This window comes from Mustela putorius, unplaced genomic scaffold (assembly GCF_011764305.1).
Source record: "Mustela putorius furo isolate JIRA1106 unplaced genomic scaffold, ASM1176430v1.1 tig00003870_pilon_pilon_pilon, whole genome shotgun sequence".
NCBI classification, from domain to species: domain Eukaryota; kingdom Metazoa; phylum Chordata; class Mammalia; order Carnivora; family Mustelidae; genus Mustela; species Mustela putorius.
The window spans coordinates 4,153,952-4,226,040 of NW_025422022.1; the positions used below are offsets into that span (position 1 = coordinate 4,153,952).

Genomic DNA, 72,089 nt, shown 5'->3' on the forward strand with positions numbered 1-72,089 from the left:
AAAAGAAGAAGGAGGAGGAGGAGGAGAACCACCAACCCAGACCTTTGCCTTCCCCAAATGATTGCTCTGACATGTTTCCCAAGAAATCCTAAGTATTCATCAATTAAGTCAGTGTATTTGTTTTCACTGGTAATTAAATTCCACTTACTTCGAAAAAAGTCTGAGGTAACTGAAGTTAACCTATCAGCAGAAACAGTCAATTTACCCAGTGAGCTCAGAGAAGTGCTTTACCTCTTGCAGGGGAAATGGCATACTCTGTTGCTCCTCCAATCTGCTGGTCGTGGCCCTGACCCTGGTTCTCTCAAGCTAAGGTGGAGTGGAGTAGAGGTGGGAAACCAGGGCTGAGCAGATCAGCAAAGGTCGTGGAATAGGGGATAGACTCTAAGCTTTGGAAAGAAACTGGGATGTGACGTTAATAATCCTGCCAATGACCAACACAGTTAATGCCTTCACACACACACACATCATCTTAAAAGGGAGGCTCTCACTTCCCCATCCTTCCCCACCGTTGGCCAAGCCAAGCCGGAAATAGAACACAGCTCACCTCTCAGGGACATCCCCTCCACTTCATCTCCAGAGACCGCATCTGCTGCTCCCAGAACAAGCTCTGTTCTCACAGCCACACAATTCACTGCTAAAACCCTAATCCTGAGAGTGGGGCTAGAGCCAGATGAGAGAAAATGCCAACAGGGCAAAAGCCTCATTCCAGATCCCAGATATGACTCTGCCACCTTCAAAATGCTGCCTGCTGGCCCCAGCCAGGTCCACAGCCCACATCAGGAGCTTACGGAGACATTGGAGGGCTGTTGATGAAAACCACACCGTGGCCTGTGGCTTTTGCTTTCCTGAGTCCATTACTCCATCCGGGGGTGGGGGGCTCTAGGGAGGCTGTTTGGAGGGGCCACAGCATAAGGTCATGCATCACTTGCTGACTCCTCCCTGTGAAAGCAGAGAGTCAACATCCAGCCCACCGGAGACATGGGCCATTCTCACCCTGCTGATTCAAGGGTCAAAGGTCCTGGGGGAACAGGGCCTCAGTGAACTGCCTTTTGCATCTCACAGTGGTTCCTCAGGAGCGTAAAATAGGAGAAGTGAAACCGAACATTCACCCCTGTAGCAGAGGAGAGGAAGAGCCCAGAGGCCCCTTGTTTGGGGCCCGTTATTTTCCAGTAGGTCACATGCAGGGCCTGGCCATGAAGGGTCTCACGGTGGCCGTCTTCTTCTGGACTCTGATATCTCCCAGCAGCGGCAGCAAGGCCTGGCCCACGCACACGGTCTGCCGGAATGGGAACCTGGAAGTGCTCTACCAGAGTTGTGGTAAGGTCTTTCAAAATATGCTATTTTGTGTTTACGGGGAAATGGAGGCCCTCAGATGAGGGCTGTTGTAGTGTTGAGTTGGGATTGGGAAGGGGTGAGAGAACCAGGACCCAGAGGCTTTCTCCACTTGCAGTGGGTCTGCAAGGCCATCGAGAGCCCTTGGGAGAAGGAGGAATGCAGGGTGGGGAGTGGGAATGAGTTTGAAAGAGCCACAAAGAGGACAAGACAAAGGCATTGAGTCTAAATAGACCAATTCACTAAAATGGCAGAGCCCAAAATGACCAAGGAGTCTACCAGATCATGAAACCCCATTAGCTCAAAATTAAGAAAAGATGCTTCTATGAGTAACCTCCACCCCAAAATGTACACCCCGACTACCTTCCAGGTTATTGAGTTTGCAAACTGAGTGAAATGATCTCGTATGTCAAAAGAGAAGATTCCTGCCTTCCAGTGACCCTCCTCAGCGTCACTGCTCACTAATTCAGCACGTACTCAATGCCAAGGTTTTTTCTAGAGCCAGATATAACCAAAGAGCATACGCCATGGTTATTACCCCAATGGGGCCAACATCTTTACCAACAAACCGTGCAAGCTAATGAGTAGAATTCAGGAAACAGCAGCTGTAGGTATTTGAACCAACACTTTTGATTATATAATGGTCTACAAAGGCTGTTAGAGCAGAGTACCACAGACTGAAGTCTTAAACAGCAGATATTTATTTTATCACAACTCTGGAGGCTGGAAGTCCAAGATCAAGGTGTTGGCAGGGTTGGTGTCTCCTGAGGCCTCTCTCCTTGGTTTGTAGGTAGCTGTCTTTTCCCTGTGTCCTCACACAGTCTGTCCTCTGTGCCTGACTGGATCCTGATCTCCTCTTCTTATGAGAACGCCAGTCCTACTGGATTAGGGCTCACCCACAGGACATCATTTAACCTTAATCACCTCTTGAAAGACCCTATCTTCAAATAAAATCATATTCTAAGGTACTAAGGGGTAAGACTTCAACATATCAGTTTGGTGGGGACAGAGGTATGCTTCCGTCCACAAGGGGGGCCTGAGTGCAGGAAAGTGAGTTCAGCATCAGATCGCATCTTGAATGAGGATGAGAGGGACAGCCTCATGGAAAAGCGTGCCAGTGTGAAATATGACACTTCGAGGTAGACAGGAAACAAAATGCAGTTTGGAAGGAAGGAGCTGGAAAAGTGATGCTCTTTCAGTATTTAAATTGGCCTCATGGTAAGCTGGGGATCAGAGGAGATGTTAAGCCTTGGACCAGATAGCTGACCTGGCAGCTGCTACCCAGGGAGTTGCCGTGGAGAGGTTGGGATGGTCAGGCTGGTCTCCGGGGCCATTTGTCTGACTTGATTTCACTCTTTGAAAAAGAAGGAACACTGAACGTTGAAATGCACAAAAACCTTTTTTCTGATGTACAAGCGAATGAATGGCGAAATGCTGTAGATGCTGATCTCATTACTCTCGCTCTTCCATGGGGATGGGCCGCTTTCTGCTGGCATCTACGCATTGTAGGTGCAGCATGAGAAGCAAGAGTTGAAATGAATGGACTGCTCAGGATTTGTTTTTCCAATTCAACCTCCCATAAAAGGTTGCCATGGCTGGTCCCTCCCCCAGACCAGCCTGCAGCCTGCAGCCAAGCCTGGCACAGCCTTTCAAGTCACTGCCAAGAAAGACCAGAGAAGCGGATGCATCAGGAGAACAAAGCTTATCACCGGCCTCTGGGGATAACTCCACCCTCCCTGTAGCTGCTCTAGTCACCAAATGTCAACAAGCCCTGCTCCGGGCACTCAGAGGAAAGGGATGGAGGAAATGCAGCTCTCACTGAAGAGTAGTGGGAGGATCAAACCATTCAACAACAGGGTAAATGCTCTGTGTTTAGAGGGACAAAGGCATGTATCATGCACCAGGGGTCATGGTAGTTGGAAAGGGTTAGTTTGGGGGTCTAAACACTCCAAGGGAAGGGACATCAAGCTTGACCTCAACCTCGAAGAATGACAAAAATGGTAATTATAACGCCTTATGTCCGTGGGAGGTTTACAGGTATTCAGGACTTCCTATGCGTTACTACTCACCGATGTCTAAATCAGAGTTAGAGATGCCAGGGAACTCTTCCAAGGTCACAAAGGTAATTGGGCAGAATTGTTTCCGGAGAGCACAGAGGAGGCAGGAAGTAAATATCTGCGGAATCGAAATGACTTGATCCCAAGCCCGGCTGACTCTGGAGCTTGTGTTTTAATCTCCTGCTGTCTGGAGTTTCGTCAAAAGGCAGGTGGATGGAAGTGGGGCATGGGAAGGATAATGGCACAGAGAATGGCATGTTGACAGCAGGGAGAGGTGACCAGGCATAGAGTTCAGGTGGCTGCAGTAGGGCTGGAACACAAGGGGTAAAGTAGGAAGGGTGGGGAGAGCCCAGGTGTGATGGTGAATTTTATGTGTCACATTGATTGGGCCACAGGAGGCCCAGAGAACTGGTTAAACACTTTCTGGGTATGACTGTGAGAGTGTTTCTAACCATTAGCGCTGAAATCACTGACCTGTGTGAAAGCAGATCACCTTCCCCAGTGAGGGTGGTCACCATCCAATCTGTTGAAGGCCTGAAGAGAACAAAAAGGTGGAGGAAGGAAGGATTCACTCTCTGTCAGCCTGATTGTAAGCTGGGACTTTGACCTCCTGCTTGGAGCGCTCCTGGCTTTCAGGCTCGCCCTGGGATCTTCAGACACACCACCAGCCTTCCTGGGCTTCCAGTTTGCAAATAGCAGACCATAGGGCTTCTCAGCCTCCATAACCACATGAGCCAGTATCTTATGATAAATCTCTTTGATTATAAATATTTTTTTCTAGTATATATTTCCACTGGTTCTGTTTCTCTGGAGAACCCTAATACAATACGAGACAAGGTTGGGCTGCGTCCCCTTGGCAATGAGGAGATTACATTTGAAATGATTCCCTCAGGGAATGGATGGAAGTTTGAATATTAGCTTGAAAGTTATTCGAGACCACAGCCAAGGTTTGTAGCCTATAGAATCAATAATCGAGGGGGTGCCTGGGTGGCTCAGTCAGTTAAGCCTTCAGCTCAGGTCATGATCCCAGTGTCCTGGGATCAAGCCCCATGTCCGGCTCTCTGCTCAACAGGGAGCCTGCTTTTCCCTCTCCCTCTGCCCCTCCCTCCTTTTTGTGCTCATGCACACATGTGCTTACTCTCTCTCTCTCTCTCTCTGTCAAATAAATCAATAAAATATTTTAAAAATAATAATAATCCCGGAAAGAAGTATGACAGGTCAAACTAGTATCCTATCGAAAGCCTCAACATCAGAGGAAATCTTTGGTATACTCTGGTGTGAGCAGAGAAGAAAGAAAGCAGTGCCCTGAATTTTCTCCAAAAAGTGGGTCCCGGCTCATCTCCTGAAAGCCACTGAGCCATCAGAGACTGAATAATCGCATACCCTTCCCCAGATGGAGATGGTCCTCCCTGTAGCTGCTGGATTCACAGCAGGGCACCCCCCCCCACCCCTGCTCCCTAGACTTTCACGCTGATAATACAGAACAAAGGCCATGTGTTTAGACCCTCTATCCAACCCTGGTGTTCAGATCTCTTCAGTGTGTGTCAGGGGCTTCTAGAGTCTCAACATACACACAGATGTGGGGGCATCATCTGGCAAAAATAGAGGATTTACTGTTTTCTGGGTTTAGTGCTTCATTTTTTCCTTCTTGTTTCATTTAATAATTTTAGTGGGAGGGGCAGCTCTTAGGCCAGACACTGTTCTAAATAATACAAAAATCCTTGAGGAAAAAGAAAGAAACTCACAGAAAGTTGCTGGGCTCTGAACACTGACCAGGAAGTGAGCATAATTTTCTGAGAAAGCGGATGTCCTGCTCTGTCCAACTGTTAATGCCACAGTAAAGACTGACAGAAGGGGGAACCAAAGCATCCTTTTATTAGATCATAAGACAATCCCCAGGGCTAGCAAAAGCCCAGGGACTTCACGCATTCCCATGCCACAAGTGTCCACCAGTGTATTTATTTATATTCTGTCTCTATCACACCAGCTCAGAAGATGGATTACAAAAGTCCACAGGTTTGGAGGATGAAACAGGTTGTGGGAAAACAGGTTGGATGTCCTGGAGACATCAGGAAACATACAACAGATGAGGCAGTGTGAGGAGTAAGATCCGTGGGTCTGAGCTCAGCAAACCTCATTCCAGCCATTGGGCAATATTCTCTGTCTCCTTGATTGCAAAGTGGGCATATCAGTTTCCTATGGTGTACTAGTACTTACCACTTGGTGGCTTAAAATGACACACATGTATTCTTTTAGTGTCCCAGAGGTCAGAAATCCAAAGTCAACTTCACTTCGTGAAGGGCCACACTCCCTTGGAAACTCTAGGGGAGAATCTCTTTCTTGGACTTTTCTAGCTTCTACAACTATATTCCTTGGCTCATGGACCCTTCCTCCATCTTCAAAGCCAAAAGGCCAGCATCTTGCTTCAACATCTTGTTCTCATATTGCTTTCTTCTATGCCAAATCTCTCTCCACCTCCCTCTCTGAAGGGAACACTGAGATTAGGATAATCTCCCCATCTCAAGATCCTTAAATTAATCGCATCTACAAATTCTCTTTTGCTGTGTAAGATGACATCAGCAGATTCTGGGAATTAGGACATGGATATCTTTGGGAGCCCTCATATATCCCACTACAATAGAAATTATAATTTTACCTACCTCTCAGGGCCATGGGAGGATTAAGTAAAAGGATTGTATGAAAAGTGCTTAGTACATACTTAGTACATAATTCTTTGCTGCTAATGACTTGCAAGACATTTTCTAGTCAATAGAGGTGTATTTGATTATGACCTTCCTCGAAACCATATCAAACAAGGAAATTACATCACTTGCAAAATAAAATCCATTTTTAAGAAGTCTAGCCTTTCCTGATACTGGGATGAACTCTGAGAGGAATTTCTACCTGGAGCAATGTGACTCCCATCCACTGTTTCTCATGGAAACAAGGAGCAAGGATTCATCACTAAAACACCACTCAGGATCGCTTTTGCAAATGGCCCCAGTGGAAGCTTCCATGAATGGTACAATTGCAGGTCTGGATTGCTCAAGGGAAAGTTAGACTGCCTATAGGTCTGGATGAGACACATGTGCTCCAGGCAGACTTCCATGACTCATATTGTTGCCATTGTTGTTTGCTGTTTGGGGTTTTTTAATAAGCGTTGGCAAGCAGAGATCTAGGTTGTAATTTTTGACAAGAACATTGAGTGTAAACTTAGTTTTGTCATTTAACGTACTTTGATATGCTTTCACGTGTTTTGACATCAGCCAGGCCAAGAGGAGGGTCATAAAAAGTAAAAAACCTATGACATATACCTAAATGATTTTATGTCTCCCCTTTGATATCTCTGACAGTCAACCTGGCCATTTCAGTGGTTCCTAGGAGTAATCTAGGACAGGCACTGGCAAATGAAGCCCACAGGCCAAATTCCACATGTTGCCTGCTTTTAGATGGCCTGTGAGCTAAGAATGGTTTTTACACATTTAGGTGGTTACAAGATTCAAAAGAAGAATATATGTGACATATGAAATTACATGAAATGTCAATTTCTGTGTCCATAAAATTTTATTGGAACATGAACACACTCATCTGTTTCTCCTATAAGTAGGGTGATAGTGACTATATGACCACAGATCCTGAAATATTAACTATTTGGCTTTTTGTAGAAAAACTTTCCTGCTCCCTGGTCAAGGGTAGGAAAGAATCTCTCAAGCTGTTCCCCACCTCAGAGGCTCTAGTTCTGTGTCTTCTGGATGATTTTAGCCATACAGAAGCTGTGTGGCCACGTAATCTTGACACCAAAACCACCATGAGTGAAGGAATTCATAAGATACCTTTGAGAACATCATCAGTTCCATAATAATCTCCAGCTGCTACATGGCATTTTATAATTCATAATGTCCCTTCATTTAATAAGGTCTCATTCAATCCTTACAAATAGTCCTATGAGGTGCATAGGATATTTATCTCCATGTTCCAGATATGGAAACTGAAGCACGTACACCTTAACTATCTTATCATGTAACATAGACTGAGCCATGAGACAGCCGTAAGTGTCTGACTCCATGCCCAGGGACTCAGAGCTACATTATGGAATTCCAGTAGGGAGCAACCCAAGCCGTCTGATCCCAGAAGCTCAGGGTAGGGATAGGGAGAAGAGATCGCTCAAAAACTAAGTCTTTGGGTGAGGAAGTGAAAGCCCTACCCTAGCAGAAGCAGGAAGAGGAGGAAGGGTGGAGGGAGGAAAGAAGAAGAGGAGGAAGAGAGCGATTTGCTTTCTGATTCGATTCCTCCAGCCTCCCCTCTCTGCACGCACTCAGAGCTGGATCTGTTTGGCTCTTCCCAAGTATCCATCAGGGACCTGTAACAGCCATAGAAGAGAAGGAGCACCCACATTGGCATTCATCAACCCATGTACCAAGTTCACATTCATTGCAAGATGTTCGGAAATGACATCTACCAAGGCTTTTTAAAAAGCAAATGAAAGTTCATTCTCTTACCAGCAAGATCAGCGTATTTTTCAGATGGAGCCCCCCGCCCCGCCGTGAGGTTGGCTTACTTATTTTATAGGAAACCTTATTTCCCTCACATTCGACAGCAATTTTCAGGGTGGAGAAGCTGGTGAGTCGGGAGGGGAGGGGAGTGGTGAGGGAGCTCTATCTCTAGCAGTAAGTTGAGGGCAGTGGGTGGTTCCTAAGGGTCAGCCACCTGGGAGGTTCCAGGGTCACGGGACCATGGCCTCTGGTCACCATGCTTCACACTTAACACCTGCTGTTCTCTCCCTGAAGGCAGGCAGCCTGGTCCCTATCTGCCCAAATAGGTTTTGCATGTGTGCTGAAGTTTGCAGCAGGGCAGGCACTCTATCTGACCTCCAAAAAAAAATCTTTAATTACAAAGTCAGAATCAGGTCACGTGCATCTGAGTAATCCGTCAAGATAGTCAAACAGGACAATTAATCAGACCTTAAAAATGCAAAGCAATGCTGGCAACAACTCCTCCAAAATAAGGGTAAACCACAAATGACCTGGCTGAAGAGCAAAGCATGTTGAAAAAATGTTGGTAAGAAAGCTATTTTAAAACTGCCCTGGAAGGAAAGGCGGCGGGGAGGGAGGGGGGCCTGCTTTCCTCAAAGTCTAGTAATTGTGAAGTAAATGGAGCATAAAACAACACAAAAGAAGCAACACTATCAAAAAATATATCATAATAATGGAAAATATCACCCCCCACATAGTCATTTAACAGTACTTTAAAATATTACACACAGAAAGCAATTTCTTTCTTCCTTTATTTTCCTGGATTAATAGGGATATAAATACTGTACAATTAGAGAAGAGCAGACAAGTGGGCGGGGAGACAATGATGCCATTTCAAAGGGATAAATGGGCACGCAAGATGAAACAGTTGGTGTAGCCACTTTGGAAAACAGTGTGGAGATTCCTCAAGAAATTAAAAATCGAGCTTCCCTATGACCCTGCCATTGCACCTTTGGGTATTTACCCCAAAGATACAGATGTCGTGAAAAGAAGGGCCATCTGTACCCCAATGTTTATAGCAGCAATGGCCACGGTCGCCAAACTGTGGAAAGAACCAAGATGCCCTTCAACGGACGAATGGATAAGGAAGATGTGGTCCATATACACTATGGAGTATTATGCCTCCATCAGAAAGGATGAATACCCAACTTTTGTAGCAACATGGACGGGACTGGAAGAGATTATGCTGAGTGAAGTAAGTCAAGCAGAGAGAGTCAATGGTCACATGGTTTCACTTATTTGTGGAGCATAACAAATAGCTTGGAGGACATGGGGAGATAGAGAGGAGAAGGGAATTGAGGGAAATTGGAAGGGGAGGTGAACCATGAGAGACTATGGACTCTGAAAAACAGCTTGAGGGTTCTGAAGGGGTGGAGGGTGGGAGGTGGGGGGAGCCCGGTGGTGGGTATTAGAGAGGGCATGGATTGCATGGAGCACTGGGTGTGGTGCAGAAACAATGAATCCTGTTAGGCTGAAAAGAAATTAAAAAAAAAAAAAAAAAAAAGATGAAACAGTAAGCTGCCAGGAGCATTGCGAGGTCTTTTTGCTCAAACATAAAGTCAGAAAGTTGATATTAGTCATGATAGTAGCTATATGCCATAAAATTACTATCATTTTTAATGTATATTTATTAAATATATATAAATATGAGTGTCAACATTGAGGTGCAGACTTTTAAAGATGGGGAAAATATTTTTAAATAGATATTTATATGAATATATATATATATGTATATATATATATATATGAGTGTCAACATTGAGATGCAGACTTAAAGATGGCACAAGGAAAAACTTGAAAGTGAAAAGTGAAGAGGAGCTGGAGGAGAACTAATCTTGTAGGTGAGCTCTGGTCACCAAGCCACTGAGTTCCTTCTGGCTTCTGTAAGGTCCTTTCAGCCAGACCTCCAAGGCACTGTGAATTCTCCCAAGTATTTTTTTAATGAACATGCAATGTATTATTTGTTTCCGGGGTACAGGTCTGTGATTCATCAGTCTGACACAATTCACAGCACATACCATAGCCCATATTCCCAAGCACTTTTTTAAAGAGATACTAAGAGATGCTAAGTCCCTTAGGGGCTAGGGACCTAAGGGGGGTGGGGGCAGCCAAGAGGGAGTCCAAGAGGCTCTTTGGTGCAGACAGGAAACGTCTTCCTAGGCGCTGTTCACTGTTCTTTCCATCCTCAAGCAAATTCATGAGAAGCAGATTTGCTCACGTTTTTGGAGTAGAATCTTTGAAGAGGTAGAGATGAGAGAGGACGGTTGTCCAGCTCTGCCGCTCTTTTTGGGCAAACGACAACACAGACAATCTATTCCCGAAGCTGCCACAGTGTGAGGTCCAGGGCAAGGCTTCAGACACTGGACTACAGGAGGGGGAGCACGGGGGACCAAAGCAGCTTTTCTCCAGGCCAAGGAAAGTGCAGGTGAAAGAGCCCCTTTCCGGCCCCAAACTGTGCAGTTGGTGAACCTGACAGAGGCCATCAGGGGCCAGGCCCTTGGTGAAGAGGGAGCCCCCAGCTGGCAGAGGCCCCTGCAACGTAAGAGCAAGCTGGAAGGCACAACATAGGAGCAGTGCTGCTCACACATACTGGGCTGGCGGGGGGGGGGGGGGGGACAGATGCTCCCCTCCAAACCCCAAACAACAGGACTGGCATTTTAATGCAAAGAAAAGGGTGACCCACGCAGGAACCGTGTGGCGTGTGAGTCGATGTTCAGTCCTTGCTGGGATGCCTTGTAAAAGTGATATCCCAGTGTCCTGATGCAGCAGCTCTATCCTGGGGCCCTAGAGAGTCCAGTGAGCTTTGGAAGAGGGGCTCTAGGGTCTACCAGAAACAACTTTGACCACCAGTCTGGGTGCAGCCGATGGATTACTCATGCGCAGTGGGCAATGTGCGAGTCACATCCGCCAGCCTCCTCACGGGATTCAAGAAGGCATCATTGTGCGTCCCTTCTTGAAATTCTGTACCACTTCCCTCCACTCCTCTCTGCCTTCAGGACAGAAGGGAGTGGTGACCAACCCAGTGGCGGGCAGAAGAAAAGATCCTCAGCCCAGAAAATGCTGCTTCCAAGCACAATTTACAATTGAAGAAGCGCTGCCAAGGGGCTCCCTTATTCGAAGCCTGACATATCCCCTTATGGCCAGGTGGGAACTGTGCCAGCCCCAGTGAGAAAATCCAGAACAGAGTGATCAGCGTTCCCTCTGCCTGTTAGCCGTTAGAATCTTGTCCCATAGCTGAGATCTTTCCTATTCAAGGGTCCTCCATATATTTTAGTGCTGTGTTTAATTTTCCTGTAGCATATTATAAAATCCCCTTAAACAATTAAATACGACTTGCACGATTAAGTCAAAATTTTGTAAATCAAATAAATTAATTTTATTACAGGCATACATACATACACTGGTCACACCTTTATTAATAGAATTGTCTTGAGCATTTAACCTAAAACACCAGATTTCCTTAAATGCTTTAAAATCTTTAAAAGCAGTCAAAGCAGATAAAAATTATCACAATGATTATTCCACTTACTACCCTTTTTGTTAAACTACAGTATCTTTCAAAATGTCTGTGATAGGGGTTTACATTTATGTCTTTAACAAGGTTACAGTGGCATTTACTCTTCCCTATAGTCTTACATCTTCCTGGGGTTATAGTCATGCTTAGTTCAGTATTTTCCTAGGTGTCTAGGATGCCCCAGACCAAAGATATCACCTCAGACTAGCTGAGGATCCAGGTTCCAAGTTACCGATTCTTTGATTGTGGGATCGATGGCTGGTCAGTAAGCTGGCTTAAACTACTTCAACCTGAAGACCTGACGCCCCTTCCTTGCACATGTTGCTCACTGTCTTAGCATTATTATACATTAACCTGGTCTCTCAGCATTGCAGGAAACTTACACCGCCCGTGGTAATGTCAAAGGTATAATTAGAGGGGTTTTTTTAGAGGAAATGATGGACTTTGTTTGCACAGTTGACACTCATCTGCACAACATTTAGCTGACTCATCAGCTTTGAAGACAGCACTGAATTGTTCTTCTACTTGTATCTTCTGTGTGACTGCTAGTGCTGATTGGATTGTCGTCTAGCTTTCTAACCAAATTGTATATGAGACCACTCTAGCTCATCAGTCCTTCTGTTTCTTTCTTATCTTTTTTTTCCCCCTTGCTCAGTCACAACTCTTGGTCCTTACTCTTACTTACTTCCAAAAGTAGAGAAAAGTGCATTGTTCTCCCTGGTCTATCCATAGGGGTGGAAACACTCTGAATCTTCTAAGGTCTAAGAATGAGGCTACGTGCTCGTCTAGTGCTTGGGATGTGACCCGACTTCCTTCCTGCCATTGTTACGGCTGCAGCTCCCAGACATGCTTGCTAAGTAATTCTCAAAGACAGAGTCATGAGAGATGAGGTCTTCAAGAGCTCAAAACAACAGGCCCTGTCTTTCTGCCTCCTCCCAGCAACTGTCTGATATTGCCAATTGTGTTTCCCCAACCAACAGAGAGCAAGTTCCCAGGCGTGTCCTCCTGCCCTACACCTTCTCTGTCAGGGATGGGCATGACAGGCCACACTAGCATTTCCTGGCTGTCTGTTTACAGGTCTGAGGCAATGGTTGCTAATCAGAATTCACAGTGGCTGGGCAGCTACAAATGGAGGAGAGGGACGCCCGGGGTGAGGTTCCTGGAGCAAGTCTACTGCTCTGTGAGGCCAAGGATCAGTTTCTGACAGTCTGCCTTATGTTATCTATTGTGGTCATGGGTGCCACATGACCATCTATTTCTCCACATGCCTGGCATTTGCAGGCACATGGAGAGGGATCAGTATTCTGCCACTCCTTGTCCATAGGCTCGGGGCAAACTGGGGACCTCTTATAAAATTGGGAAATGTCCTAGACAGACAGAACTTCAGGGCTTTCATCCAATTGCCTCCTTGTTGGGAACAACTTGAGACAGAGAGGAAATCAATGTGTCCTAACCATAGCCACAAATCTTCATGGAAGCTGAACCCAGTGGGATCTCCCACGCCACGCTGCTTCTTCTCACAGCATAAAAGCCATGATGGATAAATTAACACAATTTCAGATCAAAGACATTGTGTACAGCAAAATCAGCCCTCTCTTTCATACCTATATCCCCAAAGTGTAAAAGTTCCTCTTCCTGGGCATCCCTTCTCTTAAGACAATTTTTCCACATCCTTTCTTGCCCAGGATCCTATCAAACAAAAGCCATTGCATATACAGAAGACCTATGGAGACTCACTTATAATACTGAGAGGAACAGTGGCTCCATAAATATAGTCTGATTGCAGATCTTACATAGAAATGACTTGGTTTTATAAAGCAGTGAAAGCAAGAGCATGTTTAGAATAGAGTTGCCTTGTTCTGTGGTGTGAACCTCATAAGTAATCTGACAGTAGCTAGTAAACAAATCACCAGGGCAGGAGACACTTAATTAGCATATGATAGGTGACTTGGACCCCTAAAGCCCTAAAGGTTAATGCCAGCTTCCTACTTCCTCTGGTCTTTTCTCCATATGTAGAAAAGCTTGCTAAATATAGCCAACTTCAGCCATCCAACAAATGCCTAAATGCCCAAAACCTTCAGCCCTCACTCCATTGGAGTCAGCTGTCTCGGGTCTGAATCCTGGGCTATTCCAAAAGGGAAGTACTAGGAGCTTCGATTCCCCGCAGAGACTCTAATTTCAAGCCTGACCTACACTGAGCTGTTTGGGATTCAAGTAGAGTGGAGTGTGGGCAGGAAGATAGTTTTTCCAGGGTAGACAATAGCTTTTCTGCCTCACACTTGGCTTTGGTTTTAACTAAATTAAAGAGCAGTACTTAAGTGAGTGTGTTTGTTTAAAAAAAAAAAGAAAAACTGAAGAAAAATTACCAGTGGCTCTTGGTTTATTTGAATCAGTGGTTGAACAAAGCACAGGCTTGCTAGCAGGTATCAAGTGTCCTGATTTTTGGATGCATAGCTCATCTTGTAATAAAATGTAGGAAGTCTCCAGGAACCAAAACAAAGAGAAAGCCCAGAGGTAGAGGAAAACCAGCACTGAAGTTTTGTCCACTCTCAGAAAATTTGCCTGTCTCCAAGCACCAGAACTCAGGCTTCAGTGACGGTGTGGGAGTCTGGCAGCATCATCTTGTGCTATGCAAGTTGGGAAATTGACTCCTTCAGGAAGTTCGGTCCTTCAAAACATTATAGCCACAATTTTAAAAAGTGAATAAGAAGAAAAAAATAATAAGTCAGCAAAAGTAAAAGACAAGGAAACTTATCTAACTTTCCTGGCCTCTGGAGAAATAAGTTTTCCCCAAGAATTAACTGCAGACCAGAAAGCCCATAGGTTTGGGGTCCAAATGTGTATTATCTTCATGATCCAGGAAACCCCAAGCCTAGAAATTAAATCACAGATTTTTTTTGAACAAACATAATCCGGAGTTTGCCTACAAAAGATTCCCAGTAAAGACACTTTCCAAGCGATACTTCAGAAAGAAATAAAATGATCTCTCCGAAGCTGGTTTGGACATGCAAGATGGAATGGCAAGCAAAGAATTAGAAAACTCAAATAAGCAATGAATGTAAGGATGATAATAATGTCTAATTTGAAAAGGGAATGTATTTGCTTTCCACTGTTGCATAACCAATTACTGTAAAACCTAGCAGCTTCAAACCATAGATATTACCATCTCACAGGTGTTCCCTGCAGGAGTAGTTGGGTGTCCCTGACATGGGGTCTCTTGAGAGCCTGGTCAAGGGGTTGGTCTAGGTGCAGCCGTCTTGAAGCTTGACTGGGATAAGATCTGCTCCCAAACTCCTATGACTACGTGGCTAGAGTCAGGCCCCAGAAGGTCACTCCGAGCTCACTCACATGGCTGTTAGCAGGATTCAGGTCCTCCATGGCTGTTGGTTGGAAGCCATTGGTTCTTTGCCATGATAGCCTCTCTACAGGGCCACTCACAACATGGCGCCCTGCTCCCACAGAGCAAAGGCTCTAAGCAAGAGAGCATAAGAGGGCAAGAAAGGCCTTTGTTTGTTTGTTTGTAGCCTAATTTCAGAAGCAACGTCCTACCACCTTTGCCATGCTCTACTGCTTAGAAGCAAGTCACTAGGTCTCAGGGGGAAGTTTTGCATAAGGGTGTGAATTAGGAGCAGGGACCACTGGGAGCCATACTGGAGGCTGCCTACCAGAAAGCAATAATTCAGCACAAACTACAGGATAATAATAGCACCTGAAGGAAGGATCTGGTGAGGGGACATAAAGCATTCTGATGACCTTGTCCTTGTAATTTTCGGGGAGAGGGTTAAATTCATGTTTACTTCAGCAAAACAAAAAACTTCTATTGTCATATGGTTATACAACAGTGTGACTATACTTAACATTACCAAACTGTATGCTTAAAAATCATTAACATGATAAATGTAATGCTGTGTGTTTTTTACCACAATAATAAATAAATAAATACATACCAGGAGAAAAGCACAAAAAAGGTAATGTTTCATTTTATGCTTTATTAAGTAAAATTTTCAGGTTAGAAATTCAAGGGTAACTACTTAAAAACTAGCAATGTTGTATATTACTTTCAAATTAGTAAAAAGGAAAAAAAACACACTTGAATCAAAATGTTAGAAAGAAGGGGACAAAGGAGCATATAAACATCAGGGCATTAAGGAAAGAAAACCTAATAATAAATAAGAAATAATTACAAATGTATTAGAGATTCTCATATGTAAAAATTGACTAAGGTAAACCGATATTTTTAAAGAATACTAGATTGAACTTTTAAAATCAGCTCTCCGGGGGCACCTGAGTGGCTCAGTCAGTTAAGAGTCTGGCTCTTGATCTCAGCTCAGGTCTTGATCTCAGGGTTGTGAGTTCAGTCTCCATGTTGGGCTCCATGGTGGGTGCGGGGAGCCTACATAAAAATATATAAAAAAATATAGACCTGGGGCACCTGGGTGGCTCAGTGGGCTAAAGACTGCCTTCAGCTCAGGTCACAATCCTGGTTTCCTGGGATCGAGCCCTGCATCGGGCTCTCTGCTCAGCAGGGAGCCTGCTTCCTCCTCTCTCTCTGCCTGTTTCTCTGCCTACTTGTGTTCTCTGTCAAATAAATAAATTAAATCTTTAAAACTATATATATAGACCTAGAACATACCTAAAATACAGACCCACAGTGAACGTCAGATTTAATGGCAAAACACTGGAACTATTTCCTTTAAAAGCAAGGAGGAGATAAGCCTGCCCACCAGCCTCACTCCTATCCAGTCCTGCACTGAAGGCCCCAGCCAGCCTTCTAATCAGTAAGACAAGAAAAATAAAATATTTAAGGACTTAAAAGGAGGGAACAAAAATGTTATTATACACATGCAATAAGACTGGCCATGCAGAAAAAAACCTAATTTAAAATTATTGGAATTGATAAGAGAGTTGCCTGAACAATTTCTTTGGGGACCAATGTCTGACAGAATTCCTGGCGATAGCTAGCGCGGGTAGCTTTGGTGAATTCATTTTCACAGCTGCCGCGTAGATAATTAGTCGTATTGACTACAATTGTATCCATTCTCCTTTTGATTAATATTTCGGTTGCTTCCAAATTTTTATGATTACACACTGTTGGCAGCACTTATTATTTATATCTCTTTGTATCAGAAAAGGTTTCCCAGCCCAGGACTTTTCTTTCCACTTCTCCCAGGTTTAAGCCCGAACAAATTCCAAAAATTTGGAATTGCTCTAGGTTCACCAGCCTTGTCTAGTGATGTTTCCACACAACAACAGTTTTTTAAATGTCATGTTCTGAAAACACATGAACAGATGGCAAGAAAAGGCTGAACAATATCCACATGGTTACAGCCATGACGTGAAAGAGACAGGTGAAGAGCTGAGTCAGGGGTCTACGTAAAACTTCGCTGCGGTTAACATGTGCTTCATTTAACCTGAGTGTGGGCGGGGGGAGGGGGAAGCAGGAAGGCCGTGGGCATTCGGCATGTGCGCTATTCTCATTTATCAATTTGAAATCAGGTTTCCCGTCTTATTTTTCCTGTCAGTTTGCTATCTTCCAGTATAATTTTTTTTTGTTATTTTTAGCAGCAGTATTTTTAATCTTCTAATCAGGAGGGAAGTAGTAGGCTTGTGTTGATTTGGGAAGCAGAGAAATGAGCCCTTTCTTTGCTTAGGGGTTTATTTTGCTGGTAGATGGGCTGCCAAGCCAAAAGCAGCGGGTCCCTTTCTCCTCTGGCATCGACCTCTAGCTTGTAGTCCTATGTTATTCATGCTATGGGGTCTTATTTCCAGGGTGGTCTATCACACAAGTGGCAGAGTGCTAACGAGAAGTTTCCCATAGAAACATCTCCCTCCTCCCCAACAGGGAGAGATCTATTGCAGATCTGGGACATCCAGAAAACCTATTCTGTCTCCGTCTCACAATGTGGGGGAAACAGGAAGACATGGTGAACTGGTTTGGAGAATGTAGAATTCTGCTTCCCTGATTTCAGTACAAGACCCTATGGCAGAAACTCTGGTACCCACCTCACCATTTCAGGAAATCTCCATGGTACCTTTAGGAAGTATTAATGCATGCCCTGGAGATTCTGTACCTCTTATTCTCTAATAAAAAAGGAGTCGGTGATTGTCCTTGAACACTTCCTCTTCCTTCAAAGGCCTCTCTATGAGGGTGCCCTGCTCTTCATTCTATATCAGGGTGGTCACATCTAGAGACAGGGCCCCTGAATGGCCCCTTGGTCAACTTGCTAACAGTGATGAGGAGGATCTTAACACATGTTATAGACTGAATGTTTGTATCCCCTCAAAATTCATGTGTTGAAGCCCTAAACCACAATGGTGTTAGGAGGTGATTAGCATTGGATGAGGTCATGCGAGGGGCCCCATGCTAGAACTAGGGTCTTTTTTTTTTTAAGATTTTATTTATTTATTTGACAGACAGAGATCACAAGTAGGCAGAGAGCCAGGCAGAGAGAAAGGAAGGGAAGCAGGCTCCCTGCTGAGCAGAGAGCCCGATGCGGGGCTTGATCCTAGGACCCCAGGATCATGACCTGAGACGAAGGCAGAGACTAGGGTCTTTAGAAGAGGAAGAGACCAGAGCAAGCTCACTCTCTCTCTCTGCTACACAAACACACTTTGAGAAGGAGGCCATCTCTACCCCAGGAAGAGGGCCCTCACCACAAACCACATCAGCCCACACCTTGAACATCCAACCTACAGAACTGTGAGAAATCAATGTCTTTTGTTGAAGCCCCCGATCTGTGGTATTTTGTCATACCCACCCGACAGACTGAGACAACACGTCAGCTCTGTCAATAGGCTTGCTTCCTAGGAAAAGTGTAAATTTATTTTTTTTTCCTCTTGTGAGTCTGATGGGGGATTGGAGGCAGCATGGACAATTCATTACCATGCGTGGGGAGAGCAGTACCCGAGGGGGATGAAAAATACATCAAGTTGATCTCATACCAGAAAGCATTAGGGAAACAAATCTCAAGAATTAACACTTGCTCTGCAGGCCTCCGTATGATGGAGTGTGGCCAAGATCACCTCCCAAGCCCTGCAGGCAGCATTGGGAAGGAAGTCTGGTGGCTAAGGAAGGAGCTCCCTGCCACAGTCATCCAAGCCTACCCACCCAGTATGAGCATCAGCAATAATCAGCCATGGCTGCCTGTGCACATCACGGCTCCTAGTGTTTGAATCATTCCTGGGAACATTCTTCTCATGTCACAGAGGGAGTCTCGTCCCAATCCCCAAGGCTGAGCAGGTGCAGAAGTTACGTGACCCCTGCCCAGCACAATGAGCTCCTCCTGTGATTTTTCTCCAGGGAACACGCTTCTCCATCAAGAATTTTTCTTTAAGAGGACCTGCCTACATAGCTGGAGAGAGTGTAAAATGTATAGCCACTCTGGAAAACAGGGAGGGTTCTTTCTTAGAAAACTAAACATACATTTACCATAGGACACAGCCATCCCGGGGCTGGGCATTTATCCCAGAGAAATGGAAACAACATAGTTCATAAAACCTGTATGTGGAAGATCACAAGGGCTTTATTTGTGATTGCCTTAAACGGGCCAAATGTCCTTCAGCAGGTGAATAGTTAAACAAACCATGATCCATCCATACAGCAGAATACTGCTCAGCAACCAACACGAATGAGCTATTGATACACACCATCACCTGAATGATCTCAAGGACATTACACCAAGTGAAAAAAAAAAAGAATCCTATCTCAAAAGGAAGATCCGTTTATAGAACATTCTCAAGATGACAAATTATATTGATGGAGAACAGATCAGTGGTTGCTAGGGGTAGGGAAGGGGATAATTATCAAAGGGAGCACTAGAAAGATCCTTTGTGTCTGCTTTTTGACTGTGGTGGTGTTTATAGGTGATACAATTACATAGAACCACGCATGCACGTGTGTGCACAGACACACACACACGCATGCGTGTAAAAACTGTTTAAATCTGCAAGTGGTCTGTAGATGGTACCCGGGCTGAGGCCTTGGCTCTGAGATCCAGTTGTGTAAGAAGTCACCAGGAGCAGCAGCAGGTCAAGGATACACAGGACCCCTCTGTACTCTTTTTTTGCAACTTCTTGTAACTCTATCATTATTGCAAAAAAAAAAAAAAAATAAGTTTAAAAAAAAAAGGCCTGGCCTTTTTGAGCCCAAGGCCCCGCATCTCACTTTCGGGGGTTTTGTCGACGGTACAGGCACTGAGCCCCACAGTGTGGGCTCCACAGCCCCTGCCTCCAGGACGTCTGAGAGACAGGCACCAGAAGGAAGTATGAAGCTTAACGTGGTGCTAAGTGGCTCCTTCTACAGGTGAGGAAAGGGAACTAGGTGAGGTGGGGTGATGGCTAGCTGTCACCTTGACTTAAATTCTGAGTAGAAGTAGCTACTCCTAGTGCTCCTACTAAGAGTCCCCTCAGATGGTTTGCCTAGAAGACCAAAGTGAGACAAGGCTGGAGTTTTTGTTTTTATAGAGTATGTGCATGTGGGGGGGGGGCAGGGAGGGGTATTTAAGAGCTACAAAGGGTAAGGTGGTGTGTGCACCTGCACATCAGCAATACAGTCGTGCAATTCCCCCACGACAGTCAGATGTTCAGCGGAGCCAGACAAAATGTGAGAACTCAGAGCTCACCAGCAAGACACAGGCCAGGGACTGATGGCAGAGGCCCTTCTCCTTCTCCTTCTCCTTCTCCTTCTTCTTCTTCTTTTTTTAAGATTTTATTTATTTATTTGACAGACAGAGATCACAAGTAGGCAGAGAAGCAGGCAGAGAGAGAGCAGGTGAAGAAGGCCCCCCGCTGAACCTGATGCGGGGCTCGAATTCAGGATCCTGAGATCATGACCTGAGCTGAAGGCAGAGGCTTAACCCACTGAGCCACCCAGGCACTCCCACAGACTGAAGACAGACAGAAGAACCTACAGAGGTTCTTCTTAACCCCACAGAAACCTGTGCTCCATCAAGATTGGCTGCTTCTTGGGAAATACACAGGAAGAAGGCAGAAATCGATCTTTCTGGTACCATTCTAAACAACAGAAGAAAGAAAATGAAGTCTTCCGGACTTTCCAGGATCCTTCCAGAGGTGACTCTAGGATCTTTAGGGTCTGTGTATGTTCAAACACAAACCACCCACTTGTGACCTCAAGTCTTTGAAGAACTTGAACTGGCTGCCCTATTTTAAAGAATTTATGTATTTATTTAAGAGAGAGACAGAGAGTGGGGGAGTTGGGGGCAAAGCAGAGGGAATGGGACAAGAAGACTCCACGCAGAGTGAGGAAAACCTGACATGGCACTCGATCCCACAACCCGGGGATCATGACCTGAGCCTAAACCAAGAGTCAGATGTTCAATGGACTGAGCCACCAGGTGCCCTGAACTGGCTGCATTTATAATATTCAAGGTGAACCTTACAAATGCAGAACGGACTTGATAACACAAAGGGCTTTGTTGACGTTCCCAGCAATTACAAGCTCTCTGGGACTTCAGAGTTTCTTCAGAGTTTCTGTGTATGCTGTTTCTGCCCCGAGTTTCCTGGCAAAGAGTTCCTGGAGACAGACGGTCTGCCTGGGTTCGTACTCCAGCCCCTTCCAGAGGTTCAGATGACCCTGTCCACTTTCCTTAAACCCCCCTTGCCTCAGTTCTCGGGACTCCAACATAGAGATGATAAGCCTCGTACGACTTTTGCAAGGATTTGAGCTAATACACATATAGTGTTTCAAACAGCCCCTGCCTATGGTCAGAGCTACAAGGGTGACCCCCAGGGACCCTCCCCTGTAGACCGTGACTGGTTATCCATGACCACCCACGCGGGATTACACACACCTCCGTTGTTCCTCACCGTGCCTTGTAGCTACGCAGTGTGGAGACTGTCTTTTACCGTTCCTTTGTCCTTCTACGCTCTGTGTTCCAAAACGTCAGGGGTTGTGCCTAAAACAAACCTGCCTGTCTATCCTCACATCTTACACGGTGCTCAGTCCGTGGTGGGAGCTCCGAACATGTTTGTGATTGGATCAATAAACAAGCAGTATTTGGCTTCTTGTCTCCCCTGTTGAAGTAACATCTTTACCCCATTTTCTGGGCATCCACCAAAAATGGAAAAGTCCAATTGTTAGCAGGTTCCACTAGCTGCTCTGGCTTCAAATTTATGTCCCAAACACAGCCGCACTGGAGGAACATTTACGCCCCAGTCCGAATACTGAGAATGTGGGGAAAACATGATCTTTTTTTGTTTTGTTTTTGTTTTGTTTTGTTTTTGTTTGTGTTTTTTAATTTTTTATTTTTTATAAACATATATTTTTATCCCCAGGGGTACAGGTCTGTGAATCACCAGGTTTACACACTTCACAGCACTCACCAAAGCACATACCCTCCCCAATGTCCATAACCCCACCCCCCTTCTCCCAACCCCGCTCCCCCCCATAAGTGACTCTTAATCTTACAAAACAAACTGAGGGTTGCTGGGGGGAGCGGGGAAAACATGATCTTTATGGCTCCTTGTATTAGGAGAAGACAAATTGAGATGGAGACTTATTAAAAGGGAAATGTGTTAGCCAAACACTGGAGGAGGTAAATGAGCAGGTGAATCGTTTCCAAAATCACGTTACTCCCTTACTTCCCGCTGTCTGTCTGGTTGTTTGTCAACATTTCCTGAGTCGCCCAACCCACAATTATCCAGTAAGTATTACATAGCATAATCAGAAGAACAAGAGGTTATCAGAGTGGAGAATTTCGAAATAGGAAAGAGACTGTATGTTGTTGTTTTGGTTTGGTTTTTTTTTTTTTTTTTTCATTCTCAAATTCTTACAGTGATCTTGTCTGTAGAGTTTATAGCTTAAACCCTACCTCTCTTCTGAAAATGAAGAAATTGTTCTTTCTGTGTAGCCTGTATTTAAGCCTATGTCCTGGAACACAGGTAGCCGCCAAAGAAGAAAAAAAAATGCTCAGTACAAAGTAGATGGGCAAGTTGACATTCCATCCCCAAAGGTCATGGAGGTTTATGGGTAGACATCAAACATACACAATATGGCACACTTTGCCAAGAATGACACCCAACAATGCTCCTGAGACTAACTGCAGACCTTGGTCACCTTTATGGACACAGAGGGCAGAGGAAAGTAAATCCAATTAGGCCACAAAAGACACAGCTGATCTCTTAATCTCCTCCTTAATTAAAACCTTTAATGTACAATCACAAGCTGGTTTTTGGTTTTTAACTTCAGGGATCACTTGGTTCCCTACCCCAAGGGACTGCTCCTGTCTCAGCGCAGAGGTCTGAGTGAGCCCGTGCAGGCTTCCCAGCTGTCCTCATGGCCAGGCTGCTCCCAGCCCACACCTCCCACTTCCCCTCACGTACCCTCCACCTTATGCTCCCTCTTCCCCCAACAGCCCTCAGTATCTACCTTTTTAGCTCTATCCTCTTGGTCCCTGAGCCCGTATCTCAAACCTTTTCATGCCTGGGTAAGTGTTTGGCATTGAGTCAATGTTCCTGAAATAAAATAGAAAAAAATCTCTCAGGGGCTGTTCCAAGAATTCTAACTAAGCAGGAGCCCTGCCTTTCTTGCAAGATTCCTTTACAAGTCAGTGGGGTAGCTGCTAAGGCCCTGGGGTGCCTGCTGTGCGTCCAAGTCCTCAGTACTGAGACAATGAGAAAATATTTCATTGTTTCTCCAGAGAAAGAAGCTAGAGGTGGGGGAAGGAGCCAGGAATAGAGTGAACCCTCCCCCTCCCCCTACCCCAGCAATCTCAATAAAATCTATAAGATTTGTGAGAAGGTTTGTGAGGACATTTCTTGGGAAATTCATGAAGGGATTAAACTTTTAGCCTGGAATGATCCCTGGTAGATCTAGAAGCCCACCCAATGTGATCCTAAGCTCAGGGAATGAGTACACTACTCGTTGTGGCTTATGGCAGTGGTTTTCTAAACGAGGCTAGACAATAGAAGTATTTAAGAATCGCGATGCCCAGGTAGTATCCAGAATGTCTAGGATGGGAGCCAGGTATCGGTATCTTGACTGAACTCCCCAGGGGACCCCAGTATGTGGCAAAGTTTGAGAATCAGTGCTGAAGAACATCCCCCCACACTGGTTATGTTCAACGCGATTCTATTTATATCTCAAGGACTGAGAGCCCCTAGCTGACATCCAGGTTTTATTTAAGAAATAATCTATTGAACTTTACTAAATTATTTTAATCCTAGAGTGTTCTTAACGTGAAAAAGAAAATTTTAAAAAGAAGTTGGTTTCATTTTGTATGGCCACAAGAAGTAGAGTCTATGCTGCCCTTCCACAGAATCAATCCTTTCTTTGCCCCGTGATTGAATATCCATAATGCAGATGCTTCATGAATTATTTTTCTTGATTCCTGCAAAAACCTTCTAACACCCCTGCTTTTTCATTTGTGCTTTACCAGTGTCCTTTATGATGAGAAATGGCTTTGCAGAGTGAGTGATCTACGCAATCTTAGCCAACGGTCCTCACAGGCGAGCCTAGCCAGCAAGCCTAGCAAAACTGGGGAGCTGGGCCAGCTTGCCTTGTCCCTCCTTGTGATCACCCTGAGACATAAGAGGAATACAGTCTTGGTGCATGTGTTTGAACTCATTTTGCCTCTGTCCAAAGCTCTGTTTCCTTCTCTCATTCGGTTGACCTCCCTTGCTATTTGTCTCTCGCATACAGCAGTCTAGGGGCAGAGCCACAGCAGGCTGAGTCTAGAGGCTGAAATCAGTCATTTCGCTGCCCTAGATCTCAGCCTCTTCAATCACAAAATGGGGATATTAATACCTGATGTCCTGGTCACCCACAAGACAGGGGACAGAGTCAATGATTCATATATATCTTAGAACCACCTGGTTCTTTGGCTTCGAATCCAGTTCTATAAATGAGCAAAGACGGGCTGGTGTCAGATATTACCTCTCAGCCCGTTTACCGACCCCTACTCACTCATGCTTCGTATTCCATAACACCAGCAGCCAAGGACATACTCCTTAGCTTTTCCTTTTAAACTGAACCTAGTTCACGGCTTTCAGAAGCAGGAGAGAATTGCTTTTCAGCACGCCCAGCATTTAAAGAACAGTCCCAGAGTTCATCTTCATAGCCACACACTTAGGAAACCACCTGTGCATCATGGCCTGGTTCTCGTCCCCCGTCAGAAAACAGACATATTTGCAGGAAATGCAGACATGAAATGTGATGGGTGTATCCTGGTTGTGCCTCCGTGTCAGCAAACACTGCCATGGTTCCTGACATTCCTAAGCCAAGAAGCGTGAAGCCTTCCAGAGGATCCTGCCCAGGGAAGAGGTTTATCTGCTGGCAAATCCTTACCCTTGAATTATAGTTGAGATGCAGGAGATGCATGTTTGGAGGTCTTATTTTCCATTAAAAACAAAAGAAACAGAACAATCTAACTTTTCTCCAGTTTTCTATTCCGTATGGGTTGGCTCCAGATTAGTAACAGAAAGTTAAATAATTATCCATACCAAACAGAACAGGCAAGTTCCTTGGATGCTTCCAGATTTTCAGGAAACCCTGCTAATTTGGACACTAGTCAATCAGCAGTAGGGCCCTGGGTAAACCGGCCTGTCTAAAGGCTTCTACCCCACCCCGGTCCCACAGCAGCTAGCAGTGTCTGGCAGGTATTAAACAGTTAATAAATGCTCTTGAAAGAATGAATGGCAACACTATCGGGAAGACTGAGTTTTCAATGAAGAGGGACTGGGTAAGGTAGTTTGGAGTGTGTCCATGGGAGATGTGCCTTGCACACAGAAGACTGCAAAATGTTGACTATACTTTGACCTTAAAATAAGAGATTAAGAGCATAAATGTATCTTATATTCAGTGTCTTTGATCTTGTAGGATTATAATTAGATGCTGGAAGTTTTATCATCCAGATGAGAGCAGAAGCATTTTCTTTTCTTTTTTAATTTTTTTTAATTTTTATTTTTTATAAACATATAATGTATTTTTATCCCCAGGGGTACAGGTCTGTGAATCGCCAGGTTTACACACTTCACAGCACTCACCAAAGCACATACCCTCCCCAATGTCCATAACCCCACCCCCCTTCTCCCAACACCCCTCCCCCCAGCAACCCTCAGTTTGTTTTGTGAGATTAAGAGTCATTTATGGTTTGTCTCCCTCCTGATCCCATCTTGTTTCATTTATTCCAGAAGCATTTTCTGATTTGCTTTATGCCTCCAAGGTCAGGGGCTCCTCCGGCCATGTCAGGTATGCAGTCAAATGAATGAGAAGCTGAGTAGGAATTCCTGTTCTCGAGCCACTAAGATGCACTCTCTGCCAGCTAGGAGACAAGTTCAAGTTCCTCTCATCCTCATTGTAAGATTCTGCACTGTGGGGCATCCTGGATAACACAGGATGAATCTGCGCATTTAGAATTCATTGTTGATCTACTCCTAAGATGCAAAAGGTCAAGCAGAACAGCCTCCAATGGGTCATTATTTTGGGTGAGACATTTGTCTAGGTCTTTTGGATCGAAGCTCAGCTTCATTACCATTTCTCTCTTTATGGTCTTTAACATTTCTGTTATGGCTCAAAAACCGTGGCCTCCTAATCTGACAGAAGCCAACTTCAGGTCATTCCAGGGGACTGTGACTCAGATGTCAAGGGGGCAGCCCATGTTCCCACACTTTTTTTTTTTTTTTTGTCAATAATGAATTCCCATGGAGTCCATGTGTTTCCCAGTTAGAAGCAACCCAAGAACGCATTCATCAATGTTACCAGGCAGCTGCAGGGTGTTGTAGTTCTTGGCCTCATATATTACAAACAGGTGGCATTCCAAGGTGACGGTGTTCCTTCCATTTTTGTTATGTTTGATATCAAGAGCCATGTTGAAGCAGTTTGAATCCACCATCTGCATGCCCAAGATAAAACGAGAATAAAGTCATAGATAGATCTGACTTCGGCATGTGGGTCACTTTCCAAGGGAATGCTACCAAAGACAGGGGAATCAGGGTGGAGCTGCTGTTACTTGAAACCCTGTCCCATCAGGAGGCCTCCCCTGTGCAGTCCTATAGTAACAGAATTTGAAAGGCAGAGACTAGAGGAGATCAGGAAATAACAGAGCAACATAGCTAGAATACCTTCACCACGTTGTAAGTCAACACTTTATCTTCAAAGGCAGGGAAGGAGTCTGAGGGAAGGGGCAAGAGGAAGACACCACAGTGCCATCAAGGACAGAAGAAGAAAGTTAATTTCATGTTGCCATGGTAATGAATTTCCAGCAAAGACATCTCATTTACACATGGAGCCTGACATACCATCCTCTTTTTAGGGATTCAGTGACCCTTGAAAGCTGTCCTGGGAATCACACAAACAAATAAGACACCCCAATCAAAAGATGGCCATGCAAGAAAAGGGACTTTCAGATCCGGGTAAAAGTGGGTGTGTGTGGTAAATGAAATAGAAACTTGCAGAATTGATAATCATCCAATTTAAGGGAAAAGGAAGTTCTGTTTGTTATTTTGGGAAAAGATTTCCGAAAAATGACTAAGGAGTATCTGCCACTATTTGACCGGGCCCTAGATTTTCAACCACACTCAGAAAATCCATCCTAAGTGCCACAGCAAAATTTCCATGATGATGACGACAACGTCAATGCACTAGCCCCTTCCAAGAGAGCCTTCCTGGTGTTGGCAGGGAGAGAGATTGATACCACTGGCCTCACAACTCAGACTTCTCCAATAACTGCCAGCTCCCACCAAAGCTGGAAGTGAAAGCTCATCTGACCTTCTGTGTCAAGCTATCTGACCTTCTCTCTTTTCCATCTACGTATCCAACCATCTGATATATTGGAGCGTGGCCCCTAGACTAGATGCTGGTTATCGGATGGTGCATAAACACAGCATAGTTCCTAACCACTCACAGCTTATGCCCTGGTGTAACCTAAGGAAACAGACTAGTGATCATTGCCACAGTCACAATGATGGAGCTATACACGGGTGCCATGGGAGACGGGGGGAAAGACAGGGGAGTGAACCCCCACTGGAATCCTGGGGTGGGGTGGTTGAGCTGGACTGTGAAGGTGCAGAAGACCAAAAGAGAAGGCAATCAAAGTTTTCCTATGAGAGGTCTAAACCTCTTTGAAGACATCTACAGGAAATTGGCCTGATTGGTTTTTACACTGCAGATAGAGGTAAACATGTTTTCAGAAAGCCAGAGCCACTAATCCAGAAAACACTGAGTTAGCACCTGCCATTGGAGGTGTGTGTTAGATATGATGAGAAGGGAGTTGTAATCAAACTATAAAAGAATAGAATATGATATAATAACATATAATAATAGCAAGGTCCTGGCCCCAGGGATCTGACACTGTTTAAGGAGGCAAGGCATTATCACATAAAGCTTTGAGTAACTACACAATGTTGCCCATGTTACCTGCTAAATAATCAGTATAGATCATAAATTCATAGGAAATAAAAAAGAGAAAGAGCTGGTGGAATGCAATAACAGTTCCCATAGAGGTCAGGGTTTGGATAGAAGGGAGAGAAATTATTGCACGTAAGGAAAATACAGATTAGATCATATCACCTTTTCCCTCTACAATCATCAATGACACCCAAGCACAGTTACTGGCTCACTCTTTGTGATTCCATGGGCCAGAACATCTCTGTTTGTATACTCCTGAAAATTCAGAGGGCTTCTTCAAATCTCCATAGCCCAAGCACTCAGCATAGTGCCTGCCATTGGTGGGGGCCTCCGTATATCCATCCCAGAACATTTGGAAGCACTCAGAGACATTTGATTCCCAAGTTAACTGTGGACCATATAAGAGCAAGTAGGCTTGTGGGGGGCTCCTGGGGGTTCCAGCAATATAGCACAAAATGCACCCTGTGGTGATGAATTCTATGCATCAACTTGGCTAGGCTCTGGTGCCCATCTGTTTGGTCAAGATGTTTCTGTGAAGGCATTACATGGGTGTGATTAACATTCGCAGTCCATAAACTTTGATTAAAGCTGGTGATCCTTCATAATGTGCATGGGACTCCTCCAATCAGCTAAAGGCCTTCAGAGAAAATACTAGAGTTTCCAGAAAAAGCAACTCAGTTGCAAGACTGTTAGAAATGCAGCCTGAGTTTCTAGCATGCTGGCCTGCCCTGCAGGTTTCAGACTTGTCAGCCCACACCCACCCACAGTCACACAAGGGAGAGAGAGGGAGAGAGGTAGAGAAAGAGAGAGAGCCATTGCCTTCCTGCAGCAGGAAGAACATGGACAAGCCCAGGGATGGATTTGGCAGAGATGTGGAGGGCCAGTGGAGGTGGGGCTTAAGGAGCATCTGTTCTGCTTCAGGGCAACAACAGATTGTAAAGTGTAAGCAATCAAATTGTAAAGGCATGCACATGCCCCTGCATGCCTATACACATGTGCGCGCACACACACACACACACACACACACACAAATGTATATAAAACCTGGTACAATCTGAATATGCTCAGTTCATCGGACCAACATCAGTGTCTTGCTTTTGACATTGTACTATATTATATGTAAGATGTTACAGTGAGGGAAAGCAGAGTGAAGGGTAGGTGAAATCTCTCTGTACTTTTCTGAATTTTCCGTGAGAATATAATTATTCAAAATATAAGGTTAAAAAAGAAAAGCCCTTAAGCAGACCCATGAGCTATGAAAAATAGTAGCATGAGAGTTGTCCCTCCTATAACTCTCCAACCACCCAGCAAACAGGCTGCAGGGTGCCTGCCAGGTGCTGCCCATAGACCCCAGGTCTCAGCAGCCCAAGCCCAAGAACACACCAGCAGGGAACCCAGCAGGGGCACCGCCCTCCGCCTCCGCCCCCTCCCAGACCCATCAGCCTTATGTGCCCACTGCCCTCCAGTGAGGAATTGCATATCCAGAGCCTGTGCCCTTGGGTTCGGTGTCCTATTTGCTGGTTCTAGCTGAGGCCCAGAACTGGCTAGAAACCGTCAAGGCAAGTTTGTCCTCTCCTGGACAACTGGCCAGCTCCGTCCAGACCAAGAGAGCAGAGCCCACCAGCAGAGAATAAGGGACAAAAATGGTTCTGGAGCTGAGATTTGTTAAGATCCTGCCCACACTTAGCCCACCTGTTTATCTGAATCTCTTCTACCCTATGAATGAGCACGAAAATAGCCCCCAGATGCCTTGGACTGTCACTGCCCTTAATATGTAAGGCAGACACAGCTGGCTGCTCTTCCCCAATTTCCTCTCAGCTGTTCAGAGGAGCCTGTCTTCCACACACATGCGCCCCAGAGGCCAGAGACAGTGGGGACAGTTTGGGAGCATGCTGGGCTCACTCACTGCAACCACTATCCTCCCTTGGTCAGAAGCCATAGATGTCCACGGAACACACGGGGCCAGGGGCGGGGGGGACATCGCACAGAGGCTAAGGGAAAAATACTTAAAATGGAAAGATTGTATATTGCATGACGAAGCTTTTGGCCTCTTTGCTCAGCTCATTTGCTGTTCTACAATGAAGTGTCTAGAGGAAACATTTATCTCTGCCCTCACAGCCCAGGAACACCAACTCTCATTAACTTTCCAATTTCATTCCTTCAGAAGATCCAAGTTCAGATAATCCAATTTATATGTATTAAAAATTACTTGAGGCAAGTGTCCAAGGGAGTCCCCCCTCCTGCCCTCCGCCCCACCTGGTAGTTCTCATATTACATAAGAAGGACTACTTAAAAAATGCAACCCACCATCTTTTGTTTTGGTACATGAGTCTGAGGCACTTGTCTGGTAACTGAGAAAGCAATTCTTGAAAGCAGTGGTTCTCCACCAGAGGTGTTTGTCCTCCAGGGGACATTTGACAGTGTCTGGAGATACCTTTGGTTGTCACAACTGGATTGGGGGGGGTGCTGGGTGGGGGAGCCTGCTGGTATCCTCAGGGTAGAGGCCAAAGATGCTGTTAACATCCTATAACCCCACAAAGAAGGATTATCTGATCCAAAATGTCAGTAGTGCCAAGGTTGAGGAAACCCGCCTTCAAGTTCTGCACAAGTTTACTACATGTATAACCTTTATCACTCATTCAGCAAACAATCACTTGGAACCCAGCATAATCTTCAGACAGTGTGCTAGGCCCTGAGGCTGGGAGCTGCCTTCCAGTGTCTAGTAGAGGAACGGCGAAGGTCTAAGGAAAATACAACGCAATACGGATTCTGAGTGAAAATACATATTACCAGGGGGAAGGACGTGCGTCTGTGAGGCTGGGACTAGGGGACAGGAGGAAATGATGTCACTTCCCCCAAGACAGCTGCAAACTGCATATTCAATCTCAGATATAAAATTCGATCTCAAATATAGAATAAATATAACTGCTAAGAAAGATTACCAAGCCCCAAAGCATTTTTGAAGCAACGGCCTTAATGTTTTTAGATACATATGCATCCTCAGAGAGAAACAACCTACTGTTTTCTCTGTGACTTTGTTCCCTATTAAGATTATTTTCCTTCTCCTGCCCTTAAGTTTATCCTTTCCATCTATACTTTTAAAATGTCCATAAACACACCGTGTAATTCTGTAACTGCCCGTCAGCTGAGGGATACATATGTAGACCCTCACATCTGTCCTTAGACAGCAGTTTGATTTGATTCACAATTCTGAGGATGCACGTTCCTGAACATCTGTCCTTTGGCCTCTCTTTTTTGATACTGAGTGCCAACTGTGTAGCAGGGACAATTGTCTCCATAATTCCTGCTCCCTTTCCCCAAGCCAAGAGAAGCCCAGGATGGCACAAACGGGCTGATGGAGAAGGAAAATGAACCTAAGAGAAAATGGCCTTTCCCCAGGAGAATGAACGGCCAGATCCAAGACAGTTTGCTCAAACGAAACAGCACCATAGATTAGATCTGCAAAGCAGAATAGCCTAGCGATCATTTCCATGGCAGATACCGCAGACAATTACATATCTTCCAGGTCAGCAATGTGAATGATAAAACTGTCTGGAACACCATCACTGACAAATGTGAGCTCATAGCTAAGCTGAAATTAAAACCAGTTATAAAACAGAATTATCACATGCCATATGCCCATGCACAAAATATTCCAGGCCATCTTACAAATTAAATCATTAACATACAGCTTGGAAGCTCCACTTCGCGAATACTTGTACACCATCCAGGGCTGTCATTTTTTGTTTGTTCTTTAAGCCTGGGTTCGAATCTTGACTCTACCCCGCTTATAATCCTGGGACCCGGGTAACTTAATAAAAACCTCTCTGAGTCTCTATTTTTTCCATTTGTGAAAGGGGGACAATCCTAGCTATCTCTCAAGATTGTCATTTGTCATAGGAGTCTGGGTCTCATGGGGAAAATACAGACCACGTCAGTTATTGTAACTGGACAGGGAGGAAGCAGTGACCACGCTGACAGTTGGGAGAACAGAGGGCAGACGTTGGAGTTATCAGAACTTGGAGGCTTCAAAGAAGGTCCCTGTGGAGTTGGAGCACAGACTGCTGGGGATGGGGGGAAAGGGTCTGCAGCCGAAACTGCCATAAGAGAAGCTTAGGAGCCCATGCAGCTGAGCCTCTGCTGATTCTGGGAAGGTGCAGAAGAAAGCAGGACACTGGAACCAATGGCCACTGCCAGGGTGACAGGCCATCTCCAGGTGACACCCTCCAGGACCAGCAAGTGTGGAAGAAGGAGCAGCTTGCTTCCCCGGCTCAGCCTCAGTCTCCCTCTGGTACCTCTGCTGGCAGATGGCAAAGGAGAAGAGTGAATGCGGAGAGCCCCGACTTTGCACAGTGGAACTCGGAAGGCTAGATTTCGAGCTGAGGGACACATGGCTCCTTTATCCACTCGTTACCTATACGCTGGGGGTGCTGTCCATGCGTCTGACTGAGGGGCTCTGCGCTATGCACTGGGGAGTCTGGAGGATTCAGCAGAAACTGCTTATAAGGGCACCTGGGTGGCTCAGTTGGTTGAGCAACTGCCTTCGGCTCAGGTCACGGTCCTGGAGTCCCGGGATCGAGTCCCGCATCGGGCTCCCAGCTCCATGGGGAGTCTGCTTCTCCCTCTGACCTTCTCACCACTCATGCTCTCTCTCACTGTCTCTCTCTCAAATAAATGAATAAAATCTTTAAAAAAAAAAGAAAATGCTTATGAAGTGCGTAGCTCAGTGACAAGGACAACTCAGTTATGATCCGTTCTCTCTCAGACCCAGTGAGAAACATAAAGGAACAGGAACCAGAAACCAAACCAAAACAAGAATCCAGCTCCTGCCTTTCAGAAGTTTCGTTTTTAGGTTAAGTGATATAGGATGAGTCCCAATAGCAGAGTACAGAATAAACCACATTCATACGCCTTGAAAAAAATATTTCATGCAGAACTATTTTAAGAATTCAGAGAAGCCAAAAAATATTTGGGGGATGATCAGGGAAACCCTCATTAAAAAAAAAAAAAAAAAAAAGATGGGAATGAGCAAGACCTCACTTAGACCACAGCCAAAAAGATAGGACCATTACGCATTAGAGAAAGCATGTGATCAAGTAGCCTTGGTGGGAATTTGCAGCGTAACCTGACCTCAAAAAATGGAGGATGGATTCCTGATGTGGAGTATGGAAGGAGGGGCCAGTAGGACATTTCCTGACTTTATTCTGAGGCCTAGATGAGCCTCTGGGACTTTCTGAATGACCAGAAGGTATGTATGAAAGATATTATCTTTGCAGTCTAGGTTCCCTCTATCATATCTAGCACAAGACCTTGCATATAATGGAATGTTTGGGGAAAAAATTATGACATTGACTGAGATAGGATGGGGAAAAATTATAAAGGCAGGTCCTAACTGAAAATCTGCATGTATTTCCCTCTTTCGATTCTGTAATAAATGCTTAGTGAAACGTTTCAAATAATCAATGAGCAATTTCAAAGCCAAAAGTTCAGAAACTGCAAGAAGTCAAGCAATGACAAAAAAACCTAAGTAAGGGTGTAACCCCCCACCCCACACCAAGACCTATGCTCATTTCAGATTGAGAGTCTGCCATAGGAACATGGCATTGACCAACATCAACTATGGGGAGACTGGGGAGGATTACTGATGGCATCATGAATTCATACGAAGAAAAAAAAAAGTGTGGGACAATATGTTTTTGAATCAATTTTGGTGATTCATGTAGAAAAAAATGATATCGCTGGTGTGACTCTGTAATGGAAGTTTGCAGAGCATACAATGTACTCAGGCCTAATCTGTTGTGTTCTTCTTGGCAGATCCATTACAAGATTTTGGCTTTTCTGTTGACCAGTGTTCAAAACATTTAAAGTCAAATCTCAACATTAGATTTGGATTGATTCTGAGTAAGTAAAGAGTATCGACATGAGATAAAACGTTGCACAATCTCTTCCTGGTCCACGCATTCCGATTACTTCCATTAACGACAGGAGCTAAGTGGCCGGCTAAGCCACTGCCCCTACCGCTGGAATCGGGTCTATTTCCATCTCCGTTTTTACTTCTCTCTCTAGGTAACATCCATATATAGTGGAACTCTCACTGAATGCTGTGTTTTTTCATTGAAAAGACTTGAAGCATTCGTTTTGATGAAATGAGCACCTGGAATCAGTATATCCAACAACAAAAAGAGATAACATCAGTATGTAGGCTTGACGTCTATGTGGGAGAGAGAGGGCTTTTGCTTTGTTATCTTGGCAATGAACAAGTTTACCACCAGCAGTACGGCTTGTCATTTGATTTATTTCCTTTCCCAAATAGCTGATGCAAGTTCTTAAACCTTTGACAAAGGGAAAGTTATGTAATATCTCTCCTTCCACCCCAATCCATGAGCTGGGGTACTCTCTGATTGTTTCTGTTTATTTGGCTGTGCCTTTACAGTTAGTCATTCTATTGCTATAGCTGCTAGAGTATCTCCCTTTAAAGCAGTTTTATCAAAACCAGAACTTAGCGTGTGGAATCATTCCAGGGAAACGGAGGGAACATCTCTGGGGACCCAGAACTCTTGTGCATCTTTGTATTTCCAGAACCTTACCCAATATCTGGATTCTATAGCCGCAGCTGAGTAATAAAAGAGGAATGAAAAGAGGAGTAGGGGGAACATAAAAAGGAGGAATGGAGAAAAAGACAGAGCCCTAAAGCCTCCTGTGTCATATGATACAATACCTACCTAAAAACTGGGGGGGTGGTGACGCCACCCCACCACTCTCAGGGGAGACACGTAATACTATGCAGCTGGGAAGTTGTAGAAGCCAGGCCTGCAGCCATCACCTTGAGGGGGTGCGGCATCAGGGCAGGGGAGCACAGCAGAGTGCCTACCTTGCTCTGAACAGATCAAGCTCGCTGAAGGGCCACATCCATACCTAGGGCTGCTGTCATTGTGCTTCTGTGCTGTTTTACCAAAAAGAAGGCAGGCAGGCAGGCAGGAAGGAAGAAAGAAAGTGGGAAAGGGAGGAAGAAACCTGTTCCCACACAGGGCAGGCTTCTGGAAATAAAAGGCCCTTTGGTTCATGCTTCTATAAATGTTGAATGCTTTGATACGCAGCGAAACCCACGCTAATAGTAAAGCCGATCTTCTCTTTCCCTTTAGGAGAGGACATCAAAGAGCTGTTTCTTGACATAGCTCTCTTCACTAAAGGATCGTCCATTTTGAATTTCTCCTATCCCATCTGTGAAGAGGATCTACCCAAGTTTTCTTTCTGCGGAAGAAGGAAAGGGGGTAAGTTGTCTGCCTTGCCGACTGCTCGCTGTGGTCGAGAGAGGGATGAACCATGGCTTCCCGTTGAGGCCACAGCCCCGGTTCTGACCCTCACCTTTGGACCAGCTTAACCTTGCTTATCAGCATGTGTCCTATAAAAATAACCATGAAGCCCATTTCACACAACCTACCTTATACACTGAGTATAAAAACCAAGTGAAACATGCCTATTATGAGACACTTTACAAACAGAAAAATGTTACTGTTCGTTGTGGCACCTTGTAAAAAAAAGAAAAAGAAGAAGAAAAGAGGCTGGCATCAGAAAGAACCAAGAGCTTCCCCAAATCCACTGAGATTCAAAGTATCTTCAGGTTTCTCCTCAGCGATCTCTTTAGTGACAGGGTCTCCGTGATATGGGAATGGACTCTGAAAAAAAGAAAAACAAAGTGAAGCTTTCTAAATGTCACTGTTGTATTGTGTTCTTGCCAAGTTGAGTCCTTGACTGACGGGGGCATTAGGTAGCTAGATTCGAAGTACACAGCGTAAAACCATGACACCATCTGCTCCTTATTGCAAATCACTAACTGCCTACCTCCCTGCTGTACATACCCCAAGGAGCACAAGAACCCAGTTCCAGCCAGCCCGCACCTCCCTCTGAGTCTTGTCTTCCCGCAACATCTTCACCACGGCCCTGAGAGGCCTCTGTTTATTTAACTAAAACGTCGATGGGATCTCTGACCATCCTCCCGGAAGTCACTCTCCTCTTCCTTCCCAAGACATCCTTCCCTGCCCCAGTGGCCAAGGGGGAGCGCACCCTTAACCTCACACCCCAGAAACCTCCACCTGTTTATTTCCTCATTCAAGGAAGCCTGAGTATAATCACCCAATTATGCTTTCCAAACAAAGAATCTAGAAGAAACTGGGGTTCCCGTCCCATAACAAAGAGGTGTGGACAGAGGAAGTTTGTGCAGGAAAAGAAAACAGGGAATTTGAGAAAGTTGCAGGCCCCCTGAAGCTGGGTGGGCGTCCGTTCAGGCTTCCTTCCTCATCCTCTTCTCTGTTCCCCCAAGTGTGGGATGCATAACTGTATTGGCACAATCATTTATTACCACTTGTCATCCTTGGTAGATAATGAGCTTCTTGGTCTTTAAGCCCAGGACTTCAAATGTGCCTGCTCCACGGGGGGTACCCAGCACTGCGCACTCCTGAAGACAGAAAGAACTCACATCAGTTAGCACTTGTGCCAGGCACTGTCCTAAGAGCTTCACAACCAGTCAGTCATTTACTTTCTACCCCAACCCTATGAGCTAGGACTTATAATACTCTAATACCGAGCCCAGAGCTAGTGAGAGAGCCATGGCTCGAACCCAGATGAGCTGGCTCCAGGACCCATAGTCTTAGTGGCTAAGGAACGAATCAACCAAAGAAGAAACAAGGAATTGTGCCTTTTGGCCAGGACTTTATTTGAAGTCATCATTCAAGAACTCTTTCTGGCCTGGGATCTGACTTTGTTTCAAATAGGGACATTTTTTTCTTCCTAGCTAACCTACCATAGACTGGTGAGTCAGTTTTCCTCTCTGAACTTACTAGAAATATTTTTGATTGATTGGGTGCATTCGTATCATTCCCCAGCATGGTGAGCTCCTCGTGAGTTGATCCCTCTTCTATAGCCAGTGTCTACAGTTTTATTGGCCTTTATTTTGCTTCTCTTTCCCATTTTACCCCCACATAAGTGTCCTTGCACCCAAGTGTGGAAACAAATATGCTTGGAAGCACTATGAGTTTAGTTAGAAAGAATGCATGCTGTGTCACCTTCATTCGTACTTCCTTCTAGTCCCAGAATCAAGTCTCCCTTGCTCCCTCCTGAAAGATGGAAATGGGGTCTGGTCTGATTTTCCTGCCTCCTTACTGCTGGCAGGGTAGTCTTCTCAAATACAGCTTTGATGAGGCTGGAGAAAGAGGCTACGTTCAGCCAAATGAATCACTCCCTCTGGATGTTCCTGGAGCATCTCATTCCTACTTATCTCAGCTAGAATCATATCCTATCATGTGGGTTTCTCCCTCCTTAAACTGTGAACTCCTTGAAGGCAGGAATATTTCTTGCTCCCCTCTGTCTCTGGAGACTTGGCAAAGAGAGACTGACACAGAATAAAGATACAATAAATACTTGTTTTATTGTATTTTTATATGATGGATTGAATGCAATATACCAGCTCATCTTAAAAGCGACTGTCTAATGATGCTTATACATGCCACTAAGATACAAGTGCATCAAATCCTAGCAAAGAGTGAATTATCTTGGCCCTCCATGTTTAATAAAACCTGTTTTTCCCCCATATGAATAGTTTTAATAGAATTACTAAAACAGGAGAGATATTGTTCCCCCAAACTGAGATGTCCAATTCAGCTCAGCATCTCAGAAGGCTGGTGCTTGCCTTATCTGAATGCAGCCCTATAGCCATTTTTTTTTTCCTTTATTGCTGCAGGGCTAAAACCTGCATAGGCAGCCTGAGAAGCCGGCACTCAGGGAATTACCAGGAAATTTCATACCGTATAAAACAATCACAAAACTGATATACAAATGCTGCATGAACAAATAACTAGGTACATTATATATGCCAGAAAAACTAACATCTTAAATGTAGTGGCTTCTTGGGTTATTATGCTTTGCTTTAACCCACCCACAAACCGACTGCAGGAATGATTCTACGGGAAGCAGTGATTAATTTTAAGACCAGAGGGAGGGGGGAAGTAAAGAGCTGAAGCCAATTCAAACCCAAGCACAAGCTGCTGTTGACATATTAGGCAGGAAACAGAGTCCCTCTGGGGTTTGCAGGTCCTTCTTAGCAGAGCAGTGAGAAAACTTGGTGTCTACTGCAGGTGGCACGGGAAGGTGTTTGATATCATTTGTTTGATATCATTTCCAAGGCATTAGTATGCATTCCTCGGCTCCCTACACCCTGCTGGCTGTTCTCCAAGCCAGATAAACTACAAAGTGGTTCAGGTTTAGTGAAACTATGTGGATAAAATGCATCCTTCCCTTCTGCATCTTCCCCAGCTGGCTCTAAGGCAAGAGCTCATTTTAGTTTTTATGGTGTGATTAGCCATTTGAGGGGGGATAGCCTATGTGTCCAGTTATAGGGGATTGATCAAGCAGATCACTGTTCAGCCAAATGCAGGTTCGATGTGCTGTGTTTTTAAATGATGTTGCAGGAAACTGTTAAATTACTTGAAAATATACTCACAAATTTTGTGAAGTGACAAAAAAGCTTGCATGAAAGAGTATTCACTGTTGGATACTGTTTTTAGTAAAACATGTGTAAGTGTATGCACCATTGAGCTCTGAAATAGCATACACTTAGGTACGAATGGTGGTCAGCCCTCAGTGGTAGAACTGCTGATCTTTTTCTCATCTTTTGGAAATCTCTTCTGCTTTCATAATAAATTTACAAGGTTATTCTTTTCAATGTGAATGAGCACTGTAGGAAAGAACAGAGAGGATGAATTCTCTTCTTCCTCATCCTCTTTTCAAAAAGAATCAACCTACTTAATAGTCAATGATATTTGGAGTTAGAAAGTTCTGAGTCCACGTGTGGCATGCAATGTCCAAGGACATTCTGGGTTACTCACTTTCCCCTTTACCCAGCTGTAGGTTCATTGAGAAGGAACCAAAACCGGTCACTGTTTCACTTTGTTCGTTGTTAATGTTCCCTTATTTCCTTTCTTGCCCCTGGTGGCATTGGGTTATGCAGATCCATTGGCTTTACTTGATCTTGATGCTTTCCAAAATGGCATCAGTTTTTAAGAATAAACTGGGATTAAATCGAATGTCCTAATGACCACAACTGATGACTACTCCTAAGGAGAGAACAGTAATGTCAGCAGAAGCTCCATAGCTTTGGGCGGGTCCACAATGTGCCAACTGTGCCCTTACCCCAGTGGATATCAATCTTGGCTGTACATTAGTTAGACCCACATGTGGCTTCTCAGCCATGGAAATGTAGCCAGTCTGAACTGAGAGGAGTTACAAATGCAAAGTCCAAACTTGACTTCAAAGACTCTGTATGGAAACAAAGAATGTGAAAGATCTCAACCATTGTTATATTGTTTATATACTGAAAATATAATATTTGTTATGTACTATGTTAAATTAAATTTATAAATATTATATCATATACTAATTATTTATCAACAAAAAGGATTATTATTGACATGTTAAAATTAATTTCACCTTCTTAAACATAGTTACTAAAAACATGTAAAATTATACATGCGAGCGTCATTATAATTTTATTGTCAATGCTCCATTATAATTTCCCTTTACTATTTTGGACATCCCAACACCCCACACCCCAGACCAGTTAAATCAGCATCTTGAGAGGAGTGACCCCCACCAGGTGATTCCAGTGCTCTGCCAAGGTTGAGGTGTCCTACCTTAGCCCCAGATAGGGATAGTTCAGTAACAACTCCCATTATCACAGCATCTAATAAGTGCCAGGAACCTTGGCAGGTAAGTTCTACATATTAACCAATTTATGGCTTGCACCAACCTTGTGAAGGATAGAAACTATTGTTATTATCCTCGTGCAGCAGATGAGGAAACTGAGTCCCAAAGGGGTTAAGAAACTTACCCAAGGTCACAAAACCACAAGGTGGTAGACCTGAATTTCTCTCTCCAGGAAGCTGAACTCCAGGAACTTGCTCTAAACCTTTCCGTTACATATTCTCTTTGAACATCAAGAAGATACTGCTGGAAAAGTATGACTCTTTTCAGCTCTCCACTAGAATTGGAAACAAGGATTTAAAAGGTACAACAAAATTATAAGAATCAAATAATCATTTTGGGCATAACCAGTCGTTAGGTAAGGTGGTGGTTCCCGAAGTGTATTTCTGAGACCAGCAACATCAGCATCATCTCAGGAATTACCAGAAATGTGCATTTTTGGCCATCACCCAAAATTATTAAATTAGAAACTCTAGGGTCAGGGCTTAGCACTCTGTCTTTTAACAAGCCCCTTGGGTCACAGATCAGCAAATTTGTTCTGTGAAGAGTAAGGTAGTAAATATTTTAGGCTTTGCAAGCCACATATTCATGTGGTTTTTGCAGCACAAAAGTAGATAGAGACAATATGGAAATGAATGGACATGGATGTGTACCAATAAAACTTTGTTGACACTGAAATGTAAATTCTACTTAATTTTTCTGTTGTTAAATATTATTCTCCTTTTGATTTTTTGGAACCATTTCAAATGTAAAAACCATTCTTAACTCATGGCTGCTGAAAAAGATGCATTAGGGGTATTTGGCCCACAGACCACAGCCTGTCAGCCCTGCTCTAGATGGTTCTGTCGCATACTAAGGCTTGAGAACGACTGCTATAAGGAAAATGAGGACTCAGGGCTCTTAGCCAGAATTCCTGAGCATAAGTACTCCCTGGCTTTCACCAGGGTGAGCACTCACCTAAGGTTCAGGATAAATTCAGATTAGGTTACTTTGGAAAATGTTAACAACTTCGCTCTAACCTATGCTTTGCCAGGGCCAGCAAACCAGATCTGGGGCTTCACATAAAGACTGGTGCATGAGCCGGTGGCAGGGGGAAAAGAGACCTGTTTGAAAACACCAGAAAGCGGGATTGATGGTCTCCATCCCTCCCATAGCTGCCATTTACAGGCTGGGGACAGAGGGCTCCTCTTTCTGGAGGATCGTTTGATCTGTCTGGTTCTCAGTTGCTTCATCTATAGAAAAGAGAAACCATAATTCTTTTTCAAGTAATAGTGAATACTAAAAAAAAAAAAAAAGTGTCACATGCCTGGCACATTAGAAAACAATAAAGATGGCAGTGACATGTCTCTCTGCCTCCTCCCCTACCTGAGGGACCTGGAGGCAGGGGTGAAGCAGCTTGAGGGACATGCAGTGGCTTATATACCGGGCGAGGGTCTCCCACGCAAACAGGGTGGGGGCAGGTGAACTAACACTGTGCCACGTGCTCCGGGTCCCAGGATTTCCTGAGGAGTAAATGAATAAGTCTCTTCTTGTGTCTTCCTATTCCATTTTGTTCTTTTATCTCAGTCTAAGGTCAGCCTCTAACGTTCTCATTTTATGCTCCCAGCTTGACTTCTTTCCAGAATGAGTAGAAGTGGAAATGCCCACTTCCATCCTGGAAATGTGACATCTATCCACAGAAGTGTGGTTTGTCCCTGTGGCCCCAACAAGACTAACCCACAATCGCTGACATAAAAACTTCTACCAAAAATGTGGATTTGTTAGCACTAACCTCCACCACAAATAAGACCCCATAGCTCTGCCTTGGAAATGAGTTGAGTTCACTAAAGTCCCTTTCATTCCCTTCTGGTTTATCAAGTGAAGAACATACTTTGATATCCATTCTTGACAAATTGGGGTTCACTTTGTTCAGTGACTTTCCTAGAATATCCTGTCTCTGGAAGATGAAGATGAAATGAAAAGTAGAGTGTAAAACTGGTAGTGGGATGTACTATTGGACATGAAACTGAAGGATCAATGTGGGAAGTAGGAAGAGATCCTTCCCGGACACATTCTACCCAAATAGAAAGTGGGGTAGGGGGACTCAGAGGCACAGAGAGGCTCAGGTTTTGGCTCTCCAGAATATAGCATGGAGGGCTATGTAGATCCTCTAATGTAATGAACCTGGAGATTTGGGCAAAAACCTAGATTAATACCCTAAAATAAAAAGAAAGAAAAAGGATTTTCATTTGTGATGGCAAAGACACATCAGGTGTCAGACTTGATTCTGCCCAAACCTCTTTGAGTACAACCCAGGCGAAGATCATTGGTTTCACAGCACTAAGTAATAATTGGTTTTCAAAAATGATTTGCTTATTGCTTCATAGGATTAACAGGTGAATATTAGCTGAACCCAACCCCTTGCCAAAACCAACTAAAATTAAAATAAATGCTTGAAAGAGCTAAATAAGAGCATCTCATAGGTGTGTGTGTGTGTGTGCGCGCACGCGTGCACGCGTGCCTGTGTACACTAGGTATATATGATTTTAAAGTAGGAAACCCACAGGTCAAGGGCTTCTCTCTGAGACCTTGGCTGCCATGACCGACATGGCTGAGGCACAATGAAAAACTGGGAAGACTTGATGTCATATGCACGTCAGAATCCCAGGGAGGTAGAGAAATCAACAGTCCCTACAAGAACTGCTAGTGCACGGTGCATCTGTCTCACTCTGGATAGGCTAACCACCTTCCAGGAAGAGCAAAATCTGCCAGCAGTTACATACAATGGATATTGACACACTTCAGGCAATATGTGGGCCACAGCAACAAATCAGCTGCGGATTTAATCTTAACTGCATCTGGAAAGCTTGTAATTAAAATAAATATTACGGTGACACCTTTTACAAGCTGGAGAACCCTTTAGTCAAGGAAATAATTGCTCCCTGGTTTATCTTTTATGTAAAGCTGAATGTTCCTACTTTAAGTGTTTGTCCAAAGTGGGGAATGCATGGTAATTAGATGAATTTCAATATGCAGCAGAGTAGATCCCATGAGAACTGTACATAAAGTCTGACATGACATTTCCCACAAGGCAGATATTATCTCTGACAGCAGCTAAGGGATCCTGCTATAATATTCATTGATTTTACGTATACAAATAAGACCAAGGCAGAAGCATAGGGGATGTTCGTGTTGGCTACCTCTCCTCCCTCCCCTTTGTTAGCTCGGGTGTCTGTCATCTGTCCTGGTGTTATGCTGGATGAGTGCATCCGGCCATCGTCTGAGCTTCATTAATATTAATTGCAGAAACGTCTCAACTTCAATGTCTGTAACGATTCAGAATTGGGTCTGAACAGTTCTATCTAGATGAGCAATTCAGATCTCATCAGCTAGATTTCTACTGCCCTAGCCCTCTCTGTTTCTCTATGCTCCTTTTCACAGGTCTGTGAAATGGAGGAAGTTTAGAAATTGCCTAGATTTGGAGAAAAATCCCATAGATGCTTTTCGCAAAATGTCTATGCCTTGCACTGCTGTAGTAAAACACAGGACAAAAACACCTTCCAGGCAAGTGCTCCCTTCAAGAGTCTCCACCATTAATCTACACCGACGGTCCTGACAATCTCTATAAAGCACGCCCACAGCCAGGCCCCCCCACTGTGAGCCCCACTTTTCAACTGTTTCACATTCACTGCACACACACTAACGAATGCAAGCCCCAGGATTATGGTCATTGATTTCTGCTCTGAGAGAAGGGGAACAAGCGGCTTTATCTGAGGCCTCGATTTTAAAATACGGCTTCTCTGGATTGTCACCTCTGTCCCACTTGTTTGCTTACCTTTGGTTTCTAGGCCATTTTAGGCCACCTGCTTCTGCAAACTGCTTTGCTTCGGGCTTTCTGCTCTGCTGTCCCTGTAACTTCCTTCTCAATCTCTCCGGATCCCAGCTTCTCAGCCTTTTTCCCCTAGATGACAAGAGGGCTTAGATGGTGACTCATGTGCTTGGTTCCACTTTCCTTGGATGAATCAATAGACCCATGAGCGGGGGGGTGATGGTTCTCAGCTACGTGGAAAATTTCAGTTTCTCCTGCCATTACGAACCCCACTGTCATTCTATCTCTGCAGGAGCATGCTACCAATCTGGTTTTATTCTCCAAGACTTTTCTGGGGCCTGCCTCATCCCACTACAGGGATGCCTTGGAGAGCAAGAGGCTTGGCCCGGCCCAGTGGTTCTCAAACTCACACATACATCTCATCACCTGGAGGACTTGTCAACTGCACCCCCAATTTTCAATTTAGTACATCCACAAGTCCCTGAACAAGGAGCCCCCACCTTGAGAACCACTAGCTTAGTTAGGGATATGCACAGGGTTTGAAGCTGCACAGAGGTAGACCATCACTGCCACCCATGTTTATGTGACTGCAAGCAAACTACTCCATCTCTCTGAAAAGCATCCCTTTTTTCCTGTGTACAATAAGGAAAATACAAGTGACCTCATGGGACTGTTAGAAGGAGAAGACGTGGTAATACATGCAAAGCCCTTAGAGCAGAGTCCGGCACAGAGTAAGCACTCCGCGCATGATAAATGGAAGCTACTTCAAGCAGCTGATTAGGGATTTCTCAAGCAAGGGCTCTGGGCCCCTGAAGTCATCCATCTCGGAGTGGAAGTCTGCATTTTAACAAGGCCTTCAGGGGCAGTAGAGCTTTCGAGGTAAGAGGAACAGGACTCCAGTCCAAGCTGCATACCCTCTGGTGGCTGACACAGGGGAGTCTCCGTAGGCCCTTCGTGTCTTGAGAGAGAGTTCATTTGCATTTTTCCTGGCACTGGACATTTGAAGCATCATCTTCACCTTCAGACTTCCTTCTCTTCATGTTTTATTCTTTGCCTGCTTCCTTTGAGCTGCTGTGGGTTTGCTGGTCAGTGGTCACTGTTGCAAAGTGATGGAGAAAGTCAACAAAAGCAGAGGTGTGTGATGTACTAGCAGAAAACTCATGCTCTTAAACTGCAAAAAACAGAAGTCAGAACAATGTCACCCTGGAGAGGGTACAGCAACGACCAAGCAAAAGAGGACTTTTTGTTGCAAAAAAAAAAAAAAAAAGAAAGAAAGAAAGAAAAAAGGGAAACATATTGCCTATTAAGGAATCCTACAGCCCTGAGAAATTTCTATCTATAAACAAATTCGAGCCCATCTGTAAGAGCCAATAATGTGTTGGAACAGTCCTCTGCCATCAGTCACAGTTTCAGTTTAGCTGAACCCAGCATATTTCGACTAATGATGACCTAGGAACAAAGCATTTTTTAATTTTCTAAGATAATACAAGCTCCTTTATGAATTCCCAGCCTGTTGTAGATTTTCAAAAGTCTGGCTCAACAGCTCCTACACTTCCATGTAATAATCATTTATGAAGCCAATTAAGAAGGCCAACTCCCAGCTCCCTGGACCTCTCCAAAACTCTGATCTCACAGTTGCTGGTATTTGCATTTTAACAAACATCCGGAGAGCCCCGATATGCATGGACCTCAGAGACCCCCCAATCTGAAAAAAGCCATCCTCTGCAATGTCTATTCCATTATTTCCCATCGCATTGCTGTTTCCTGTGTCTGTCCCGGGTTTCTGGAGATCAATTCAATTTCTCTTCTTTCTCTCCAGCAATGTCTTCTTCATTTCCATTTCTGGAAATCCAATCAGCCCACCAATTCACAAGTTATATTTTGAGAGTTGCATTAAGTATTTATCCACTGAAATTCAGAAATAAGTTGGTAGGGGAAAAAGAAAACTTAAATTTTCTTTCCCTTCTCACTGCCAGAAGTTATGTATCTCTTGGAGGGAAACTGATCAGCCTACAAGACCAAAATGTCTTGTAGGAGGAATAAACTCGGAAACAAATCATTTCACCTTCTAGGCCCCAATTCTTCATCAATGACTTAATAATTGGCACTGTCTGGGGGTACGGTACCTGAGTGGCTCAGTCAGGCAGGCATCTAACTCTTGAATTTGGCTCAGGGCGTGATCTAAGCATCGTGGGATTGAGCCCCACATCGGGCTCGGTGCTCAATGAGGAGTCTGCTTGGGATTCTGTCTCTCCCTCTGCCTCCGTCCCTCCCGCAATGTGCGCTCACTCTCTCTCTTAAATAAATAAATGAATCTTTTAAAAAAATAGATAATTGGCACCATTTGGTAACGGAGCCACTAGCCACAAGTGGCTATGGAGCACCAGAAATGTGGCCAGCCCAGAATGAAATGTGTTTTAAGTGTAGAATACACACTAAAGTTTGAAGATTTTGTGCCAAAAAAAAAAAAAAAAGGTATAAACAAGACTTCCAAATAGCTCTTTAATATATTTATATTGGTTACATATTGAAATTATAATATTTTAAGATGTGGATTAAAATATATATTCTTAAATTAATTTTACTTCCTTTTTCCTTTCTATAAAATGTAACTACAAAAAATTTTAAATTATGTATGTGGCTCACTATCCAATATGATAGCCACTAGTCACATGTGGCTATTTAAATCATTTACATTTAAATTAAATTAAAAAATTAAGGCCATCAGTCACACTAGCTGCATTTAGCTAGAGGCTGCCATATTTTATGATGAAGATATGGAACATTTCCATCTTTGCAGATCATCATTAGACATCACTGACCTAGTAGTTTCTATATTGCTCTAATTTTTTTTAACAGTCTATCCTGAATGAAAGAATGTGAGATATAATGAAAATTTCAGTCCCCAGCCTAAACTGTAATCCCAAGTGCCTTCTCTTTTGCTGAAATCTTGGGTTATGCTGGTGTCATGGTTCTGAAGCGCCCTTTGTTGAGGTCCCAGATTAAAAAAAGCCATCTTTCATGGCCCTTTCGCTGGTCAGTAATCTGGAGCCTCCTCTCTTAATCCAAGACTACTGTGTTTCCTACTGCTGTTGTAACAAATGACCACAGATTTAGAAACTTGTAACACAAATGTATTCTCTTGTAGTTTTGGAGGTCAGAAGTACAAAACCAAAGTGTCAGCAGGACTGTGTTCCTTCTGGAGGCTTCAGGAGAGAATCCATTTCCTTGACTTTTCCAGTTTCTAGAAGTTTCCTTGGCTTGTAACCACTTTATAATCTTACTGAACTCACCCAGATAATCCAGGTTCACGTCTCCATCTCAAAATCATTAGCATAATTATATCCACAAAGTCACTTTTGCCATGGAAGGTAACATACTCACAGGCTCTGGGGATAAGTTCACAGAACTTGAAGGCTGGGCACCAACAGCCTGCACAACCCTCTTATGGAAAACCAGTCCATCTTGCCTGACCTCTGCGTACCACATAAAAAGGCCAACTGATTGTGCATAATCCAAGGAGAACCCAAACTCTATGTTTTCAATGAAAATGCCCTCACAGAAGTCAAACCATTTGGAGAACTTCACAGATGACACGGTCACTCATTTACCGGAGCAGAGATACAAGTTCTCTGTTAAGGGATCATGGGGCGCCTGGGTGGCTCATTGGGTTAAAGCCTCTGCCTTTGGCTCAGGTCATGATCCCAGAGTCGTGGTACTGAGCCCAACATCGGGCTCTCTGCTCAGCAGGGAGCCTGCTTCCTCCTCTCTCTCTGCCTGCCTCTCTGCCTACTTGTGATCTCTGTATGTCAAATAAATAATCACTGCTCAGAAAAGGTTAGCCTTGTTGGGCCATTATTGTCACCTTGTCTGAGACCCCATAAAACTTCCACCTGCCATGGACCCTACTCATAAGGAAAGCTATTTGGTTGGAAGTCAGTTCCATGACTGGAATCATGCCAGCAGAGAAAGAGGGTGAGATAGAAATGAGTCCCTTGTAAGAGTTTATTATTAATTATTTATTATTAAGAGGAAGCAGGCATGTGATTGGGGGAAAAAAGAATAAGGATAACAAAGGTCTCTTTGAATCACCAGAGAAGTGCAAGAAGTACCATGAACAAGGAAGCCCTGGGAAGATTCTCGCTTTGTAGTTTTAAAAATGATCCATTGCAAGGACACAGTGAATGCATTTGAGTTGTAAATAACATTAAGTTTCTCTAGTAGTAAAAGGCCAAAACAAAGCTCTCATAAACCCGTTTGAATGAACAGTGAAAGATACTGAAGTAAAAAAAGAAAAAAAGAAAGAAAGAGAGATATCGAAGTAGTACAGACAAAGCTAAACTGTAGTAATCCAAACTCTAATCAGATACTTATGAGCTGCAAAGTACAGTTACAATTTTGAAAGCACCAGAGCTAAGATGCCTAGAACTGACCAAAGGGAACCAGCAGCATGATGGACATCTCAAGATAGGTTTGGAAATAAAACTGAACATTTTCTGGGGCGCCTGGGTGGCTCAGTGGGTTAAAGCCTCTGCTTTCGGTTCAGGTCATGATCCCAGGGTGTTGGGATCGAGCCCCGCATCGGGCTCTCTGCTCAGCAGGGAACCTGCTTCCCTTCCTCTCTCTCTGCCTGCCTCTCTGCCTACTTGCGATCTCTGTCAAATAAATAAATAATAAAATCTTAAAAAAAAAAAAAAATGAACATTTTCTAACAACTGAGCTCCCAGTAGTGACAGGAAAAATTCTCCCAGTTAAAGGGTCATCTGATAGGTCCAGGAATCTCAAAGCCTCAAATCAGTTTATAGAACACACTTCACTTATTACAGGTTACACCACATTGGACCAAAGTTGCCTGCTGCTTCGGGCCAGTAAGAGTCCATGCAACCGAATGAAGACACTAGAAACCGAGAGGCCGGTGTGCACCTCTCCCCCTCCCTCTGCTCCCTCTTTCCCGAGATTGCCGGCTCCTTCTCAGCCACACCCCCCACCTGCCCACCCAGCATGGTCTTCACCTCCTTGTCCCTCTCTCTCAACTCCTGCCTTCTCCAAAGTGTGAGGGTCCGAGCCTTCTCAGGGACGATCCGGAACATTCCTTCTTCCTCCCGCTCTTCCGTGTGGAAGTCAGAGAGCAGCTTTGAGGCTGCTCGGATTTAGCTTCTAGGCTGGTGGCTCCCACATCACAGGCCCAAATATATCAACAGCCAGCTTTCGGAGGCCATCACTAGCTCATATGGTACGAATTAGGAAAAAGTTCACCTTCTGCCAGAGACGTTGTTGGTTTGGGGCTCCCCCGCAAAGCCAGAGACAGGGACTCGGGGCTGGGGAGTTACTAGGAAGCAATGCCAGAAAGCAGCCATGTGCGAGGTGCTCGGGGGATTCAGAGCAGGAGGAAAAGCCAGGAAAGGATAAATGGGCAACTGATTACCGGGATGGGAACCAGGGCTCAGCCCCACTGGGATCCTTGGGCAACTGCAGGGTGCTTGTCAGGATTGTCCCTCGGAGGTTGGGGAGGTTGTGGAATTTATCCCCAGATTCCAGTCCTCCTGGGTTGAGAGCTTGCAGAGGATAATGCCCTGTGGTTGTCCTATGCAGGCCGTTGTACAGAAGGAAAGTATGGAGAGGTGCCAGGCTCTTGACCCGGGACAATGTCAGAGGCATGGCTGATGCTACCTAGGCTGCCCTGATTTCAAAACTGGTTAGGGGAGTGGCCAGGACAGCAGAAGGATCTGCGGGTGGGACCCAGCCCAGACCAGGCTGCAGAGCCTGGGCCCATGGAGCAGGAGCTGGATTTGGGCTCCCACTCAGGCCCTCGGCTGGCAGCCTGTGCAACTGCACATGGACACTCGGATCACTTCTGAGGTGATACAGGCGTGCTTACCACACTGAAGTCCTCTGGTGGCCACCCTCAGCAAAGACATAAAGAAAGCACATGGGCACCCGGTGGCTCAGTTGGTTAAGTGACTGACTTCAGCTCAGGTAATGATCCTGGAGTCGCAGGATCGGGTCCCACATTGGGCTCCCTGCTTGGCAGGGAGTCTGATTCCCCTCTGACCCTCCCGCTTCTCATAGTCTCATTCTCTCTCTCTCTCATTCTCTTTCTCTCTTTCAAATAAATAAATAAATAATCTTATTAAATTTAAGGGAAAAAAAAGACATAAAGAAGGCACAGATTCTGGGGAATAAAAGGCGAAATGGCCTAGGAGATAAAGAGGCTGACAAAGTCAGCACACCAAATTAATTAATTAATTAATTAACATAAAACATAAAAAATAAAAACTGGGCCTGGAGCTACCTGCCCACACTGCCTGGACCCCATCCGTTGAAACCTCAAGGCTTTCAGGCCCACGAGGAATCTGTCTACAGCCACAGTCGCCACCCCACCCCCACCTTCCAGAGGCAGGGGACACTCCTCCAAGTCCCCAGGCATGCAAGCGTATTATGAATTTAAACGAGAGCCCTGAACAGCAGCTAGTTCAGCGCCCTGTGGGACCAGAAAGCATTTTTACACCCTGCAGGGTCAGAGACTGAAAAAAAGCAGAGCTAAAATCTGGGAGGAGATGAGGAGCAGCGCCCCGGTCTTAGCCATCTGCCAGACTTGAGTGTCTTAAAGGAAATGCCCAGAGGCAGGGAGAAGAGTGAAGATTATATTTAGAGCTTACTAAGATGAAGTAATGTGTTCGTTCCCTCTCGCTCCGGGGACAAGGCTCCTAGTCTGCTTGGAACAGTCTCCCGCCTCCCTCTTTGCTCTGGGACCACTACCCACAGGAGCCCCCCCGCCCCGCCACAGGGGCCTCCTCAGCTCCTGAGGTGCCCCCACTCACTGCAAGGCAGGCTGAAGCCTGTGTCCTCCTAGTCGAGCACAGCTCCCCCCAAAATTCCCTTCCACTGGGCCTGGCTGGTAGGAAAAAGACTTGAACCTGGAGTAAATAAATAAATGATGTTTTTTAAAATCTTTGCTCTGAATATACTAATTGCCCTATTTATGACAAATTACAACTCAAGTATTTTTACATTTTGTCAAGCATCCTCCTGGTGCTTCAGTATTGATGACATTTAGGTAATAAATTTGGAAGACTGGAGGCAATTGCAGGAAGATACCAGGAAGGGCTAGGAAATGAGGAGAATGCATCCCACAGAATCCACATGTTCAGGGAGCGTTTCCAGCGGGCCTCCGTGCTGCCTGCAGAGGACTAAAGGCTGTAGAGCAGGGGGCAGCCCAGAACCTTGTGCCCATTGAATCCAAAACCCTTTGGGACCTTTTGTTTCCACAATTTAAAAATCTATTTCCTTTCTGAAAAAGACACTATGTGCCAACCACACGAAGATCTGGGTCAAAAACAAAGCCAATTTGCAGAAATGACTTCATGTGTTCCGAACCGGTGAGATGGGTTTCTGTAATCCACAGCCCCGAAAACTGATAAAGATTTCAAATGGAGGAAAGGAAGGAGTGGGTACAGATATACTGGGGCTCTTTTTATAGTCCTGCAGTGTGAGAATGTTAATTAAAGGAATCTCAGAATCGGGGAGGATCTAAGAATGGAAGGGGCGAGAATTTAATTTTAGGTGTTGTTTCATTAGATTTAAAAAAAAAAAAAAAAAAGACAGTTTCATGAGCTACCTGCAGTCATTCTCAAAAACTTCATGGACCCCCCAAAAGCTCCAAATGAAACTGTAAAGTATGAGAGACAGAGTTCATGAAAACCTCCCAGCCCAATTTGGTTGTGGATATAAGCATGTGAAACACACACTCGAAAACCTTGGAGCAGAAAATTAGCATAACAGGATAATAGATATCATTCTAATGTGATTCTTCAAAGAGCAGTCCTCACCCATATTTTTAAAACAAAAGACGCGAACAGATCTTACGAGCTGTTGCCTCTGCCGAAAGGTTCCCAAACCTAGGCTTGATGTGTTTCTCAGCATCCAAGTAAGTCTTGATGACGTTTCCTTTCTTCTCATCCAGTGGGTAATAACACAACTAATAAGTAAAGGCTCTAGCCTTCCTGGGGATCTCACTCTTCTCAGCAAGTTTACATACAGTTCTCTGGTCCACCCAATACACTGCAGGGGAGAAATTCCCATTTCCATCTTGCAAGTGTAGAAATTAACAGGCAGGACGGACACTGAGCTGGCCAATAGGAGAGCTGCATCCTAAAGTCAGTTCTGTCTGTCTCCAAGGCCAACCCATTTGCCCTGTGCCACCTGAGAACAATCAGTAGAAGCATACAGCAGGGGTAAAATGTGTCCGAGGGAACCCAGCCAGGCCGGACGTGCACAGACATCCTCACTCCCTGTTCTTGGGTTCTGGTCCTGTTCCCGTGTCCCATACTTTAAGGGTCAGTGTGAGTGATCTGGACTGATTCATGCCCATAGCATTCACAGTCCTTGCGTTGTGAGCAGCAGAAATCCGTTCCTGCCAATAAAAGCAAAGGGATTTTCTGGAAGGCTATCTCGGAGTCACAGAAGGAGAGCAAAGGCTGCAACACCAGGCAGAAAGCGACCAGCCCCGGATGCTGGTGAGCCGGAGTAAAACAAATCATCTCTTGCCAGAATAGATTGGCCCTGGGTCTCTTCTTTGTCTTCTTGCTCAGACTGCTCTGGCTTTGGTCAGAGAACATCCACTGGGGAAGAGAGAATTTCCTAAAAAGGAATGTTGTACGAGTAGCTGGGCTACTGCATAGCACAACTGCAGGGGGCACCACTCACATAGATTATAACGTGAACGCTATGCCCTTGAATGCCAGCACTACAACTGAATCTCAGGCAGCTCCCTCTGAACGGTCTGCACTTGTCAGAATCACCACCCGCATATAACTCTCACTTCTCACACCGTTAACTTTCTGTGGAGCTCGTCATTGTATCTTTCCCAGTTACACTGGAAGATTCTTAAGGATGAAATCCAGAATTTCAACATCTCTATTTCTAAAACCACACCATACAGAGAAGTAGTTTCCAATTAAACTTTTGCTTATATCCACAACCAAATATATATTTCCTTTCAAATATAAGTAGATCAGGGGCACCTGGGTGGCTCAGCCAGTTAAGCATCTGCCTTCAGCTCAGGTCACGATCCCAGGATCCCAGGATCCAGTCCTGAATTGGGCTCCTTGCTCAGCTGAACGCTGCTTCTCCCTCTCCCTCAGCTTGCCTCTCCCCCTACTTGTGCTCGTTCTCTCTCTTTCTCTTTCTCTGTCAAATAAATAAATAAATAAATAAAAATCTTTTAAAAGATGAATAAATGGCTCATTTAGTGTAATGAAATAGGAATTTTGTCCATCTGGCACCCAACATGTTTGCACAGTATCCTTGCAAGGTACAAGAAACTGACCACGGAAAGGAGGGATGGATATGTTGGGTGCATGAGCACTTAACAGAAGCCAAAGGTTATGCTAAGAATGGGTCTTCTGGTAGAAGTTCAGGTTCAGATTCCCTGGAGAAGCCTTTTTCAAAAAGGGTTACCCTTACTCTCCTGATATGATTCCATGCGGGCAGCTGCTCACGCACCAACCATGCTGTCCCTGGCCCAAAGCCCCTTTTCATGGAGAGAGTTTAGTCAGTCTCGAAATGTTTCCTGAACAGTGATTAGGCATCAGAGGCTATGTGAGGCAGGAAGTCACTGGGCCATTAAAAGAGCTCAGTACCTTATGCCATCAGTAAACCAGTAAGCATTTATTCAACTCCATTGTCCTCCACCATCCCTCCATTCTTGCCACCGGATTGGCTGCTCTGATGGCTCATTCCCTAATCCAGTGTCCTGTGTCAGCAGAGCCCAGGCCCAGAGCTTTCCATCAAGGAGAGGATCACAGTAACAGGAGCAAGAATGAAGTTGGTTGGCAAACCCACGTCCTGACTCTGGATCTGCTCATTCAACAACTTCTCTAACAACCCTATTTTACACCCTCCTGTGTGTTAGACTTTGCAACGTACTGAGAGTCATGCAAACAAGAAGGCATAGGCTACTGAAGGAAACAGCCTATAAACAAATAAGTACAGTTCTGGGAAGCCAATGATTCAAATGGCTCACATAATATTCTCATGTACTGTTGTATTGAGCACCAGGCATAGTGCCTGGTCTGCACTGGGCGGATGCCCATGGTGTGGACTGGTTAAAGTATTAATGGCAAACACTCACTGACTGCTTACCATGGGCCAGGTGCTATGGAAAGAGTTCTACTTGTGTTAACTCATGGGATGTTCATGACAACTCTGTAAGGTGAATATTATTATAATCCCCACCTCATTTCCTGTTGAGGAAACTGAGGCACAAAAAGATCGGTGACTTGCAGACTAATAATAAGAAAAGCCAAAAATCAAGCCCAGAACAATCTGACCCCAGAGGCTGTGCTCTTAAATATTGTGCTTATACTGTGTGAAATGCGTGGGGCTGGGGTGGGGGATGGGGAGGGGGCTGGGGTTGGGAGAGCCGTTGGGTCAGAGAGACAGCAGTAATCCCTATGAGGAACTGGGCATGGTTTCGATATTCAATATTGACATGAATTGCCCACCCACCACCATAACGTCCCAGCAGCTTGACCTCCACTAATGTTTTCCATCATTCCACCTCGACCACTGACTCCCACATCAATTCTATGTGTTGTCATCACGAGCTAACGCACCACTTCCGAAATCTCAGTGTCAAGACATCTGCCCTCTGGCTTTACCATGTCCTTCCAGCACATTCTAGGACCTTCTTCATAGCAATGATGGAAACTCCATTCAGCTGACTCTACCACTGTTTCTACAGCACCTTCATTGACTTCCTTACCCTTCCTAGCTTCCTTGACCTCTTCTTAGAAGTCTATTCCCAACAGCCTGGACTTTCTCTCCTTATCATTCTTGCTCACTAAGACTGCCTAACCATCTACCCTTCCCATTCTTGTATCAGAGCTACAGAACGTTGCCTCATTCCCTCCTCAGGGCTTAGCTCAAATATCATATCCTTAGAGATGCCTTCCCTGGCCAGCCATCCAACCAAACATGGCATTTCCTCGTTTGATATTTTAGCAAATTACTAGTTGAGTGCTTTCCAGACATTGTTATTAGCACTTTGCGTTGATTATTTGAATCCTCAGAGCTCCAGGAAGCGGACACTGTTATTGTCATTATTGTACCCATCCTGAAAAAGGAAACTGAGCCTAAAGAGGTAATGACTATCCCACGCGGTCTCAGGACTGAACCCCACACAGCCCAGCTGCAGCCGGGCCTCTTAACCATCACACCATCTGCCTTTCACACAGCCAGCATGTCTTCTAGCACTTTCTACAACCCAGGTACTGCCTTATTTAGTGATTTACATGCCATCAGTGACCTCTTCAGAATATGAGCAGCTGTGTGGACAGAGACCTTCTTCTCCATCACTGGATCCCTAGTGCACAGTGAGCACAGATAATACGAGCAAATCATTTTTGTTTAATATGATCGAGTAACATTATGTTTGTTTTGTGTATGTTTCAGAGCAGATATACTATGCTGGCCCCATCAATAATCCTGGATTTGAAATTCTCCCGGTAAGGTCTTGGTTTTCTGTTCTGCTCTGTTACTTAATTTTTATATTGAGTAGTTTCTTAGAGGAGGAGGAGGTGGAGGACAGAATTAAATTTAAATGGTTTCCACTGGCCATCACTAAGAAAACCCTTCTTCAAAAAAGCTGTTACCTCCTCCTGGGCACTTACAAACGTTTAAACACTGATTTTGCCATTTTGGTATTTAACATTTTATGTTCTGATGGACCCTTGGGGATCCTCTGGGCAGACAGCTCCCGCGGAGAGGGACACCCATGTTCTATCCTGCAGGATCGCCTGTGTCTTCAGGGACTGCATGGTCTAAAGTCGCTGGGGTGCGGCATGTCAGTGAGGCTGGCTGTGCAGAGAAAAGAAGAAACATGCAAACAACCATGCCGGCTTATAGGCTCTCAGATTCCGGCCTTACATTATTACTCGTGGCTGCCACAGGTGAATAAAATGTCCCCACCCGGACCATTCACCGGCAAGTCTCATAGCTAAGAGTAGAGTTTTCCACTAACTCCTTTTTAGGCAAAATAATGTGACTTTCTTAAATGGCTGAATTTAAGCACCTGTGACATAAGCAATACATTTGCAATATGCTACTCCTGAGACAATCTCATGGGCTATCATAAAAGGAATCACAAAGATGTATTAACTGTGTTTTCTGTTTCAACTTCTTCCTCTCAGTTTAAAAAACAAAACAAAACAAAAAAACAAAAAACAAAAAACAGTTCCTGACTCTGGGAAAGGTTCTCCTTCTGCATAATGAATTTGTTTAACTTTGTTTCATTTCTTGTGTGTGTGTGTGTGTGTGTGTGTGTTTCCTTTTTGTTTACAGCCTCTGAGTTCCTCAGGTGCAATCCTTTCTGTCTAGAACATTCTCTAGTGTTGCTCTTGCAGATGGGAAGTTTCCAGCTTCCCCTTCCCCTCCAGGGTTCTCCAATCTTCTCTGCAGACCTTTCAGTAAAAAAAAATATGAAAGTCTTGCAAACTTCCTTACCTTCTAGAATGTAGGACCAAAATTCTCCCAGCTAGTTTTTTTCTTGAAATCTTTATTTTTTGGAATTCTTTTTCCTTCCCTATTTTCCTTCCGAATCTTCTCATCCCCCCTTCCATGGGAGATTGACTTGAAATTTGCCAACAATTGGTTTTCATCTTGCATTATTGGCTTAAAATAAAAACAGTGCTCTTTAGGAGTTGCTATGAAATAGGAGGGAAAAGAACTTCTTAAAGGCACAGAATCCATTTGAAAGAAAATCTGGCAGAGATGTAAAAGCAGTTTTACTGCTTTCCCCTAGGACACTTGGGTGAGGGCAGGACCTGCATTCTTCAACCAATGATGGTGCTCCGAGATGTTGCCCAGTGGAAGGGCCAACCCAGGCTCAGGTGTCCCCGCTGTAGGCATGATTGCTTAAGGATGCATCGGTCCTCTTCCCCTTTTGAGGTTTAGGGTTCGGAAGCAGAAACCTAGCCAGCCCTGACTGCACCCAACCTGCTGACAGCTAGCCAAAACTGACAGGGGACAGAACCCAAGTGGGACACATGCAACCTGTCACGTATGCTGGAGAGGCCGCCGCCCGCCTTAATCTCAACAGGAGCTCCCACGCTGGCTGAGAACCAGCTGCAGCCAGCCCAGCTTCCTTGGCGGACAGCCAGCCAGCAAGACTCAGAAACTTTGCTTCCTAATATGGGACAGAGACAGTATGAAGCCTTCTGGTTTTAAAAGACCTGCCCCGGATCCCCTCCTCCCACCAAATCCCCCAGAGAAGGGCTCTGTGCTAATTCCATCCTTGCTTGGCTGGAAACTTTTCCACTCAGCAGTCAATCTTGCTCAGCAGTGTCTTGGTGTCACTTTCTTTTTAACACAGCCAGTCCCTTGGCCCAGGGACTGAAGTCCTGCCCAGAGCCCTGCATCTCTATGACTGCTGTTTTCTGAATTAGAATTTAGAGATCCTTTGGGCTTCTAAAATGTGTGGACAATCACTTGTAGGTAGAGCCTAATCTGCCTCAACGCCAAGGATACGACTGTAGATTCCTGACCCACGCATGCAGAGCTCTCCTCAACAGTGAAGAGTCTGCCGCTCTCTGTCCCTTGTCCCTAGTCTATTCCCCCCCGTCCTCCTAGTATGTCCCTCCACTTTCCTGCAGGTGAGCACAGTTGCCCAAATCTTGCATTCTAAACCAGAGTCTGCGTATCTTGTACATAGGTAGGTATGTGTGCGCGTACGGAATGTAAGTATGGGAGTCATGATCTAGAAACCTTCCTGCAAATACATCTTTTCTTAGGCTTTATAAGGCTATATTGAAAAATTCATTTGCTTTTCGAATTGGGGAGTGTGTGCGCGCTTGAAGGCACATGGACACGAAACGTAAGGTGATGGCGAAGGGGACACGAGCAGGTGCACGTCTGAACTGCTCTTGACTCCTACTGAGTTCTCTAACTTCCATACTGCTTCGGTTAAATCCCTGTGCTGCTTCTGAAATCACAGCTGCTCATATCTGAGCGGGCAACCTCACGGGAGCCTATGCTGTCATAGATGCTCAAGCGGAACAGCGCCCTAAGGGACGCTCCAAGCAGCCCTCTCGCCTCAGCCGCCATCCAGAGAACAGCCTGGCCCTGGCAAACGCAGCTTCCACTGTTGGGGAACCCGCTCGCTCCTGGACCTCTGCTAATTGCTAGAAAGTTGTTCTTCTCCAAGAAAAACTGCCTCTCCTGCGACCTCCATCCAGTGTTCTGATTTATTCCTTCCCTCCGGCCGTATACAGATTAAACCCCTTTTCTTCTTTGGGCGACGGGCACTTCAAAGATGTGCCAGGAACCTCTTGGGAACCTTCCCTTTTGGGCCCTTTGCCCTGCTTACCAGCACCTCCCATGGCCCAGAGCATCTCTTTCCGGACTGGTGAACCTACAGACAGGTCCCCACTACGTGGCCTCTGGGGCCTGGGGTGGGACTTTGGCACTGAACAGACACACGGGCTCAATTTCACATTCAGCCCAACCACTAACGACAGACGAAGAGAGTCCTCTGTGGAGTGTCATTGCCAGAAAAGAGCCCTAAAATGTGGCCATACTTCCTCTCATAGAGCATTCTGGTTTCGTGCAGTTGAATTTTGATCCCCGAGAGGCCTTCTCTGTCTCAGCAAATGGCACTTGATCGTTCCAGTGGCTCAGACCAGGATCTTTGGCGTCACCCTCTGCCCCTCTCTTTCTCTGCCACCTGCATGAGTTTTCCCGGTAAAGCATTATGGGCTCTTTCTTCAAAATCTGTCCAGAATCCAGTCTAGATTCCTTTCCTCATCTCTGCATCCGCTCCAGCTTGGGTAGACTCCCACCTGGTTTTAAGGGCTTCCACTCTCTGCCCCTACAGGCTCTGTGGGCGGCCGGAAGGATCCTATTACCCTACAATTGTGATCAGGCCAGTCCCCTGGGGAAGTGCTCTCATGACCCGTGTCCCTGTCAGAGTAGGAGCCAGCATCCTCACTGTGGCCCGCGAGACCATCCCTGTCTCATGACCTCGCTCTCCTCCCGTGCTTCCCTCTCCCAGCAGTTCCGTGGGGGTCCTCTTTGTTCCTCACACACAGAGTGCCAGCCCTCCGAGCAGCAGGGGTGCCCCCCCTTCTGCGGGTCTTTACCCAATGATCCCCTTTGCAGCTCAACCTGCTTGAACCACCCTGCCTAAAACTGCCCACCAGCACTAGCCCACCCCCACCCTGCCCTGCCCGGCCCAGTGCCGCTGCCTCTCCCCTTCCCTGCCTGTGTTCTGTCCCCAACACCGGCATAGGCAGAGCGCCCATAGTGAAGCATCGGGGACATGGTCTGTCTGTCCCAGGGAGCCCGTAAGTGCCTCGAAGTGAGTTTGGTTTGCCTGGTTCTACTTTATCCCCAGTGTCTAAACCAGAGCTGGCTCCTAGGAGATGCTTGCTGAACACCGGTGGAATGATGGATTGCTTTGCGAGTCACACATCTCATGCTTTCCCTGCGTCCCTTCCAGGGAGAATACCAGGTTTTGCTGGAACTGTATAATGGAGACCGTTCCACGGTGGCCTGCGCCAATGCCACCGTCATTTCTTCCTGAGCAGCTGAAACTTGGGGCATGGTGTGTCTGCTGGAAACGGCAAGCCACTGAAGTTGGACCTGCTCTGAAGAAAAACCAGTCGACGACAGAGAGGCAGGCACAGGTTCTAGCCCCCGGACCAGACATCCTCAGACTCCACGTGCCTACATGCTTCTAGGTCACCTCCTGGTAGTCACGATGTTATCCTGTGGGTCTGCCCTCCTCCCCAGCTCCTTAGGAGTATTTCCCCTGTGACCCCAAATAAAGAAGGCTGGTCCACTGTGGTTCCTCGTGGTCTGTTCAAAGTCTCAGTGCAATGCCGTAGTTACAAGGTGATCTCCTCCAGACAAAGTGCCAGGTGCTGGCGAAACATAAGGAGTTCTAAGAGATTGAGAAGGCTGGGCACCTAGGTGGCTCTGTTGGTGAAGCAACTGCCTTCGGCTCAGGTCATGATCCCAGAGTCCCGGGATTGAGTCCTGCATTGGGTTTCCTGCTCGGTGGGGAGTCTGCTCCTCCCTCTGACCCTCTCCCTTCTCATCCACTCTCTCAAAGAAATAAATAAAATAAAATAAATAAAATAAAATAAAAGAGATTGAGAAGGTTGACCGCCTGGCTGGAAATCGAGAGCGGGCCAAAGGTGTCCCTTTTCCTCCTCTTTGCCTGAGTTTGCCTGAGCAAACTCCAGGCACTTTGGCTACAAAGGTCAAGTTGAAGATAAAAGCTTACAAAGAGTGACCTTCAAATCCTGCCTGGCCGAACCTCATTATAGCATCGTCCCCCAAGCATGGCTGTCCCTGGCCTCAGCATGCTATGGCTCTCTCTGATGCATTCATTATTCTCAATATACACCTGCTGAACTCTTACGTGCTGGGCCCTATGCTCAGCCCCGAAGCTACTCCAGGGAGCAAGACAGACAGTGTGGAGCTTATGGTTGCCTGAATTATTAAAAAGGCATGTCAATCAGCAGACATATTCATTTGCATTAAAAAACACCTTCCAGGGCCTCCATAAATAAGCAGAGCCATTCTGGAAGCTCCGTCTTTTTCTGTCCCAGGATGTGGCTGGGACACAGGATGTGGCTGGGTGGCTGTGGACACCCAGGGGGCTCCACAGCCCTGACATTATCCCGTGCCCCTCTCCCCACTCTGACCCTTCCAGTGTCCCTGGGCCCAACATCTGGCCCTCTTGCACCTACTGCGGGGCTGGTATCAGGTCTTAGATATCCACAAAAGGGCCACGATGTTAGAGATTAAAAGGGGAAGAATCCAGAGTTTAAAAATGTTCATTGCTATTAATTACCATCTGTACATAATTAAACTACCCAGAATAGCAGGCTGTAAGTGTCTGGTGAATTAAAACTTTAAAACCAGCATCTGAAGGTTTTGGGTTATGGAGAAACAAAATTATAGCAGTGCCCTTACTTACACCCATTAACATTCGAGAAAGAAGACATACTGTGGTTATGCCCGGCCAGGGAGCAGACCTCTGAACACACACGGGGCTGATCCTGTTATGTACACAAACAGCAGACTGAATTTCTGACCCTCTGCCGTTCCCTCTAGAGAGACATTCCCCTGCGCCCCTTCCCAAAAGCATCCTTATGTGTGGAGTAAAGGCCATACTGAAGTTCTGAGTACTCACGTGTTCCAACAGCTCAGGCCAGTGGCCAGAGCCTTCCAGAGGCAGGGACAAGGGATCCCAAACTAGCTCACTTTTCATTTTTCTGCAGTTCATCTGTTCCCTTTCCCCTTCTCCGTTCTTTGTTGTCTTCTTAGAATTCATTGACTGTGTGTGTGTGTGTGTGTGTGTGTGTGAGAGAGAGAGAGAGAGAGAGAGAATGAGAGAGAGAGAGAGAGAGAGAGGTTCAGACCTATGAGTTTGGATGAAACAGGGATTTCCATGTACAGGTTTGGCCCCAGCTATGATGGAGTACACTCAAACACACAGCAGCTGTGCTCAAGGATTGATTTGAAAAGGGAAAGAGAGTGTTTCTCTGCCGCAAAGTGTGTGTGGCTTAAATTTTGCTATGAGTTCTTCTGCTGCAAGCTGAGAAAGATTTTCCACTGGCTCCGTCTTGGTAGGAGAAATGCCGAAATCGTTATTGCTATATGACTTGTTGGCCGGACACAAGAATGAAGATGAAGCTTGAAACTGCTGTCCCAGGAAGCCGGGGGCATCGAGGGGGAGGTGAGCATCCTGAGGCAAGCTCTCTGGGGCCTGCTTGGAGGGCAAGTGTGGAGGGCACACTGACAAAGAACTTGAGGTATACCTCATTTTCTTATTAACAGAGTTGTTGCTGTTTCAAAATCACTATAAAGCATTCTCAACGTTTCTTCTCAATAAACTTCCCTGAAAAGAAAAAAGAAAAAAAAAAAAAAAACACACCTCAGTTTGATTCAAGATGATGCTATGTTCCCAAAAAATTCCTGTGGCAATCAGACAGCTCCCACCATCTGGGCATCCAGAGGTCCCTCCTTATATTTTAAGGGACACTCTCTGTATCCACTTAACCCTTGAACAGCACGGACATTAGAGGCACCAAACCCTCATGCGTTTGAAAATTCACGTATGACTTCTGACTCCAAAACCTCAACGACTAAGAGCCTACGGTTGACCAGAAGCTTTATGGATCACACAGTCAAGTAACACATATCTTGTATGTTCTCTGTGTTAAATATTGAACTCTTACAACAAAGTAAGCTTAGAGGAAAGAAGATGTTAAGAGAACATAGGGAAAGAGAAAATACATTCACAACGCTGCAGTGTATTGAAAAAAAAACCATACGTATATATGTGGACCCTCACAGTTCATGCCCATGCATTTGATAATCAAGTGTGTGTGCATGTGTGTGTGTGTGTGTGTGTGTGTGTTAATATAGGGTATATATGCATATTTTTTGGTGGGAAGGGAATGCCAGTGCCCAAAACGGGTCCAGAGAGAAAGCTGAAGATCATTTGGGCAGCGTGACCATATCGCTTATGTTTGGGCATAAGGACCAGACGCTCAGCTCAGTCTGGCTGACACATACAGGACCCCGTTGGCCCCTGTGGTTGCTGAACCCTCACGTGTTCCTGCATCAGCCGCATTTTGCTGCGAGGTTCACACTTGTCATCAGCGTTTCACCTCTATTTCTCCATGGTTCTTGCACCTCGGGTCTCCCTAACTATCGGTGTCATCCTTGGACAGTCTTTCCTGTAAGAACAAATAGTTTCACACCTGTCCAATGTATAAAGGCAGAGAGACAGCTCTCTCCGGAAGCCCTGCATTCATTCTGAGGGCTCGGTCATGCAACCCGACCCGGCGCTGGATTGGAGTTAGACCCACTGGAACCACCCTTGTCCCTAAGGGAAAACTGGGGGAGTCGGCAAGGGGGAAAGGGAGAAAATGGGAGGAAAGACAGGGTAGGCAGGAGCTTGTCTAGAATCAGGCCGGCAGCACTGTGATTCTAACTCGCCCCTACCCGCTAACGGAGTGAGTGACTTAATTCTCTAACTTTGGCTGGCTTTCCCACAAGTGTCAGCAATAATACCACCTTTCAGAGGTACCGAGAACTAAGAGAGAGAATGCATGGCAAGCTCTTAAAATAGTGTCTGGCGTGTAACTCAATAAAAGGGAGTTATTATTCTGCTAAGGTGGTGCCTAGTCCCTCTAGGCTGCTGTCACAAGAATCCCGTAGCCTGCATGCTTTATAAACAACAGATATTTATTTGTCACGGTTTTGGAGTTTGGAAGTCCAAGATCAAGGTTGCGGGCAGATTCAATGTGTGATGAGACCCTGCTTCCCGGTCTATAGGAGCTGTGTCTTCCTTGCACACGCAGGCAATGCCGGGTAACCTTCCCGGACCTTTGTCATGAGGCTTCACGCACATGTCCTAGTCACCTCCTAAAGGCCCCACCTTCACATACCATCACACTGGGAGTTAAGATTTCAGCCTGTGACTTTGGAAGGGCACAAATCATTCTGTCCATAAGAGGTAAGTATCCGCCTTGGAACCAAAGCCCTGTTCCCTAATTGCCTCTCCTGTCCCTCTTACCCTGTTGAGGCTAACGGTCTTTGAGCCCTGCCTTCACCCATAAGCCCACAATTCCTTTCTAAGTGCCGAAGTGTTCCCTTGGCACCTTGATTTCTTTCTTCTGAGAAAGAAAGGGTGGCGCATGTTCACCAAGCCATCTGCTGGAACCCTGAACTCTGAAGAGAATGTAAGAGAAATATTCAGGTACGAGTCCCCCCACCCCCAAACAGAAAGAAATATTATAACCAGGCCAAACAGGCCCGAGGAAAGAAACTGTGAGTCATCCTTAATTAAACTTGTTTCTCCCAAAAGAAAAAAAAAAAAGGCAAAGAGATACACATGCAAGACGGGAAGAACTAAATGTAACATCTGCACATTTAACAATTACATCTGCCTTCAGCAAAGATAACCCAAAATAGCTGGTGAGAGAAGGAAGGGCCACATCCTGATTTTAACCGGGGTTTGTTAGGGAGGGGGGTCATCATCTCAGCCGTTCCATTTCAGATTTGAATCAGCTGCATTTTTCTCGGTCAGCAAAATGAGTTCCTCTGTCTAATTTCCTGCTCATTTTCTCTGGTGACACGCGGGGATTCTAGGGGGATTGGGAAGTCGCTATTTTATCTCCAGTGGCTGTGTTTGGACCTGAAACTTTCAGTGGCCTCCAGATGCACCAGCCTCAACCCCGCCTCCCTTTTTTCCCTCTCGGCCCTCTCATCCCGCTTTCCTTTCAAATGTGCAACAAAACCAAATTCTTTCCTCCAGGAGCTTGGTCTCCTCACTCCTTCCGAAAAGAATGTGTGCACTGATGGTATTTCAGCTGAAAACAATGATTCCCACCCATCTACCCCTCCCCCCACCAGCTGATATTTCTGTGGATTCCCTCCTCTCCAGCCAAGGTCTGCAAAGAGAAAACATCTATGCCGTGGAAGCTATACCACTCAATTATGGCTTCTCCTCCTTTCCTCTATTCAGAAAGGGTGGAAGAAAATTTGAGAAGGGGCCAGAGAACATTATTGAAATGATCAGAGGACAGGATTCCTTTTCCAGGTAAAGATGAACTACAACTGATTAAAATGGATGGGTGGAGAAAGACAACATCTGGGAATTGGAACAATGACAAAGACAACGATAATAGGGTTGTTTGAAAGGTAACAATTAGCTGAGCATTTGCTATGTCGCAGGCATTGATTCATACACAGGTACTTTCCCGGCGTCAGTCAGAGCCAGTGGGGCCAGTGATACGGCCATCCAAGCCATGCAAGAGAAAGCTGGTGTGAGGGAAGGGAGGTAACTGACCACACACCCCCACCCCCGCTGCATTCATGAGCTCAACCATCTGGGATTCAAGTCCATCTGACTCCAAACCCAATGCTTGCTGCCTGATGCTGCCCCCGGTTCCTTGGTTGGAGGTCACATAATAGGGGGCATGTTTTGGATTTAGTTGTGGGCTTGCAGGATTTGTTAATCCAAGCAGCAAACAGGCTACAAACAAAGGTGGGCTAATAATGGGTTCAATTAATTCACTGATGAGAGCATAGGAGAAAAGAAAAGAAAAAATAAAGACCATGAGAGTTGAAGGCATATAGTGAACTACTGAGTTTCATAATTTGGAGGAGCTCCACTCTGCTCTTCAGCAACAGCCAAAAATAAGTAAGTAAATAAATAAATAAATAAAAATTGTTCACTTTTAAATCCATCTGGATGAATTGGATGAGTAGTACAGGACAGCCTGGCTTTTTTGCTTTCTCTATTCCTTTCTTCCTTCCTCCCTTCCTTCCTCCCTTCCTTCCATCAGTAAATATATTTCCAGCACCAACTACTTGCCGACAACTGTATTAAGCACAATATGTAAAATACTGATGTATTTATGTATGTATGTAAAAATGAATAATACATAATTCCTGCATATTTTAGGAAAAGGAAAGAAGGGAGGTATCAAAATCTTTTATGATGAGTAGCCCATGGTAGGTAATTGGAGAGAGGAGTAAAACACGGTGGCTTCACAGGAAGAATGTACAGGTTGGTGGAAGGGGCCATGAGCTGGCCTTCTAGGGTTGGATGGGATTAGAGATCCTGGTGCCCATGAAGGAAGCAGTTTCGGCGCTGGCTTTCTGCCTATCTGCCTGGTATTTCGTTCCTAAGGGCTGGGACATACTTTATTTCTTCAGTCATTAGGCAGTGAGTTCAATTTTAGACGAAATAGGATATATACTAAAAGAGACTTTCACCCAAATGCAGGCTTTTCTGTTAATGCTTGGTTGTGATCCCTGAAAAAATCAATGAATCTGCAAGAGTTTATTGAACTTATTGTGGACCCAGATCCTAGTCTGAGCCTATCCTCCGGCCAAAGGATCCCCTTGTCACTCTCTTGAGCAACTCCTTTCTATCCATCCATCCCCGGCAAGAAGTTATTCTCTTCAGCAAGTGCGCTCTCACCCCTTTGATGTTTGACTTGTTGTCTGAGTCCCGATCCATGGCGAGAGGTATGGCACTGACCCAGTACGGGAGGATTCTGTGCAAGGTTCCCATGGGTAGGATGGATGACAGAAGGAGAGAGAGAGGATGGCTCTGAACAAGAGGCAGCATGGAAACCTGAACAAACAGTGAGAAGGGGACCAGGGACTGGAGAGGCAGGGGACAGAGGCTGGGGAGCAGCTGTTTTGAGGGTGATGAGCCGCCTGTACTAGGATATTTGGGGCTGACATAGTGCCTGTAGCAGCCAGGAGGCCCAGACAGGCAGAACCCAAAGCCACCTGGCCGCATGCCCTGCAGCTTTCTTCCCACATTTGCTTCCCAGAACCCACACAGTCACACTCATGCTCCACAATGCTCGGCAGCCAAGATCATGTTCTTTGTAACTTCTCCTCCAGTTTCCATTCCTTTGGACTTCTGTTACAAAAATATCATAGAATAAGGAGATTTGAAACAACAGAAATGTATTGCTCACCGTTCTGGAGGCTGGGAATTCCAAGATCAAGGTGCTGGCACATTCAGTGTCTGGTGAGAACCTGCTTCCTGGATCACCGGCAATGTCCCCTTGCTGCATCCTCACAGTGTGGAGGGACCGGGGCTCTCTCTGGCATTTCTAGAAGGGCCTTAATCCTATTCAGGAGGGCTCCATTCTTATGACCTAATTATCTCCCAAACGTTCCCCTCCAAATACCATCAGCCTAGGGTTACATTTCGACATGAATTTGGAAGCGACACAGACTTTCAGACCATAGCACATCTTTTCTTTCTTTTTCTCGCCTCATTTTTGGTGATGAAATGGAAATAATTGAAGGACAGCTTAAGGCAGAAACTCCTTCTACTAATGCTTAGCTATCCCAGACACTTAGAAGAAAAGATAATTATATAATGTGATAGAGGTGCTAAATATCACTACAATGGCAATCATATTACAGTCTATAAATACATCAAATTAACACATTGTACACATTAAATTTATACCATGTTGTGTTAATATATTCAATAAGAAAGAATGAAAGAAAGAAAGAGAAAGAGAGAGAGAGGACAGAAGGAAGAAAAAAGAAAGAAAGAAGGAAAGAAAAGGAAGGAAGAAAGAAAGAGAAGTTCCCTTATTGGTCATCTGGTGTCAAGCCCAACCTGGCCTATATCTGCAGGTCTTCAGAATGATTCTTTCCACCAACCTAATGGCAAATCTCCTATGTAGAGTCATTGAGAAGAGAAAGGTGCTTACACACCTGCCTTATTCCCTGGCCATTTTTCATAATCTTACTGGGTTTGTCCACTGTCACCCCCTGAGGTAACACACAATTTATTTGTATTTGTGGGTTATTCTTTTTCCATCACAATCATATCCTGAAGGCCGTCTATCTGCAGTCATTTGTTTTGTTAAATTCCTTAATTGGATTTCATTATCCAATATTTTATGGGTTTTGACTTCAATATTTCACAGCTATGTGTAGGGCGCCCAGAATGTTGGAATTGGAAAGAAGTCACTAAAGCCGTCTGCTGAGAGCCAGGGCACGGGTGTTCTTGCTCTCAGGGAGCTTATTCCCAGAGGCCTTTCAAAGGCTGGGAAAGGAGCGCTTTAAAAAAAAAAAAAAAAAGGTAATTAAGAAATCAGCACAGCTTCAGAAAGAAACCAATTGTCTCCTTTCCAAAGGATACCATGTTGTCTCTTCCAGATATTTTCAGGGTGGAAATGATGATGTTGGCACCAAGCTCCTGAGGGCAAAGACAGAGACAAAAGGAGGTCCAGGTGCCCCGTCTCCACACCCAGCCTCTTGGATTTGTGGCAAAGTCCCGAGGAGAGAGAAGCTGAACCAGAAACTGGCTTTATAAGGGATTCGGGTCACCCATGGCATTTTGTAGGGCCCAATGATCTTCTAGTACACAGACAAGTGGGTAGAACACAGCATGGCTTGCTTCACAAACATGAAGGACCCAGCACAAAGTAGGGGAAGAGAGAACCAGGGCTTGGGCATAGGCACCATGCTGGTCTGAAACGCACAACAGTAGCTTTAACAGCTTGGACAACAGTGTCAGAGGAGAATGGTAAAGAATGAAATAGGAAAGAGCTGCTCTTGAGCTGACACGAGGCACCCAGAGGTAAGCAGGCCAGGAAAGGGGAGAGTCTGGAGAGCTTCTGTAACATGCAAGTGGAATGCAAAGTCACTGATATTTAATTAAGTCATATTTATTAGAGTATCTTCATATGAATCCACAGATGGACCCAAGAAATTCCAATCTTACTGGTGGGCAGCATTTCCCTTCCCCAGAACCACGTGGGAATGGGTGTCCCATTTCCTTAGCCCGTGATCCCACCTTATTTCCTGCTGTTTCCCCCCTGACATCTGGAACTCCATTTGGACCTACTCGTAACCTTTGTACTATTCCTGTAATATTGTTTTTCCATCTGCTGAAAGACAGATAGGTGTACTGTTCCCATCATGAGTAGAGTTTCATCCTCACCATCCTTCTGACAATAGCATCAGAGCCTATTGTCTGTTTATATTCTGGCCTCGAGCACACCACTCAACCCCCACAGCAACCCTTTTACCTTACCCCGCAAGAAAATATGCCATGGGGTCTGGAGGAGAAGAAATTCCAAAGTCAGGGAAATTTACAAAGTATTATACAGTTACATGTATGGCAAGACTGAAATTTGTGGAGAACATTGTCTTAACTGTGCAGATCATATTTATAATTAACGTTCATTAGCCAAGCGCTTAGAGGTTTATTATGTCCCTTCCTTTCTAAACTCCACAAAAATCAGATATGGTCTGAATGTTAGGCGCAGGAGCCAGAAGCCATCTAGTGAAGATTCAGACTACCAAGATAACTGTAGTTAATTTAGCTAATGAGACTGGAAGAAAGAATTGCTGTGAATCTAGTCTCTAACTGCATACCAAGGACTCCTTGGACAGCCTTCCAGCACGTGGGATACATTTTGTTTCAAAGGAACAGATGCTTTGTCACGAAGCAAGATCAAATGCCATGCTTGGGACTACCATTGGGATGGATGGCATCCATTATACGTGATTATAAAAAATTATATGTGATTATAAAATGGTGCCCACTCTGGTGAAACCAGAATTAGTGTCCTATGTCTTGAAAAGATGATACTTCTGTGCAAAGCAAAGGAATGCTTGTCTTTTGGCAAAACATAAGCCTCTGCCCAGATACATGACTTGGTTAGGGGGCATACACTGGATTTCAGTCCTTTGTCTCCTTTTGTGCAGTCCACCACCTATACAACCTTACCAGGGGCCCAGGCCAAGCTTTGGAATCTTGTCTTACTACATGGCATGCACTGAAGAAAGAGAGCCAAATAAAAGAAATATTCTGTCTCATAGAGACATTGGTCTCTGCCTATTGATTAATGGTCCCTGATCTCATTATCAGTCTACCCTAACCCAGTACCCACTCATCACTTCCAATAACTACACTTAATAAGGAGCCACACAAGCTGAAAAGTATTCTGGAAACAAAACTGCTAAATGAGACAAATACTTGGGCTTCTCTTTAGTCTTGCTTGTCCTTGCCATTTTTCCAGTGAACTTGGAACTGAACTTGTACCATTGTAACAACAACAAACTTGTTAACATTCTTGTTCCGTGACAGACTTGTCCCTATTCAAAATGCTACTACTTCATCATTTTTGAGATATCACTTCCTCCAAGAAGCTTTCCATCACTGGCACCCAGGCTGGGTTAAAAGGGCTCCTTTAGCACCCTCCCCTTGCCTTCACCATTCTAATCACGTTCTACAATTAATTCTTTATTTTCTGTCTGCCCTATGGAGGTATAAGCAATTTGAGAGCAGAAACAAGGACTCCATCACCTTTACTCAACTAACAGACACTAGGCTCTGATGCTATTGTCATAAGGATGGTGAGGAAATCCTTAAATATTGTGGAATGAATGGCGTAAGGAAGGAAAATATGTTGATTGTGCACCGTATTAGTTTGCGAGGCCTGCTGTAACAAAAGTACCATCAACTGGCTTAGAACAACAGCAATGTATTGTCTCACAGTTCTAGAGGCCAGAAATCCAAAATCAAGGTATTGTCAGCACCATGATCCTTCTGAAGGTGCTGGGCCTCTGAAGGTGAAGTCTATGCTTCTCCTAGCTTCTGGTAGCCACAGGCATTCTTTGGGTTATAGATGGATAAGTTCAATTCTCTGTGTTCATATGGCCCCCTCCCTTTGCATCTTTCCATCATCTTCCCTCTGTACATGTCTGTCTCTATATCTAAATTTCCCTTTGTATAAGAATGCCAACCATATTGGATTTAGGCCTGCTCTAGTGATCTCATTTCAATTTTATTATCTCTGTAAACCCCCTACTTCCAAGTAAGGTCATATACTAAGGTCCTGGGGGTTAGGACTTCAACACATCCTTGGAGAGGATACAGTTCAATCCTGTTTATTTAGCCAAATTTCCATGTGGGTAATTTTTCTTAATCCTCCTAGAAATCCCATGCAGTAGGTTGTATAGTTCCCGTTATTGATGATATTGCAAACTGAGACCATTGGGAGAGCAATTAGTGAAGCCTTGTTGAGTACCCATGTGTAGGCAGCTTCAAAGCCAGACGGAATGTCATGGTGAAGACAAGCATGGACTTGGGGTACAGATGGACCTCAGCTGAATTTCTGCCCATGCTACTTCTGGGCCATGTGGCCTTCTTCCTCTCACCTGTTACATAGAGATGATGACAAAACCAAAGTGTTTGTGTCATTTAGAGACGTGGTACAAGTAAAATGATTACCATATATGTGTCTAATAGAAACTGACAAAAATTAGCTAATACCATGTCCTGCATGATATTACTCTAACTACACCTTCTTGAGAAGCAACCTGAGAGACAGCACCAGGTTTCAGTTAGAAATGAGGCATGAGTCTCCAGTTCATCTGTGAAGGGTGAAACTTTTCTAGCAAAGTCCACCCATCTTTGTATTCATGAAGAAGCCATCTGTTCCCCTTCCAGCAACCCCCTCCTCCAACTCTGATATGATATCCTGAGGAGAACAGGAATGTCCAGGAGCAGCCGCCTAGCCCAACATCCTCCGCTCTGACATACTATTGCACTGCCACTAGCTCCCTAACCTGTCCTTTCCCCATCTTTGTCCCTTTTGTTACCATTTCATATCTGACACGTAACAGTGGGATACATTAAGCAAACACAAGCCACAGAGATTTTCAAAGGAGGAGTCAAGGGAGGAGAAGAGCTGCATCTTGAATCCTGAAAAATCTCCAACAAAGCAAAACCCGCACTTTTCTGGAAGGTGTGTGTGTGTGTGTGTGTTTAATTCTTTATTTTTTTAATTTTAGAGAGAGGTGGGGAGAGACGGAGCAAAGGAGAATCTTAAGCAGGCTCCACCCATGTGTGTGGAGCCTGACATGGGGCTTGGTCTCACAACAATGAAATCACGACCTGAGCCAAAATCAAGACTCAGTCCTTAACCAGCTGAGCCACCCAGGAGCTCCTAGAAGGTTCTTTCAATAACTGGCAACCTAACAGTCCTAAAGTCTGCATCTTACCCAATCCTCATTCCTTCTTTCCTTTGTGCTTAAGGGGGTCTAAATTTGAAAGCATGGTGCCATTGAGAACATATTGGAGTTGAGAACCAGCAACACCACTTCCCAGGTATGTGACCATGAGCAAGCTACTTAATTTTTCCCTGTCTCCCCTTTTGTAAAGTGGGATAACAGTTTCTGCTTCATGGGATCCCCACAATATATAACATGTAGGGCTTAGTAGTTCTTCTTCCTTTGAGTCATTTGTAGCTGCGCATGCACAAGCACATATGTCTACGTGTCTATATTTATATAGAACATTAGAACAATTCTACATACAGGCTGAGAGATAAAATGGACTTTAAATCCACTGATGCAACTTGTATCTTAAAATGCAAAGGTTTGTTTGGTGAAAAAAGTCTAGAGATGGACAGCAGTAATGGCCATACAGCAAAGTAAAGGTGATTAATGTCCCTAAAAACTTAAACATGGCTAAAAGTGCATGTTATGTATTGCTTTACCAAATTTTTTTTAATTAAAAAAAAAATTAAAATGAGTTCATTCTATTTTTCCTTAGTGGGCAAGAAAAAGAGAATGGAATCATAAATGTTTAATATTTGACATGATCTCCCCATTAATCTAACACTTTTCACAAAGGGTTCACTATTGTATAAATCTTTTCAGATTTCTTTGATCCTGAAATTTTGGCAGACATTAGCACTATAATAAAAACGTGTTCAAAGGCATTGTTTAAATTTTTTCTCAAGATGCTTTGTTCTTTGTTAAGGGTAGCAGTCCCTTTAACTAAAGCTGGGAACAGAGTCAAACTCTGGAAATGGGACAGGAAAATATCTCTTATCAGAGAAATGCAGAGAGGGAAGATCTTGGGCCTCTTGAACTTCATACTCCCCATCCCCCAACCCATTCTCCCTCTCCCTCTCTTTCTCTTTTTCCAAAGGAAAGAAAAGAAAGAAGGTTTCTGACTGATGCAAAACAAGCAAATAAATGTGTCCAAATATCCCAGAAAGAGTGAAAAAGGAAGAACACTTCACTGAGAACCAGTGGCCTTGAGCACATTGACTTTGGATTTACCTGAAATGGCTTTTTTCAGTCCTTATTACGATCTTGCTTTTAAGATCACTGGGCTAGATACTTTCTTACAAATTATATA

General features: G+C 44.9%; 1 protein-coding gene across 3 annotated transcripts; it reads left to right on the forward strand.

Annotated features, from left to right (window-relative positions):
• The first annotated feature begins 1,014 nt into the window (after positions 1–1,014).
• Positions 1,015–59,203, forward strand: LY86 (lymphocyte antigen 86). Of its 3 annotated transcripts, none has more exons than XM_045066986.1 (5): positions 1,015–1,317; positions 33,613–33,699; positions 34,941–35,069; positions 54,815–54,867; positions 55,153–58,745. In XM_045066986.1, exons 1-5 carry the CDS (start codon positions 1,179–1,181, stop codon positions 55,360–55,362), a joined length of 618 nt encoding a protein of 205 aa, XP_044922921.1. In that variant the 5' UTR covers positions 1,015–1,178; the 3' UTR covers positions 55,363–58,745. The 3 variants fall into 3 exon arrangements, with proteins under 3 accessions (XP_044922921.1, XP_044922922.1, XP_004753723.1); XM_045066987.1 differs by lacking the exon at positions 55,153–58,745 and adding an exon at positions 58,752–58,805 and having other exon boundaries at positions 1,025–1,317; XM_004753666.3 differs by lacking the exon at positions 55,153–58,745 and adding an exon at positions 58,857–59,203 and having other exon boundaries at positions 1,045–1,317.
• The last annotated feature ends 12,886 nt before the right edge of the window (positions 59,204–72,089 follow it).

What these genes read in the sequence shown, in the direction of transcription:
- LY86 (XM_045066986.1), top strand. Translation starts at nt 1,179, where the DNA reads ATGCAGGGCCTGGCCATGAAGGGTCTCACGGTGGCCGTCTTCTTCTGG. An exon ending in TAGATTTGGATTGATTCTGA is followed by an intron (nt 33,700 to 34,940) that starts GTAAGTAAAGAG and finishes CTTTCCCTTTAG; the next exon opens with GAGAGGACATCAAAGAGCTG. An exon ending in CTGGATTTGAAATTCTCCCG is followed by an intron (nt 54,868 to 55,152) that starts GTAAGGTCTTGG and finishes TCTATCCTGCAG; the next exon opens with GATCGCCTGTGTCTTCAGGG.